General features: G+C 38.5%; 1 protein-coding gene and 1 long non-coding RNA gene across 2 annotated transcripts; one reads left to right on the plus strand and one right to left on the minus strand.

The window, feature by feature from the left end:
- The first annotated feature begins 13840 nt into the window (after window positions 1-13840).
- TPBG (trophoblast glycoprotein) lies at window positions 13841-17171 on the plus strand. Its single transcript, XM_057740217.1, has 2 exons — window positions 13841-13999; window positions 14162-17171. The coding sequence occupies exon 2, from the start codon at window positions 14516-14518 to the stop codon at window positions 15776-15778; it is 1263 nt and encodes a 420-aa protein (XP_057596200.1). The 5' UTR covers window positions 13841-13999; window positions 14162-14515; the 3' UTR covers window positions 15779-17171.
- A 2167-nt stretch (window positions 17172-19338) lies between these two features.
- LOC130856059 (uncharacterized) lies at window positions 19339-58841 on the minus strand. Its single transcript, XR_009054420.1, has 3 exons — window positions 58709-58841; window positions 53075-53181; window positions 19339-19406 (listed from the first exon to the last, which is right to left on the minus strand). It is a non-coding gene; the product is annotated as an uncharacterized LOC130856059 (long non-coding RNA).
- Between the last annotated feature and the right edge of the window lie 13248 nt (window positions 58842-72089).

Here is a 72089-nt window from a genome sequence, read left to right on the forward strand (position 1 = left end):
GCCAAGACATGGAAGAAACCTAAGTGTCCACTGACAGATGAATGGATAAAGAAGACGAGGTATATATACACAATGGAATATTACTCTGTCATAAAAAATGAAATAATGCCATCTGCAGCAACATGGACGGACCTAGAGGTTATTACATCAAGTGAAGTAAGTCACACAGAGAAAGACAAATATCATATGATAACATACGTGGAATCTAAAAAAAAAAAAGGTTAAAAATGAACTTATTTACAAAACAGAAACAGACTCACAGACATAGAAAACAAACTTATGCTTACCAAAGGGGAAAGGGGGAGGTATACATTAGGAATTTGGGGTTAACAAATACACACAATATAAAATAAACAACATGGACCTCTGTATAGCACAGGGAACTATATTCAACATCTTGTAATAACCAAGACATAGAACTAAATCACTTTACTGTGTACCTGAAATTAACACAACATTGTAAATCAACTATACTTCAATAAAAAAAAATGTTACTTTCTTTTAGAAAAATTTGTAAAAAATTAGCACTCTTATCTATTTGGCAGAAATTACCTGTGATGCTGTCTGGTCATTGGCTTTCCTTTGTGAGAAGTTTTTTTGATTACTAAGTCTCTTTACTTGTTAAAGGTCTATTCAGATTTTCTATTTCTTTTTGAGTCAGTTTTAGTAGCTTATGTCTTTCTAGAAAATTTTCTTTTCATCTAATTTATCTAATTTATTGGTACACTCTTGTTCTTAGCATTCTTTCATAATTCTTTTTATTTTTGTAAGCTTGGTAATAATGTATCCTCTTCCATTTCTGATTTTAGTAATTTGAATCTTTCTTTTTAGTTTAACTAAAGTTTTGTCAATTTTGTTGATATTCTTGAAGAACCAACTTTGGATTTTGTTGATTTTCTTATTTTCCTTTTAGCTATTTCATTTATTTCAGTTCTAATCATTATTATTTCTCCCTTATCCTTGCTTTGGGTTTAATTTGCTCTTTTTTTCTAGTATCTTAAGTGGAATGTTTAATCATTGTTTGAGATTGTTTCTTTTTTTTTTTCCATGTAGGCATTTACAGCTATAAATTTCCCCCTAAGAACTGCTTTAGTTGCATCTCATAAGTTTTAGTATGTTGTATCTTCATTTTTATTCATCCTAAAATATTTTTTAATTTTTCTTTGGATTTCTTCTTTGATTCATTGTTTATTTAGCAGTGTACTGTTTAATTTTTTCATTATTTGTGAATATCCTAAATTTCTTTTTGTTATTAATTTTTAATCTTTTTAATCTCTCTCCACTGTGATCAGAGAAATACTTCTACAATTTCAATTCCTTTAAATTTATTGAGGATTGTTTTATAGCCTAGCATAGATTCTATGCTGAGCATATACTCAGACAAATGTGTATTCTGCTGTTGTTGAGTGTAATATTCTAAAGATGACTGTTAGATCTATTTTGCATATAATGTTTAAGTTTTCCATTTCCTTTTTTGATACTCTGCTTAGATGTTCTATCCATTATCGGGGCGGGGGGGGTATTGAACTCATCAACTATTTCCATTGAATTGTCTGTTTTTCCTTTCAATTCTGTTTGTTTTTGCTTCATGTATTTCAGAGCTTTGATGCTAGGGGCATATATGATCATAATTGTTATAACATTTTCCTAGTTTGACCCTTTCATTATAAAATGCCCTCTTTATCTCTAGTACTCTTTTCATTTTAAAGTCTATTGTATTTGATATTATTATAGTCATTCCAGCTTTCCTTGGTTGCTGTTTGCTTAATATCCCTTTTTTCCATTCTTTTACCTTCAATCTACTCATATCTTTGAACCTAAAGTGTCTCTCTTGTAGACAGTATGTAATTGAATCATGTTTCTTATCCAGTTTGACAATTTCTGCCTTGTGATTGGATTATTCAACCCATTTGCATTTAATATTATTTTTGATATAGCTAGATTTATGTCTGCATTTAAGTTTTTGTTTTCTATTGTCTAATGTATTTTTTGTTTCTGTTCCCCCTACTGTTATATTTTTAATTAAGGGAATATTTTCCAGTGTAATATTTTAATTACTGTAATTACTTTTTCACTATTTTTAAACATATTTTGTTAGTGATTGCTTTAGGGCTTACTATATACACATCATCAGAACCTATTGATACTTCAGATTTATACAAACTGAATTACAATGTGATAGAAACATTACTTCTATGTAGCGCTATTCTCTCTTTCCCCTTTCCCACTATTATTGTTATATATGTTACATGTATATATGTTACTAACCCACCAATAGTACTAGTTTATGTGTATTAAACTAGCTGAGAAAAGAATGAGAAGAAGTTTATATTTAGAGAGTCTGTTATAGTAACCTTACTTTTTACTGTTTTTGCTTCTCTACATATGTTCCAAGGATTCAAGTTACCATCAGGGTTCATTTCCTTAGCCCAGCACAGCTTTGTTTGCATCTACCTTCTTCGTGCTATTATTGCCAAATATATTACATTTCAATATGTTCTGGCCCAACAGTACAATTATATACATAGTATTTTATACAACTGTGTTTTAAACCAGTTAAGAAAAGAAATAAGAAGTAACATTCATCTATACTATCTTTTATAACTGAAATGAATTATTTTATTTATTGAATAAGTTAAGTTTAAAATAAATTAAATGTTACAGACTGAATGACTGTGTGGCTCTCCCCAATTCATAATTCATATGTTGAAGCCCTAAGCCCAATGTGATGGTATTAGAAGGTGAGGAGTTTGGGAGGTAATCAGGTTTAGATGAAGTCATTAGGGTGAGGCTCCCATGAAGTTGGAGTTCTTACAAGAAGAGGAAGAAACACCATAGCATCCTCTCTCTGCTGCACACAAAGAAGCGGTCATGTGAGCATACAGCAGAGATGGTGGCTGCCTATAAGCCAAGATAAGAGGTCTCAGAATGTAACCTACCCTGCAACACCTAGATTTTGGACTTCCCAGGCTCCAGAACTGTGAGAAAAAGTTTATATTGTTTAAGTCACTCAGTTTATGGCATTTTGCTATCATAGCCTGAGGTAAGACATTAAAGTAACAACTACATTCAAGTAGAAGTAGTTTTTGAAGTGATCTCTAAGATTTATTCTGACCTCAGGAGGGCTCTTCTTGGCTCTCTCTTTCAATGACTCCCTGGTGAAATGGCTGGACTGTAGTTCTGCTTGTTGTTTTTAATTACAGGAGCTTTTTTTCTTTCTTTTTTTTGGCAAGTGCCCTTAATTTAATAAGTTAAGTGTTAGTTTCTTTAAGATATATAAACCAATTGAGAAAATTAAAAAAAAAAAAAGACCATTGGAACTAAATAGGCAAAAAATATGAACAGATGGATTTAAAATGGAAATATAAATGATTTTTAAACATATGAAAAGATTGTCAACCTCATTTAGAATTTAAAAAAACACAAATTAGAGCTATGCAAAAATTATATTTTCAAGTGAAAGACTGGCAAAGACAAAAAAGTGATAACATAGTCCCAACAATGCTGATGGGAGTATACATTGTTATAATTTCTAAACAGTGCTTCACAATACCTATCAAAATTATAAAAGCCCATATTTTTTAACCACAAAGTTCACTTCTAGGTATTTATCCTGGAGCTATCCTGGTCATATGTGAAAGAGGAAATGTGTACTCAGTCATTGCTGCATTGCTTGTAATAGCAAAAAGCTGAAAATCTCTTAATAGGGGGTTGTTGAAATAAATCATGGTACATCAGTTTGCAGTAGATTGCACCAATAGCTCCATTTCTTCAGCCCATCCTCAATACAAACCCCTTGCCCTATTACTTTGCAGTGCTCACGCACTGTGTACCAGAAGGGTCTAATTCTTTATTCCTCAGCTTTAGCATGTGATTTGCTTTGGCTGACAGCATGGTGACAGATGTGATGCAAGTAGTATCTTAAAAGGTACTTACATGGATTAGGTTTGCTTGCTCTTGTGCTTCTACTGCCTTAGCTATTCCACTGGTCTTGGGAGGAAGGTAATAGCCATTTGGAGCAGAACTGTCTTCAAATAAGATGTTTCAGTCAAGCCCAATCTAGAACAGAGCCCACCAATCAAAACAGTTTGCAGAAATGTGAACCGGCCCAGATTAGCAGAGCTTGCCAGCCAAGTCCAACCCAAACTATCCAATCCTCAGCCAACCTACAGATGCATAAGCTATGCTTACAAAGAATTGTTTTAGGCCACTGAGTTTTGACATGGTTTATTACACAGCAATTGGTAGCTAATACACTGTCCAGTGAATACCATCTGCCCCTTATTACCCTAATAGTGAAGAATCTTTGAGTCTTATCGTTCAGTTAAACATAGTGCAGAATAATGCATAGTATTCAATTATTTGTGAAATGGAATTTGCAACACACCTGCATAAGATCTAATTGGAAAGATACACACATAAACCTGATAAAAGTTGGTTGTCTATAGAGAGGGTAACTGGGTAGCCAAGGGACAGGAGTGGAAGATTTCCCCTTGTATTATCTTTCTGCCACTTTTGAATTTTCAACTGTTTAAAGGCATTATGCATTTAAAAAAAGGAATTATTTTTTAAAACTAAGACTATTCATAGAGCTCCAAATTCTTTTAGCATCTAAAAGAGCAGAAAAAAATTCTGAAATCAGTTAAATTTTTCTTTCCTCACCAAGTGCCAATCTTGTTTTGATAATTGCAGGATTCTTTATTTCCTTAAATCAGGAGTTTCAATGATGTTCGTCTAGGTGTAGAACTCTAATTTATTATTATTTCTTCATAGCTAGAATATATATGTAAAGAACTCTTCAAACTCAATTGTAAGAAGAGAAATGGCTCAATAAAAAATGGACAAATGAATTCATCAGACACTTCATGAAAGAAGATACACAGGTAACATGTACACATTAAAAGGTGCTCAACATCACTGCAACAATTAAAAGGAAAATAAGATACCACTACATACATTTTAGAATATCTAAAATTAAAAAATCTAACAACATCAAGTGCTGGAAGGATGTGAAGCAACTGGAACTCTTCTTCGCTGAGGGGAGTAATGTAAAAATGGTATAACCACTTTAGAAACTAGTTTGGAATTCCTGAAAAAGTTAAAAATGAATCTACCATATGACATAACCATTTCACCTCATGATATTTACCCAAGAGAAATGAAAGCACATGCCCAAAGACTTGAATAGCAATAGCAGCTTCATACGTGACAGCCCCAAACTGGAAAAAGTCCAAATGTCCATCAATAGGTAAAGGGATAAACAAATTGTCCTATATTCATATCATAGAACACTACTTAGTAAAGAAATGAAAATGAATTATTGATACTAATAACATGTATAAATCCAAAATTAATTATGCTGAGTAAAAAGAAGCCAGATTAAAAAAAGGGCACATACTGTATGATTCCATTCATATAAAATTCTAGAAAATTCAAACTAATCTATAGTGACAGAAATCAAATTAATGGTTGCCTGGGCATGGGTTGGGGTGGAGATGACATGTGGATAGAGAGATTATAAAAGGTCATGAGAAATATGACCTTTTGATGGGTGATGAATATGTTAGTTTTCTTTAATGATGGTTTCAAGAATGTATGCCTATGTCAAAACTTACCAATTTGTTCACTTTAATTATATACAGAAGAAAACTGAAAAAGAAACCAAATGTTAGGATTTGTAAAGCTGAGCAGAAGACACAAGCTTTTGTTATACAATCCTCTGTTGTTATGTTTTCTATATTTAATAACAAAATATTTTAATTCAATTAAAAAAGAAAACTAGATTTCCCACACTTGAGTTAATTGATTTAGTAAGCTGATGAAAACAATAAGTTTCCATGAAAACAAGGCTTTTCTCTGTTTAATTCACCATTGGACCCTCAGTTCCCAGGACAGGGCCTAGAAGCACTTATACCCTCAAAAGTTATTTATCTAACAAATAATGATTAAACTCAATTTATTCATAACTACTGGTTATTTTCTTATTTTAAAGAAGATTTCCAACTCCTTATGGTAAAGCTTAGAAGTTATGGAACAATTTTAGTGATTGCCTGTACTGTCGAGGGTGCCAAGAGAATTGGAAACCTTTATTATATATATAATTGCTTGTATTCAGGCAGCTTGCACTCACAATGCCCTACTGCTTGTTGACAGGGGGCACCCTGTCTGATTATTGAACACTTGCTGGTCAATGGCTGTGCCATACTAGCTGTAAACTATTTTGAATATCACCTCTTTGCAAATGTCATCACACCAATATTTCCTGGGTTCAAGTACCTCCTGATGTCACACATGCCTCCAGCAGGCTTTTGTTCAAGTTCAATATAGGTATCTTTTCACACACACTTTGCACCCAACTCCTTTATACTACCATTTTATTCTATTTTTGTTTTTTATTATCTTTATTAATTTATTAATAATAAATTTATTAATAAAATAATAATTTTTGGGGGCTGTGTTGGGTCTTTGTTGCTGCATGTGGGTTTTCTCTCTAGTTGTGGCAAGCGGGACTACTCTTCACTGTGCTTCTCATTGCGGTGGCTTCTCTTGTTGCGGAGCACGGGCCCTAGAGTGCATGGGCTTCAGGAGTTGTGGCTTGCAGGGTCTAGAGCGCAGGCTCAGTAGCTGTGGTGCACAGGTTTAGTTGTTCCATGGCATGTGGGATCTTCCCAGACCAGAGATCAAATCTGTGTTCCCTGCATTGACAGGTGGATTCTTAATCACTGCGCCACCAGGGAAGTTTACAAAATATTAAAATATTTTGTTATTAAATATAGAAAACATATTCAACACCCACCCACTGTTCAGGCCATATGATTTGACGCTGGCTTAATTTTGCCTCCTAATTAAACTCTTTACTTTCATTTTTGTTTTCAGTGCTAAGGTAATGTGATAAACTTCTATTCCAAAATACAGTATTTTCAGTCTTTTCTTCCTAGACTTTCATATGGAAAGCTAAACCAAACCTGACAAATATTCACTTATTGGCTTTGAATATTTCAAGCAGTGCTCGCAGGCATCTTATTGACCTATGTGCTTTAGCTCACTGGATAAGACTTGTAAAATAGATTAGAGACACCTGGGTCATATATCTAAGCTTTGGCCCAAGTCTATCTGCTGAACCCCTGCCATGGACATGCAATAGATTGCCTGTCAATGTGCCAGGATCAGAAAATTTTTAAGGAAAATTTCTGGCTTTGGAGGTGGCTCTGTTTGGAAGGCAAATTCCATACAAGAAAGGCACATTAGTAAACATTTATTGAACTGTATTAAATTTAACTGAAATTAATTAAATTTGGATGGTAGCTACAATTGCAACTGCTCCCATTGCTTGGCTGAACTCCAGCTTTGGTTTAGAACCCAGTTTGGGCAAGGACTAGAGAAATGGAAAATCTTCAATGTCAACTTCAAAGTTGAATTAATTTACATTAGAAAAAGAGCATTAGGTAACTGCTGATTTAAATATTTATCACAATTTCTTTTGAAAAGACAATAATTTCAACCAAATAAGCCAGGTCTTCTTCAAGTGAATAAGTTTACTGTTCTATTCTTTACTCTAGGTATTCTTCAGCTGCCTTAGAGTCAGATTTGACTCTCTAATCTAGGGTGACTAGGATTTCTCTTGGACATTATTTAAAATATAGACGTTATCTATTATGTTACATGTTTTAGAATTATAAATGCCTGTATTCTCGCCTCCATACTGAATAAGTCACCAACATTTATAAATTCTACCTCTTAAGTATCAATATGAGTTACTTTTAATATTTTTAAAACAAATATTTTATAAAGCCCCTTTATATCAGTATACCTTCACACAAATTTTAAAATATATATTATACTAACTATAATATAACAGAAATAAAAGGAGCATAATTAAATAAATAACATTAGTATAACATATAAATAACTATACTAGAAGACCTAATGAAGTGGTAATTTACTTCCATCTACTTATAAACAGGCTAGGATTTAGGAGAAATTAGACTAAGATTCAAATGAATAGTGAAAATAGTTTGTCTTTACATTAGACATTTTGTAATAGCAATTACTGCAAGTGTAATAAATACAGACGCACACTGATACAGTTGGGTTGTATTAGTGATTCTAATAGCATGTGTGGCATAGCTGTCAGAGAGAAAATTTTGGTAGAGTCCCAAACAAAACAATATTTTTTCTTCAATGAACATGGTAGCAGCATTCCTGGAAAATTCAGTATATATTAAAACCATTCTGTAATTATTTTCAATTTAAATGTAGAATGTAGGACTTCCCTGGTGGCACAGTGGTTAAGACGCCGTGCTCCCAATGCAGGGGGCCTGGGTTTGATCCCTGGTCAGGGAACTAGATCCTACACGCATGCGGCAACTAAAAGTTTGCATGTCACAACTAAGGAGCTAGTGAGCTGCAACTAAGACCCAGCACAACCAAAAAAAAAAAAAAAAATGTACAATGGAGTTGTTTCTAGACTGAGATGATTATATTCAGGTTTTTCCCCTACAAGAATGCCTAGATGGATACTTGAAAGTCATGTGGGAAGCAGCATAATTTTTCATTGTATGATATTGTCCCTCTAACATCTCTGTCCTCTACATACTAAATGCCAGTAGCTCTCTCCAACGATGACAACCAGAAAATGCCTCCAGAAATATCCAAAATGCCCATTAGGGGTAGTGTCACCCTGCTGAGAACCACTGGTCTATATAATCTGTTCCTGTCTTGTCAATCTTTTAATACTGCTTTAGTTTATTTCAACATCCATCACTTGGATCTCCCAATTTCTCCCTGTCCTCAGTCTCTTTGCCTGTAATTTACCACTCAAACAGATCACAAAGGTGATCTTTGTAAAATGCACACCTGATCATGTCATTCCCCTGATGAATATCTTTGGAGGCTCACCAGCTCTACAAGATGAAATCAAACTTTTTCGAATACAGGGCAGTAATCTGATCCCAACCATATTTCAAATCTGACCTTGTACCACTCTCTCCAATGTGTGCTGTGCTCTTCCCCATGTAGTCTCTAGAACTGAACAAGTTCTCTAAGTTCTTTCACCAACTTGCCCATCTTTTGTCTAGCAAATTCCTACTAATAATTTAAAATGCAATTCAGGCATTATTTCCCTGATAAAGTCTTCTGCAATCTCCCCACTCCACCCTGACCCTTGCACTCACTGTATGTTTTATAACTATTAGGTAGTCTGCCTTCACCACTAGACTGTGAGTTATCTGAAGGCAGGGATTTTTGTTGTATCTACATTTGTATCCCAAGAACATCAATTAGGTGCAGGACATACCGTAAGGTCTTAAAAAGGAAAACATTTAAAGTTGAATAATCCTGTAATGTTAACTATCTGGAGAGCTCTGCAGACTGCTATATAATTGTTTTTATTGCCTTTCAATATTTTCTCATCCTTGAAGAATCACATATTTCCATCCAGTTTAATCTTTCCAATTCTACAGCTTTTTAGCTTGTTCTCTTTAGTATTTATTTAATTTTCAATAAATCCTGAAATGTCTTTACTATATTTTTCTTTTACCAGCTCCAACCTCCATTGTACTGACTAATGAAACAAATATGTCCTTTTCAACCCATTCTCTAGTTAATATTTTACTTTAGTTTATATATCTCAGACAAGAAGCTTATTTCTTTCTCAAATGAGTTCAAATCAGCACAAAGTTTTTTTTCATCATTAACAATTAAAAAATATTTTTAATGAATGTATAACTTTTTCCCCCAAATTGACTGTCAGGTTGATTGTTCTGGTTTTAAGTGTTGGTTCATGGTTTTATGACGTGTGCTTGACATTCACCAATGTTTGATTCTGTTTTAGAAATTTTTTAGATTTGAGAGTGTTTTCCTTTATCAATTCTTTTGCTAATTTAAGGCAGAGACCAAAATTAAGTCTTCAATACTCTTGATGTTTGTCCAGGCTGGACCACATGGTTTCTCTCTTCTACTTACTATGAGGGTGGCCATAATCACCCATCATTTTCTTTTTTAATACTACATTATTCCTTGCCTTCCCAGGATTTAGCAGCAATATTTCAAAAATTTACTAATGACTTCCCTTTGGGTCATTAGAAGAAAAATGATTCCTGAAGAAACAATGATTTCTGCAGAGACATATTCCTGGAGGCTACAAAGTGACCTATGAAATACACTAGATTGGTTCTTCTCCATTAGGACATTCAGATCCTTCTTTTATTTTATTTTGGAATGGAAGAATAAATGGGGGAAAATGTACTCTGAAGTTCTCTGTTCTGCTTTAGAGCATGTAAATAGCATCACGCACAGAAAATTTTCAAGCTGTCAGGAGTAAAGCAAGTATGATAATTCTGGATAATTAAATGCTTACAATAATCAAAATAGAACTGATCCTAGTAAGCTTTTCTCACTTGAAGGAAACTTCTTTAAAAGTAGTTACTGATCTTACTGTGTTTCAAAGAGCAGTTAAAAAAAGTGGTAAAGCAAGCCACACTACAGAATATTTTGCAGTCTTTAAAATAAAGAAGAAAGCATATCTATATGTATGGACACAGAATGATATAGGGTTGTTTTAAAACTAAAAAAAATCATGAATAATACATATACTATGATCCCATTCATATAAAAAAATGGCAGCAACAGAAGTAAAATATATACAAAGAGAGAGATTGGAAAGATACACACACTAAACTGCATTCAGTGATCTGCACTGAAAGCTCTGTATGTCTCTTCCACCAGGTTGTGAACTTCTTTGCCACCAGACCAAATACAGGATGCCCAGTTAAACTAGAATTTCAGGTAAAGAATGAATTTCTGTTAAGTAAAAGTACACCCCAAATATTTCATGGGACACATTCATACTAAAAAATCATTCACTGCATCTGAAATTCAAATTAACTGAGTGTCCTGGATTTTTACTTGCCAAATCTGGCAATTCTACTTGAAGGAGACCTTAGACTATTCATTCTTGGACTCCTATCACTAACATAGTTACAGGGATACGGTGGGTGCACAATAAGTGGTGCAAGGGAGAGTAATCAAAGAGAGCATAATGATAACAGGCAATTTTGCTAAGAGTGTTAGATACCTTATCTCAATTCTCATAGAAATACCATAACGTTTTATTAGTGGTCCTATTTTACAGATTAAGAAACAGAGGTATATTGAAGCCACACAATAAGTAAGTGGTGGAGCTAAAAATATCCCCAAATTTCTGAGTCCTGATTCAGCAGCCATAAGCAACTGACAGCTGCAGGCAGGTGGAAGAAAATAAGGAGAAAGAGAACCAGGGGAGCAGCTGTGGTTCTGCCTAAGTGATGCAGAGTAGGACTTGGCACAAACTCCTCGATTTTGCCTAGAGGTGGAATGTGAGATGTATATGAACAGCAGACAAATCTGGGCCTGTCCCCACCTCCACCACACATGAGAACAAGTTATATAATTTATTTCTGCCTCGATTTTCTCCTCTTTAAGGCTGGAGAGGGCCCACCTGAGTAATGATGGGAAGAGCAAATGAGATAATTTCTGTAACGTGATCAATAGAGGGCTTGGCAACTAAAAGACACTGTCAATGCTAGTTATTCTTGGCCCAGAGCCCCAGATTTTTCATTTGTAAAACAGAATAATAATGCAAATAGCAAGACAATAGTACTAATGGTATCTATACTGCCAAGCTGATTTGACAATCTGATGAGAGTATATCTTTTTAAATTTGAAAGTGCTTCTCACTCTCCGTAACAGAGCAGAACCAGAATTAATATTATGCCAGAGCATTACTACGGTTTTTTCTCCCATGAGGAACTAATTTTGCTTAAAAAATAATCATACAGTAAAACTGACTCTTTTTGGTGTAGAAAGTTCTATGAATTTTAACACATGTATAGATTTACATAACCACCACCACCACCACCACCATCAGGATACAGAACATGACTACAGCTTTTCAGATTCCTTTTTCAAAGTGTTTCACATTCATGTTACAAAACACTTAAAAACAAGAAAAAGATTTAGAGAAACGTGCTGAAGAGACAAATAGACAAAACTGGCTTTTTGCACAAAATCCTTGCAGTCTCCAACCCCTCCAGGTCTTGTCTGGGCCATTTTTTCTGTTGTCTGTGCAGACTATCTCTTCCCACAAAAGTAATAAGGAATCAACTTGAGAGTCGGGCCTTTTTTCACACTAAAGGCACATGTCACAGGCACAAACTTTGGCATTCCTAATTCGATCCTTTTTATATTACTAGATCTTAATTTTCCCAACTGTTTTCTCTAATTACCATTTTCTCTCTAAAATGAGCAAGCCTTAAATAACCAGCACCTTCTCATCCTTTCAGGGAAATCATTTGATCGGGAGAAAGGAGATATAGGGTCACTGAGAGAGCAAGGATCGAGTCTTCAAGCCCCCAAACCTCTCCTATGTAACATATCCCCCCTATACTCAATCATCCTGAGACTCCTTTCCCAACTTCAGCCCCACCGTTCCCTGCCTAACTGGCGCCTCCTGGGGCGTTAGACTTTGGTACCAAACTTCTGCTCTCCCCGGGCGGCCTCCCTCTCAACCCCACCCTTTGAGCTCTCCCAGCTTAAGTGACTTGCGCCGACACACCGCTGCCACATCTGGTGAGGGGACGGGTCCACTTTCCTGGTGACTCACGTCCTTGCTATTTGCCTTTTGTTTCTAAGACGCTTTGGCTGCCGTCTTCTTCCTTCTGGTTTTAATTTGGGGAGGAGAAAAGCTAATGAATCAACAGGGAATCTCTTCTCCACCCATCTTTTTCTCCCCTTCTTCTTAAAGTTGGCTCTCTCCCTTCACAAATTCCGTAACTATCCGAGAAGTGTGGGGGCGGGACAGGTGGGGAAGCGTTAATTACACCTAAATTCGAAGTTGGCAGTCTAACGTATCGCTTTGGTGGGAAGACTTTCTGAAACTCCCTTTCAGGCTGCTGGGTGTTTTACTGCCGCCACTGTGCAATTTCAGCTCACTTCTTTGCGCTGCTGCTTCGCGCTGCTGTCACCCCTAAATCTACCTGGTTACTGCCATTAAGTGCCCGAATCTGGGCGAATTCCACGAGATTTACCAGCGGTTTTGTTCCAGTCCAAGGTAAAATCCAGTATGCAAAATGAGGAACCACCAAAGGATGCCGGGGAAGGGGGAGAAAAAGGGATTCCCTCACCTTTCCCCGCACAGTCCTCGTCAGTTTCCACCAGGAGGAGGCGCGCAGCCCAGATCCCCCCTCGTCTCCTGTCTTCAATCCCAATACCGTGGGCGGCCGAGGCTGGCCGCGCGGTCGGAGCAGCTCCGCCGGTCGGCCTGGCCCTCCCCCGCCCCCCGGGTTGGTTTTTCCCAGCTGCGGAGGTTGGGCCAGGGGCTGGGGTGCGAGGACAGTCGGTGCCCGCAGCGCAGAGCGGGGAAGTCGCCCGCGACTCTGCTGGGGCTGGAAGTTGCCTCCGGAGGTGGCGGGCGAGGAGGTGAGCGGTGGGGAGCAGGCGGAGAAGGCGAGAACCGGGAGGCGGCTCTGGGGCCCCTCCCCATCCTCAGGCAGGAGAGTAGCGCAGGTCTGGGGTCCCACCAACGCTTTGTTCGCGGGCTCTCCCCTCCCTTTTGGAGATGACTTGAACGCCCTCAGATCCGAGGGGCTGGCGGGGAGCCGGGCTGCGGTGGGGGGGGCGCCAGCCTTACGCTCCTCCACTTAATCCGAGAGGGTACTAAAAGAAATCAAACGACTCCTGTAACCTGAAACTTCCCTCTCCTCCAAACCTGGCCCTGGAGGAGAGGTCCGGCCGGGGGCGGAGACCCCGGAAGGCAGGTCGTCTGCGGAGGCGGTGGGGGAAGGAGCTGCGAGAGTGTGAAGTTTTGTCGGGAGGCGCTGGGGATTAAGCGAGAAGTTAGACGCGGGGGACGAGTCTGATCGCGAAAGGAGGAGGGCGGGAGCTGGCAGGGTATATATAGTAGGGGCCGGGGCAGAAGGAAGACTTTGCGCTCCGCGTCTCTGGTCGCGCGCCCCTCTCCCGGGTAAGGATGTGCGTGGCGCTGGAGGAGGCGAGGCCCGGACGGGCTTTTGGAGGGCGATCTTGGGTACCGAGTGGGGACGACTTGGCTTGCAGAGGCCTGTTCCTGCAACTCGGGGAGCTGCGGGCGCCGCCACTCCTCACGCTTCTCTCCTGCTCATCCCAGGTCGCGCAGCGGATCCTGGATCCTGCGTGAAGCGCCAACAAAAGAGGCGAGGAGGTGCCACCCGGGGGCGGCGGCTGGAAGAGGAGCGGGAGGAGGAGCGCGGAGCCAAGCGTCCCGACCCGCCGTGCGTACTTTCTGGAGGGAAGGGGCGGGGGATTCGGCCCCGGGAGGGGGACGCCCAGTGGCGAGGGGGTTAGCCAAGTTCCGGCAGCGGCGGCTGCGGCCCTCCTCCGTCCCCACGAGAGGAAAGTTTTCTCCAGACGCTTCCGGCCGGCCCGCGCCCTCCGGGCCCAGCCTCCCGAACCTTCGGAGCGGGCGGCGTCCCAGCCCAGCTCCGGGGAGACCCGAGCCGCGATGCCTGGGGGGTGCTCCCGGGGCCCCGCCGCCGGGGACGGGCGGCTGCGGCTGGCGCGGCTGGCGCTGGTCCTGCTGGGCTGGGTCTCCTCGTCCTCCCTCCCTTCCTCGGCGTCCTCCTCCACCTCCTCGGCGTCGTTCCCGGCCTCCGCGGCGTCCGCCCTGCCCCCGCTGCCGGGCCGATGCCCCCCGCCGTGCGAGTGCTCCGAGGCGGCGCGCACCGTCAAGTGCGTGAACCGCGACCTGACCGAGGTGCCCGCGGACCTGCCCCCCTATGTGCGCACCCTCTTCCTCACCGGCAATCAGCTGGCCGTGCTCCCCGCCGGCGCCTTCGCCCGCCGGCCGCCGCTGGCCGAGCTGGCCGCGCTCAACCTCAGCGGCAGCCGCCTGGGGAAGGTGCGCGCCGGCGCCTTCGAGCATCTGCCCAGCCTGCGCCAGCTCGACCTCAGCCACAACCCACTGGTCGAACTCAGCCCCTTCGCTTTCTCGGGCAGCAACGCCAGCGACGCGGCCCCCAGCCCCTTGGTGGAACTGATGGTGAACCGCATGATACCCCCGGAGGCCGGGCAGCAGAACTGGAGCTCTGAGGCTGTTGTGGCGGCGGCCCTGCGAGCGGGCCACGAGCTGCGCGGGCTGCGCCGCCTGGAGCTGGCCAGCAACCACCTCCTCTACCTGCCCCGCGACGTCCTGGCCCAGCTGCCCGGCCTCAGGCACCTGGACCTGCGCAACAACTCGCTCGTGAGCCTCACCTACGTGTCCTTCCGCAACCTGACACACCTCGAAAGCCTCCACCTGGAGGACAATGCCCTCAAGGTCCTGCACAACGGCACCCTGGCAGAGTTGCAAAGCCTGCCCCACGTCAGGGTCTTCCTGGATGACAATCCCTGGGTCTGTGACTGCCACATGGCGGACATGGTGGCCTGGCTCAAGGAGACAGAGGTAGTGCAGGGTAAAGCCAGGCTCACCTGTGCATTTCCGGAAAAAATGAGGAATCGGGTCCTCTTGGAACTCAACAGCTCCGACCTGGACTGTGACCCTATCCTCCCTCCATCCCTGCAGACGTCTTATGTCTTCCTGGGCATTGTTTTAGCCCTGATAGGTGCCATTTTCCTGCTGGTTTTGTATCTGAACCGCAAAGGGATAAAAAAGTGGATGCATAACATCAGAGATGCCTGCAGGGATCACATGGAAGGGTATCATTACAGATATGAAATCAATGCGGACCCCAGGTTAACAAACCTCAGTTCTAATTCAGATGTCTGAGAACCGCGCGAGGACAGGACAAGGACAACTATGCATGAGATGTAGACTTAAGCTTTATCCCGTCCTAGGCTTGCTCCACCTCCACCCTCCACTGTAACCGCCACTGACCTTGACTGAAAGCAGTGAAGGGAATTTGCTCCCTTCTTATGTAAAGTTTCTTGGTGTGTTCTCTGTTACTGTAAGACGATGAACAACTGTGCATAGTGTTTTATCCTCTTCCTTTTCTGGGAATTCAACACGTGTGGAGGGATGTTTTTAAATTGCAGCATGAACATGGCCTCCTGGCTGTCTGTTTCTCTTAGTACAGTTCAAGGTGTAGCAAGTGTATTCCCACAGCATTCAACAAAAGCTGCCTCAACTTTTTTGAGAAAAAGACTTATTTCATAAATATCAGTTTTATCCTCATGTACCAAAACTGTGGAGAGAATGATTGCATTCCATAAACTGCCTGCAGACCTTAGCAAGCTCTTCAAAGTAACTCCGCAGTAAACAGGAGTCCCTGCATCCGAGAGCATGCTTACATTTTACTGTTCTGCATATTACAAAAAATAACTTGCAACTTCAGATAACTTCTTTGACAAGTTACTTTTTTGATTGCAGTTTATATGAAACTGTGCTGAAGTTTTTTTATAAACTGCATTGACATCTAACAAACTAAATTGTTAAAAAAAATCAATAAAGATTCTTAAAAGAATTACAGTTGTGTTCAAGTTTGCTATTTGAACAAAGGATTAGGGGCAATGATACTGAATGGTCTTCGTCCTGATGATAATTAAGGTATTGGTTATTATAGTTGACAATGATACGGGAACAATGTCTTAGACTTTGGAGATAGTTTTGAGATGGTGGATCCTTTCAGGATTTACACAGAGAATCTGAATATTCATGTGACAGTTAATGCTATTCATTAAACAATTTTGTAAAACCATTATAAAGTTGGTAGGAGGGAAGAGTTCTGTATGATAAACAGTTCACAGTTTTGGGGGGCTTTTTCTAAACTAAGTTGTTAAGATAACAAAATTATTTACGTAATAATACTCGATTTGAAATTGTTCTGTGGATTTTTAGAGCTGAGTATGAAACAAATATACTGAAAATAAATGTATGAAAGTGAAGTGTCGTAAGACAGAATGTTCTAAAATAAAAGATTTAAAAATGTAAAATTAAAAATTTCTAAGATCATAACGTAAATTGGAACTTAGATTTTCTTGAGAATATATTTTTTAAAATGCTTAAAATGGAACATATAGGGTTGATACTTTGATTATCAGAGACTCTGCTAAGGTGTTTAAAAAATTGTCATGGTAGGATATGAATTTGAGGAAATAACCAAAGAGAACTGTCTATGTTTATAAATAAGTGTCTCAACTAATCATAATTTCTTATGTTCAGTTCAGTATTTAAGAATTTGGGGACATTTTGACTTTAGCTAAACTCTATGTTAGTATATACACCAATTATGAAGAATAAATCACATTTAGGTGTAAATAAAAGCAATCAGTTAATCAAGTGATATTGTCAATAATAGATAAGATTTTCTTTTTCTCAGAGTGTATTATTTGCCAAGTAAGCTTAAAAGTAAATTCCATTAATCTCTATAAACTCTTATATAAAGTGACTTGAATTTAATTTAGCCATTATTGCTTCAAGTGCAGGTAAACTTGTGTCAGTAAGTCTTAGGGCCCTTCTTTCCCTTTAAAATGATCGTGTTCTGGACTGTTTTATATTTGAAATAAAATTTAGTTTTCATACTTTTATAAATGAAATAGGATTAGATAGTACTGTAGTTCTAGAAATCTTTCTTAGAATAGAAAAATAGAACCTTTTCCATCTTTGAGTTAAATTCAGAAGTTTTCAAAATAGAGCTAAAAATATCTGAATCTGTTCCATGTTTAGATTAGATTAGACAGACAGAATATGATGTTTTAACTATATTGTTTCCTAAGGCTCATTTTATGAAATTGTATTCATTATTTTGGGGTTATACTTCAGATCCTATAATTACCTAAGAAAAGGTTAAATATATGGTACTTAATATCCCATTAAACATTTTAAGTGTTCACCAGGAATTCATAGGGTGGCCAGCTGCCATTATTTCCTAAGGATGATGCCAAAAAATAGCGAAAACATCTAATAAATAAAAGCACACCATCTTAGGAATAAACTGCCAATGGACTTCCATGGGTAAGTCTGCTGATATCATAGAAAACAACAAATTGTAATATTTATAGAGTCTCTGTTCAGAAGAATTATTTCTCCTTCATCATGTGATAATCTAACAGTTTAAAAACTGAGCTTTATCTAAGATCCAGGAAAGCAGTAGATTTGTCAGTCTAGCTTTTCTTATCATCAGCCACTGAAGCAGAATCTGTGACACAGTGAAGTCGAGCTTTTGCCCATTAGGTGATGGCTTTTTTGAAGCTTATGACTTCTTGCTTCTTTTTCATCCCCTTGCTTCTTCCTTTGTATAAACTTCCCAATTTACTATCATATTACTGCTTGCTATTCCCCAATACATGGCAATAGACATTCTTAAGGTAAAAAAAAAAATTACTGTTTGAAAACAATTGCTATTGTGTAGTCATAATACTCTAAGTCTGTAAGCTTATGAGGCATTCTGAATTTCTTGGCAGATAGGTGCTATATAAATTCAATAAGGATTATAGGCAAAAGGAAAATGAAAATATCATCACTTTAAGTGCATGTGTTTTAAACACTGTTCCTTAGTACCAGTATGCATTATTGATCCTAGAAACCTACAAGTAACCCATTTTTTAAAATTTACTTTGATTGGTGATACATCTCATTACTCAGCCTAGCAAGGGTTTCAGCAGCAAACACCCTTCATTTATCCTTTACAAGTTTCATTTGAAGAAAGTTAGAAAAATACTTAAAAATTTAAGCACTCGATAAATCCCTCAATTGTAAAAGCTATTAAAATGTCCAATAAATTTCAATTTAAAGTGGCAGAAATTTAGGCTAATACAGCTATTTGACCCTGAACTGTAACTGCCCCACCCCTCTTCAGTGTTACAGTTCAGTTTGCAGCATGAATAAATGTATCACCAGTTTTGCTGCCCCATGTGATTTAGTGGTGACCCATGAGGCACATGTATACCTTATAACAGATAGATTTTTCTTATAAAATAAGGAGTCTTTGAAGCACATTCGATAGAAAGAAGAGCTACTTAAATTGATACTATTGATAATTGACAAGATTTTCTTTTTTTTTTTTTTCCCAGAGGTGGGGAAAGGATTGGTTGAAATAAATGGTAAATCCTTTTAAAATACCTTGATTGGCAGCAAATGTGGATTATGCTAACCTCAGTATTTAACCAGAAATAAGTTACACCTTTGTTTTCTGTCTTTTTAATTAATATGGGTGGGAGAAAAGAAGGTCCTAAATGAACTGTGATTGTTTCCTTAGGGATTCTGTTTGACTCTGTCCCTTTTGCACTAATATTCCAAATACGAGGCTTACCTTCTTGAGGACATCAGAGGCTTGGCAGCTCTAGTTTGGGCACCTTCTCTATCATTTCTACTGGTTTGCAAGTTAAAGCCAATTTGTCCCGTGCTTTCTTCCTGCTCCAAAATCCATTCAGTCATCCAGCCTTCAGAGAGCAACACCCTACAGTGAAGAAAGACATTTTTCAGATGAGATTCAAGTTTCACTCTTACACTTGTGCATGGAGTTTTCACAGTAAAGGAGACGGAAGGAGGAAATTATATTTGTAGATCATATATGAAAAAAACCTCGATGATGTCTTTCTAAAATCTTTCAGTAATACTGCAGCACTGTGCTAGAAATAATTAAAGAAAATATATTTTGTATTGTCCAGGTGATCCAGTCTTTTAGGAGGAGAAAACAGCTCCGTGAGGATGTTTTGTACAGGTATTTTTCCATCCCTAGAAATATTTGATTAAAAATGAAGACTGATTTTATGTTGTGTTTTATCTTAAAACATTTTAGCAGCTCTTTGTCATGAGTTAGAAAAAACAATCTAGATTTAAAAAAATATTTACTGTATGATTTATGTATTTTTGACAAGAATAAGAATCCTTAGTATTTCAAAATTGGATGGGGTCTTAAATGTGTCAAGCCCAGTTTCCCATTCTACGAATGAAAACCTGATAATTGTGACATATCATTGTTATATAGCAACAACCAGGACTAGATCTCAGGGTTCCAGACTCCCATTCTAGTTCTTTTTTTGCCACATGGTGGTATTGCTAATTACCCTACCTTGAGACCTTTGAAATTCTCATGTCTAATTTTAAAAAGGCAATTGATGTGAATTTGTTTTATTGTTTTTGGTTTGCACTCAAAGATTCACTATATTTGTTTAAATTTCACTTTCAGTGCATTCAAAAAATTAGTTTTAGACTTCTGAATATACTTAAATATGTTTGAAATAATTTTGTCATAGCAATCTTATTATTATAAAGCTCCTCTGAGTCCACAGTATGATAGGAAAAACTTTGGAAACTTAACGGTGATACTTCTTTGGGAGAGAAAAAGAAAACTCTGGAAAGCTGTGCTAGCCTGTGTAATTCTATCTTAAAAGATGAGTTAGCTCAGCTGGTGAGAACACCAAACAAACAAGACCAAGTTCACAGCCATGAAGTCAGTCAGTCACCAGGTGAGACAGTCAGCTTTGCATACTCTGCTATGCTCTCCCGGCACGCACCCGCTCCAGGTGCAGGCTACCACCCATCCTCTGAGGACCAAGACCAAACAGAATACAGATCGATGCAAATTCATCATCACCCCAGAAAACCTGTGCACGGACAGGCCAAACCCAGGCAGCCCTGCTGCTGCTGTGCCAGTTCACTGTCTTTACATATACAGGAGCGAGCTCATGACAGTCCCTGTGTCCTGTAGCACGCATGCCACAGGTCTCAAAAGGTTTCACATCTTAGGCGAATTCTGAGAAAAATCTATCGTTGGTGCCTTTTCATGTGTCACGTGGGAAATTCATTAGGTTTGCTTGGCTATTGAAAATGAAAATGTGGTGTAAGATTCAGGATCAGGTTTACTATGTCACAAACCTGTATGTAGGTGTTTATAAAAACAGAAATGCAGTATAAGCTAACATTTCCTGATAACAGGATTGGACTGGTGGTTCCCATTTGAACTCGGTGGATGTAAGGATACGTTTGCTCATAAGGAAGCTAAAGCTTAAAATATAACCAACTCTAATATTTTTGTGTGTGTGTGAAAAGTAAATATTTGAGAATATGTTTTCAAGAACCTGAGGATATTACCAAGATAGGCTTTTTTAAAGTGGAAGTTGACAGTTCTCCTGGCCTCTCTTTTCCCCTGCTGCAGTCCTATTTGTACAATTTTGTGTTTTCTTCCCCTAAAGAAAATCATGATACATAACATTTCAAGGTGACAGCTGGACACAGGAGAATTGGACTGACTGAAACATCAGATCAGTCGATTTACAAATGTACCTTTTTGTGTGTGATGCAGATTCTCTGAGTTTGACAATACAGCTAGTTAAATGTCTTCAAGGAGGACTTTAATCTTTCAATTAGACACATGCTGTAGTTATTCTTATAGATCATGGCAAACACATGGCTATTAAACATTTAAAGGACATATTTTTAAATTAACTCATGATTCTTGTAGAATTTTTAAAAATACAGGGGGGACAAACACCACAAATAATCCTATCACTAAGGAAAAAGCGCCTAAATGTTGAGATAAACTGCTTTCTGTTGGTATCACATTGTACCTGGCCTTTTCTCTTACAACGTTGTGACCATCCCTCACTATCATTAAAAATTATTTTAATAGTTTAAAAGTTTAAAGTATTGCAGACAGTCACATATTTTACACTTATAGGATGTTTCTTGCTAATGTTCTAATAAGCATTGTTGTATCTGCCTGTGTTTCTACATTTTTCCCTTAGATACCTGAATGAGAATTACTGCAGCAGAAGGTAATCTTTTTCTTCTAAACTAAAAATATTTTTGATGTCTATTTAAGAATATTAAATGTAGAACAGCATTGTTCACTATAAGTTTTAAGAGTCTCACGTCAGATTTCTTACAGAATACTGAATAGTGTGTGGATAGGATTTTGAACAGAAAGAAACTTTAAGTTGGTAATTAACTTGTCACTGTTTTTGATCCACAAATCTCCACTCTGTTAAAATACCAAAATTAGAGGCTAGCTAAGTCCATAGCCCAGTTATAAGAGAGAAAGAGAGTGTGTGTGTGTGTGTGTGTGTGTGTGTGTGTGTGTGTGTCTGTGTGTGTTGCAGGATTGGGAGAGGTGGTATGGGGTGTGGAAGAACATCTGGGAAACTAGTTACAAGTTAGCAAGCAGTTTTAAAGACAAACGTATGTTTTCCTGAATTCTGCTCGCTTTTTAGATGATTTGTGTGTTCTTAGAATTAATTTAGGTTCATACATGTGATTTAATTGTGCTAATCTTACTGTTAATTTGCTTTAAAATTTCAGTGAAGTCCTATGAACCATTTATTCAGTTCACTCAATAGATATTTATTCAATGCTTTCTTTATACCAGACACTTGTTGCACTGGATTAAAAAATGAGTTTCTGACATAAAATTGCTTCTGATCCAGTAGAGAGGATAAATAATGATAACAGCTAACATTTTATTGAGTTCTTAGTATGAATCAGATACTAGGCAAAACCCTTCACGTGTAAGATCTTATTCTCATTGGAAGATAAAATTGAGACTTAGAGATGCTAGGTGACTTGCCCAAGAACAACTAGGTAACAGTGATCAGATGTGGGATTTTTGTTTTTGTTTTTGTCTGTTTCCAGGACCTGTGCTGGCAACTCCCTTTGGGAGCGACAAGATGTGAATGACTTTGTTATAGGGTAGAACGTGATAAAACACTGCCAGAGATTTAAACTGTGTGATACAGGGTTCAAAGCAGGGAGAGAGTTTGTCTGATTGGAAGATTCAGGAAAGGGTTCATGGAGGCGTTGGCTTTTAAGATGGTCTTGAGGCAGGGCCGATAGAGACAGTGGTAGAAGAGAAAATGCAGAACAGGGCACAAGCAAAGAGAATGGAGGCAATTAAAGACCAAGTGTGTTCTGGGAACAACAGCATCTGAAGCATGCTGTTTATCAAGGAGAACAGTGGAGACTGAGACTAGAAAGAACTGTAGCTGTGATCAACAGTTTCTATTTAATTCAGTGGACAGTGGGGGAACTATCAAAGGTCTGTGAACAGGGGGTGATATGCATAGATGTGATTGTCACCTAGTGGGTGAGGTCCACACCCCCTCCCCAAATAAGTCTGGATATCAAGCCTAATGACACCACACATGCATCAAGAGGGTATGAAAAGGTTGATTATTCCCATATGGGATTTTCTGGGAGGGCAGGGCTTGGCTTTGTTTTTCATTGTGATTAGGGGGTGGGACTAGAGTGAGAGTTGGGGTTTTTGTTGTTTTAACTACCCAGCAGGTGCCAAGGGGTGAAGCTCATGGGCCTTCTTCTGGGCTTGTCCGAATGTGGTGCAAAAAGGGGGGGGGGATGGGCTTGAAAGCTGTCAGTACTCAGACATCACAGATGAAGTCAGATTCAATTATAATTCACCACTGATATTTGATTGATGATGTGCTATGTCTCATTTCATTGATATTAAACTTCTTTAAGTAAGCTGTTATGGCTCTCTTAGGCTTACAGCACGTGGTCATTAGGGAGGTGAAAGTTCCATTGAATGTCTTGTTCTAGACTCTGTGGTGTGTGTTTTGAGAAGAAAAATGCATGCCTTGGTCACCATCAATAATATCTGGAACTCTGAAAGGGATAAGAAGTGTCTTCAGGAGGCCTTTCATTTTGGCTTTAGTAAGGGCAAACTTTATGTGGACCTTGATTTTTATCTTGGGTATCTACAGGACAATCAATTCTCACAATTTTTTAGCCCAAAAGAGGTGACCTTGGATAAGGAGTTGTTGCCTTGGTCAGACTAAATGGACAGATAATTGATAATGCTTCAAGATTCTGTAAAAACATGCACATTGGACCAATTTTTGATCAAGCATTTTCCATCACTAAGATGACTGCATATCCCCTAGGAGTGGGATTATATAGTAGCTCTATTTTTAGTTTTTTAAGGAACCTCCATACTGTTCTCCATAGTGGCTACACCATTTTACATTCCCACCAACAGTGCAGGAGGGTTCCCTTTTCTCCACACCCTCTCCAGCCTTTATTATTTGTAGACTTTTTGATGATGGCCATTCTAACTGATGTGAGGTGATACCTCATTTTGGTTTTGATTTGCATTTCTCTAATGATTAGAGATGTTGAGCATCTTTTCATGTGCCTATTGGTCATCTGTATGTCTTCTTTGGAGAAATATATGTTCGGTCTTCTGCCCATTTTTCATTTGGGTTGTTTGTTGTTTTGATATTGAGCTGTATGAGCTGTTTGTATATTCTGGAAATTAATCCCTTGTTGCTCACATAGTTTGCAAATATTTCCCCCCATTCTGTGCATTGTCTTTTCCTTTTGTTTATTGCTTCCTTTGAAAGCTTTTAAGTTTAATTAGGTTCCATTTGTTTATTTTTATTTTTGTTTCCATTACTCTACAAGTGGATCCAAAAATATGTTGCTGTAATTTATGTCTAAGAGTGTCCTGCCTGCTTTTTTTCTCTAGAAGTTTTATAGAACTTACATTTAGGTCTTACATTTAGGTCTTTAATCCATTTTGAGTTTATTTTTGTATGTGGTGTTAGAGAATGTTCTAATTTCATTCTCTTACATGTAGCTGTCCAGTTTTCCCAGCACTACTTATTGAAGAGACTATCTTTTATCTGTTGTATATTCTTGCTTCCTTTGTCATAGATTAATTGACCATAAATGAATGGGTTCATTTTCAGGCTTTCTATCCTGTTCCATTGATCTAGGTGTCTATTTTTGTGCCAGTATCATACTGTTTTGATGACTGTAGTTTTGTAGTATTGCCTGCAGTCAGGGAGTGTGATTCTTCCATCTCCGTTCTTCTTTCTGAAGATTGTTTTGCCTCTGCAGGGAGTTCTGTGTTTTCATACAAATTAAAAAAAATTTTTGTTCCAGTTCTGTGAAAAGTTCCACTGATAATCTGATAGTGATTGCACTGAATCTGTAGACTGCTTTAGGTAGTATGGTCATTTTACAATATTGATTCTTCTAATCCAAGAACACAGTATGTCTTTCCATCTGTTTGTGTCATCATTAGTTTCTTTCATTAGCATCTTATAATTTTCAGAGTACAGGTCTTTTGCCTCCTTAGGTAGGTTTATTCCTAGGGAAATACTTTGTTTAAATGTATTGGGATCCCCAGCTAATTGTAACTTGGGCACCAGTATTAAGGCTTTTAAGGCCAATGGGTGCATCTTAACTGACATTAGAATTAATTTAAAACCAGTGTTGTAGAGGCACAAAAGCCAATCGGGTCTCTGTTGTATAAATTATTTTAGTATATTTTGGAATTATAATTGGGTCAAATTGCTGAACTCTGTTTCATTTCTGATTCCTCCCCCTATATCAAAGTCCCCCACACCTTTACTTGGTGGTTACTAGATATACTTTGGAGAGTTCTACCTTACTCTGCTCATATTCATAAGTTTCCTCCTATAAAGAGTCCCAACTCAGTACTGTCAGGGTTCGGGACCTCTCCATGGTGACTGCTGCATTACTGGGTTTAGAGATATTGGGCTTAAGTCAGTTTTGACATAACTCTTTGGCATGTTGATGAATCTCTGCACTTAATAGATCACATAGTCTTTTTGGTCCATTTTGCAGTTATTCAATAGGGTATCCTTGGCATCCTTGGCCCTTAAAATTTTTTTTTTAAGTATAGTTGATGTGCAATATTATATTAGTTTCAGGTGTACAACATAGTGGTTTAACCTTTGTATACATGACACACTTATTTGTTTGCCCAGATGTGAGGCAACAAATGAAGAGGGAGGAGTGGGGCTTGAAAATATCAGAGATCAAACATCAAAAATGGAGTCAGACTTATCTTTTTGCTCTGGGAAGACTTGTCTGGCAGTGATAGAGGGAGAGACAGGAGACACACAGCTGTTTCAATAGTTAAGGTAAGGTGGCACTTTATATTGATTTTTAACTCACAAATCAAAAAGAAAAAGTTTCCCTGCTCAAATCTAAAGATGGTGCCTCTGTTTAGTGGGTCAGTTCATAGGGCCAGCTGGTTTTGACCTTTGAAAGAATGAATGGAGGAGACTGGCTGTCTCTAAGTCGGGGCACCTCATACTCTATCCTTTCTTCTTTTCTATCCTTTGATTTGTGTGCTAATGAGAAATGAATTCACCAGAGGGATTGCTTGAAGAAATCTGTAACCTTAATAATTTAATACTGGCTAATCAAGTTAAATGTTGAGTGGTATTATGTTCTAACAGTCCTTAGAATAAGTTGGTTACATATAGGTAGGGAGTTTTTTGTTGTTTTTTGTTTTTAATTTTTATTTATTGGCTGTGTTGGGTCTTCGTTACTGCGTGCAGGCTTTCTCTAGTTGCAGTGAGTGGGGGCCACTCTTTGTTACAGTGCACTGGCTTCTCATTGTGGTGTCTTCTCTTATAGTGGAGCGCAGGCTCCAGGCACATGGGCTTCAGTAGTTGCAGCACGTGGGCTCATTAGTTGTGGCTTATGAGCTCTAGAGCACAGGCTCAGTAGCTGTGGCACACAGGCTTACTTGCTCCCTGGCATGTGGGATCTTCCCGGCCCAGGGATCGAACCCGTGATCCCTGCATTGGCGGGTGGATTCTTAACCACTGTGCTACCAGGGAAGCCCCTAGGTAGGAAGTTTTAAATTAGCTTTTTACTGTAAACTGCAGAGACATTTTGTATTACTTAAGGAAGTGTTCTGGCACTATTCCAAGTGCTGTATTAACATTAAATTATTTTGTTCTCTTAATGGGAAAGTGTAGTAGGGACTATTTCATAAATGAGGAAGCCAAGGCACACCGTAAATTAAATAACCTGCCCATTGTTCACATAGCTAGTAAATGGTAGAGTTAGGATTTGAAGCCAGGATCCTAGAATTTGAATCTGGCTCCAGAGTCCACTTCTTAACCACTGTGCTATACTGCTTCTCACATGTACCAGGATAACCACAACGCTGCACATTCTTGGAGAAATTATACGTAACAGATTTCTCTTTAACAAGTAGGGTATATGGGATTATGGAGAAGTCACCAAAATAATTTAATTTCAAAGTCCTTATGTTTTCATTTTTTGACATTAAAGTATAAACACAAAATCATTGCATTTCAGTAGTATTTAATGTATGTGAGGAAATGGTAAATATAAGGCCCTGAATAAGATATTGTGTATGGAAGAGAGCAATGTGAGAATTCCATTTGCAAACCTGAAATGGAAAAAAAAAATCACAATAGCTTAAAAAAACAGCACTTTAAGACAAATAGTATCACTATTTCACTTTCAATATCTAGATGGGTTCATAGATTTCCTGTGTGGCTTTAAATGATCAGTTTTATGAGATTGGCTGCATCCATTTGGGGAAAGTGTTTTCCACAAAGTGAAACTCAGTTTTGAATATCGGTGTAATAAGACCCATGTAGAGAAATCAGACAGTTCAAAAGCCTTCTCTTGAATGTTTTGACTTTAATTATCTGATCTGAGGTCTGTGTTTATCATTTGAATCAGATTGATTGTGACATTCTCCCTGTTTGAGTTTAGAATAATTTATCATGTCTTTTCAGCTTAATCTTGGCTGGACAGTTGCCCTCTGGGTGGAGAAGCTGAGAACAAGTGATCCTGCCCTTGTGTATTTGCCAGGGTGTTAATCCCACTGTTCTAAGCAAGGCCCAGCTTCAGGGATTCCTCTGCTGTCTACGTAAACCTTCCCCGACGTGTGCTACGATAAGGATATTTTTCACGCCACCTGCATCTTCGTGTACAAACCAGCTTCTTATTTTAACTGACTCTATTGGTCACATCAGCAAAATAACCTCTCCGTCCAAAGAAACAACTTTTTCAATTCAATTGACCTTTAGAATAAAACACAAAGTGCGTTTTTAGATTGACTTTTCTTCCCCTACACTTGACTGTTTTGCTTGTGCGGGTTGCCACAGTGTTAGTTGGCTGATCTTTAGTAAAAGATATAGCCATAAAAATAAAAATCAAAGGATCATTAAGTCAGTTTTTTCCATGTGTCTCATCTACCCCTTGGATGGAGGTAAATTGCTTTTCCATTGGGGAGGCCTGAATCAAGTCTGTGACTCTGTGGCAGGAAAAAATGGCATTTAATAAACACAGTTAGCAATGTTGATGCTTAGGATATCTGATGATTTGTTACTGTCCTTTGTTTTGCTTGAGAAACTCAACATACAGCCAACATTTTGCCGAGAGAACTGAGTGCAGAGAGTTGACGGTACTTGATTGGATGGAATTAGTTTGGGCCCATCTTCAAATTGAGTTGAGTTCTAAGCTGGGTTGAGGCTTAACTCAGGACTTTCCTACTGGCAGTGGCTTCCTGGAGGCCCTCACCAGCCCCAAAGGCTCTGGCAGTACCACAGTCTCCAGGGTACACCAAGTGCATTAATTTGGATTAGGTTTAGTTGTGAATGGCAGAAAATGCAGTAGAAGTAAATTTACTTCTCTCTCTTACGAGTTTGTAAATTTGAAGTCCAGAGGTAATACGGCAGCCCTGCTCCCTGAAATTGACAGGAACTCGGGATGCTTCTAGCTCATCGCTCCTCTGTCCCTGGGAGGCAGCCCTGGTCCTTTTGGCCTAAGTTGGGTTGAGTCTGGGGTCCCTTTAGGATGAACATTTGGGAGCCTTCCTTCATCCAGTAGGTAGCAGACCAGTCTTGAAAAAGCAGCACATTTGCCAGGATGTTTTCTTGCTTGTTTTTGTTTTGTCAGTAGAGAGAATAAGGTCAGCCTCTCTCCATTTTTAATTTTGTTTCTGTTACCCCTGTACTTTGCTTATTTAAAAGTGGCATTTGTATTAATTGCTAATATGGTGAAAGCTCTTTTTTTTTTTTTTTTTAAGGCGGGTATGATGTTTCTTTTTTCCCCTGTACCTAAAGTGAATCATCTAACTGTGGTTCAAATTAGTGAGTTTTTCAGTTCAGGAAATATTTATTCAACACTTTCTAAGGGTCAAGGACTATGCCAGAGGATATGGGAGTAAAAGATGAACAAGATAGGACTGATGCATTCTCATAGTGGAAATGAGGTAAGCATACAGATAACTTGAATACAAAGAAAAATGTGAATATAAAAGCTACAGTGTTGTGCAAAACCAAAGGAGAGGTAGCTTTTATTGGATGACTCAGAGAGGGCTTCATGGAATCAATGTCATTAGATCTGGGCTTTGGAGGACTAGAGGCAACTGTTGGTTGCCATTCCCATTTGTTCCATCCTCCTCCTGAATAGTACAGCCCATCTCCCATTTTAGAGGCTGAAAGTACCAGATGCTTATATTTTTTGCCTTCTTTGAAGCTAGAGAATGAGCATGGATGATTTCTTTTAATTAGCACCTTAGCAGAGGTTTGCTAAGTGCATGCTGGAAAAACTTTTCCTTCCCTTAAAAAAGGTATATGAGAGGAACTCCTCTCTTCCTCTCTGTTGACGTAGGAAGGGATGCCTGGAGCAGTGGCAACTATCTTGTGACTATAAGGAAACAAGCCTCAAGACAATGGCCAACATGCTAAAGATAGCAAAATAGAATGAAAGAAAGCACATGGCTTTTTCCATCTCAGAACTTCTTGCTATGTAAGATAATAAATGTCTATATTGTTTCAAGTAGTTAGTGGAGTATTCTGTTACAGGAAGCTATAAGCGTCTTAACTGAGAGAGTAGGATTTTCCCAGTCACTTTGGGGGTATGGTAGGGGCTGGGGTAGGGTGAAGTGATGTTGGAGAGAGAATATTCCAGTCAACAGAAACAGTGTGAACAAAAGTGTGGAAAGGAAAAACTTAGGTTATATTAGGGAAACAGCAAGTGGTTTGGTTTGGTTGGAGCAAAGAGAAGAGAGGATGGTGAATAGTAGGAGCTAACTGGTAAGATAGTTTGGGACAAGATCATGGAAGACTTTGTAGCCATATTGAAAAGTTTAGAACTTATTCAAAAGAAACAGTGAGCACTTGAAGGTTTTCGAGTAGGGAGAACTATAATCAAAACTCTGCTTTTTTGGAAGAATATCATACACACACACACACACACACACACACACACACACTTTCTCATGGTTACACTTTTCTCCTTTTGAATTTTCTCCATCTTGTCATCAAGAACATATCACGAAGTCAAAAAGAGGGACAGACTTTTATGCATTTTATACCACTGCTGGTTAACTTTGCATAACTGCTGAACACTTTTAATTGCACAAGGTAGTTTGCCTTTAATTGACTTTCATTTAAGTATCTTTAAAATGAAAAGATGTGATTTTTATGGACAGTTTGCAGATGAAATAACTCTTATCAGAGATGCTCATTCTATTTTAATGTGCAATTATTTTGTAGTTTTACCAGGAGTTGAAGCAATTTAATCAGCATTAGTTCCTTTACCCTCATACCACTATTTACCCGTTAGGTTTTTTTCCCTGAAATGAGTTTATTTCTAAAGGACTGAAGATGATGCGTTACAATATTTAAACAAGTAGAAAATATGTAATTGGCTTATGTAAGTGAACCAAATAAATCTGACTTCATTTTTTAGCAGTAAAATGTTATATCATAGCTCTAAATTATTATTTAGATAATGTGTTCTTCAGGAAAGAAGCATATTATTCATTAGGAGTTTCAGTTTATTTCAGAAAGTGAAGGCAGATTATGTCAGAGTAAACAGAGCGATTACTCTTACTTAGCAAAAACTGAGCAAACCTCTACTTGGTTTTGGACTTCTAGAAAGACAGTCACAATCCAGTAGAGGTTATTCTTGTTCTGAACAAGGCTTTTTAGAATTTTGCCAGACGATTTACAGTATAATTCTGTTTTTTATAAATTCTGAAAATACCACATACAAGGCACAAAGTATTTGATAAATGAGGGCAAAAAAACTCGGCACATTTAAAAATATTGTATCAGACAAAACTAGCTGTTGCTGTAGATTTGTCATCAAGAACTATTCTCTTATTCTGTAACATAATTTGTTTATTACACATTGTTTGGGACCATTATAACAAACCTATGACTGTATGGGAGAATTTCTAGAAAAAAAATTAAAGTCATGCTAAAAATCTGCTATACTCATTATATTGAGTTGATTTAAATATTTAAAAGTTTAAAATTTAGAATTAAAAAACATTTTTGACTTAACTTTAATAATTAGTTCTGAAAATTAAAAAAAAAAAACCCTCTCTCCTTTATAAGAAAGATGTGTAGCTGTATTTTAAAATCAATGCTTTTCAAACCATAGTGTGCATGTAAATCATCTAGAGCACGGGTCCCCAACCTCTGGGCCACGGACCGCTACTGGTCCCTTGCCTGTTAGGAACCAGGCCACGCAGCAGGAGGTGAGCGATAGGCCAGTGAGCAAAGCTTCATCTGTATTTACAGCCACTCCCCATCACTCGCATTAGGTGCCTGAGCTCCGCGCCTCCTGTCAGATCAGCGGTGGCATTAGATTCTCACAGGAGCAGGAATCCCACTATGAACTGCGCATGCGAGGGATCTCGGTTGTGCGCTCCTTACGAGAATCCAGTGCCTGCCCATCTGAGGTGGAGCTGAGGTGGTGATGCTAGTGCTGGGGCGCGGCTGCAGATACAGATTATCAGAGAGGTTTGACTGCACAGAGACCATAATAAATCAGTTGCTTGCAGACTCATATCAAAACCCTATCCGGAATTTGGGCTCCACTGATTCTGCATTATGGTGACTTGTATAATTATTTCATTATACATTACAATGTAATAATAACAGAAATAAAGTGCACAATAAGTGTAATGCGCTTGAATTATCCCGAAACCATCCCTCCTCCCCATCCATGGAAAAACTGTCTTGCACGAAACTGGTCCCTGGTGCCAGAAAGGTTGGGGACCGCTGATCTAGAAGGCAGTTTCTCATTCAGAAGGTCTGGGGTGGAGCCTGAGATTCTGCATTTCTAACAACCTCAATGCTGATGCTGCTGGCCCACCAACTACATTTGGAATAACTTGGTTTTAGAGGAGCAGAGGAAAGAATTGCTCCTGTTACTAAACCAGAAAAATGTATTCTGCAAACTATCTGACAGATCAGTTTAATCACATGTAAATTGGTCATGAAATGCCGTGATCAGGAAAGGCCATCATTCAAGACTCAACTATTTGCAACTGCAAAAATGCATGAAATTTCAACTCAGTTACATTTTCTAAAATATTTCTCTTTTGTGCCCTTAATCACTCTGTAGCCGTGACGTTCTTCCACAATGGGATTAAACTAGTCTAGGCTGCAGACCTCAAACACTGAATACGAGTTCACATTTTGGATTTGTGTGTGGCAGCAAACTTGGAATGAGTCTTTTCCAAGTCTTTGAACATATTTAAGTGCAGTCATTTTCATTAATTACTCTGAGAAAGTAATTAATGCTGTTTGGAGCTACATGTGAGCTCCTGTCTTTCAAATGCTGGATCTGTGTTTGAAACCATTTTGCAGACATTCAGGCTTGTTACTGGTCTTTCATAAACACTCGTGAACCAGGAAAGGAAGGAATTTAGGCAGAACAAATCCTGTAACTAATAACAGATGAAATATAAGTATACAGAGGTTGTGTGTGTGTGTGTGTGTGTGTGTGTGTGTGTGTGTGTGTGTGTGTTTAATTCAACTCTGGGCATTTAACAGAAAGCTATGTCTGCAAAGCTGATTTTTTCCCCACCCCTTGAGTAAAATCATCTTACACAAGTAAAGGTTAAGGGAAGTAAATATTTGTCTCACTGGTTGCAAACAGAGCATTTTAACAAGTTAGGCGCAGACTCCTCTGGCCCCTTGTGTTGGCTCCAGATAGATGGTGCCGGGCCCCCAGGCGCGGGTGCAGGACGCGCCCTGTAGGACTCCTTCCCCTGCGCAGAACTAACCCCACCAGGCAGCTCCTGAGGACAGAGAGCCAGATGCAAATTAGCTTTTTTTGAAAACTGGCAGTTTTCTCTGCCTTATCTGTGGATGTCAGCAAACTAGTCACTAAATATATTTCTGTCAAAGTTCATTTGTCACATTTGGTGTTTTTTAAAGATTAAGTCTGAAGTCAGCGATGAGCATTACCAACCTTAACTGGAAGTGATACCTTTACTATCAGCTACAAGAACGCCAGACTCTGATAAGTCAGGTACTGGCCTAAAGAGGTTCTCATTTCTCTTGGAATTCTCAAATTGTTATTGTTTCCTCATTAACATGTAGATCTCAGTGTCTATGGTAGGAAAAATTCCCTAATGAAAAGTGAGAACTAATGAGAAATAAATGTCCAAGAAAGAGAGAAAGGAAATGCCATTATACAGTAAGCCTCTTGACTTAGAGATATTATGACCCAAGCTGTAGGGTATCTGATACACGATTGCCTGCTCATTAAATAACAGAACATTTAGTAACACTCTAGTGCACAACATTTAAAAAAATTTTTTTTAACACTAAAGTTGGGGGAAAAAACAGGATACAAAACTGCAGAAATTTTGTGTAATTGATGTGATCACTGTAAACAGAAATGCACAGAAAAATATCTAAAATGCTGACAGTGATGATCTTTGATGGGCTCATGGGATATCACTTGCTTTTTTTTTTTAAATTGAAGTACAATATAGTTGATTTACAATGTGTGTTAGTTTTTAGTATACGGCAAAGTGATTCAGTCATATATATCTATATCTATATATTCTTTTTCAGATTCTTTTTCATTATAGGTTATTGCAAGGTATTGATATAGCTCCCTGTGCTATACAGTAGGACCTTGTTTATTTTGTGTTTAGTAGTGTCCTGTAGTAACCGTAAGTTTGTTTTCTAGTGCACAGCATTTTTAACCTCAGCTCTCTACCTCCCTTCCTCCCCTTCTCCCCATGTCAAAGTGCTTTAACCTAAGTTGAGCATTCAATGAGTGTCTACTCTGTAGCAGGCATTATCCAAAACAGCATCTCACTCAAGCTAACTTTTCATTGTGGCCTCTGCTTTGGCATAGAGCCCTGCACCTCCCAGTCCCCTTCCTAGTCTATGGCTTTGTATCATGGGAAGTCCCAAGCAAGCTTTTGGTAACCAGTGCTACACAGATATGAACGGATGGTCTCAGCCAGAGAACTTCATCACTTATGTCCATTAAGATGCTCTGTTGGCCCTGACTAGGCTTCATAACAAGTATTCTCAGCCTGCCAGAGGGGGAATGGAACCCAGCCCAGTGTCCCATTATGCCTGTGCAGCTGGTCGAGATGAAGAGCTGCAGGGTAGCATTTTCATTTGTTAAAGATATTTCCCTTCATAAAATTGCCTCAGGATAAAAGTACAAAACTTAAACCATTAATTAATACGCAAAAAACAACAGTGATAATTAAGATAGCATCAAAAACTCCTAAAGGAAGCCAGAGTAAACAAAAGGCAATTAGAGATAGTATTGAAATTATGAGTACATTTTGTCACAATCTCACTTCTTTTATTAAGATATGGGGGAGATCAACTGGATGATGGGTGATGCCTTAGAGGGCAGGGACAGTGAGGGTAAGGGGGAGTTGCGGGGGGGAGGGGATATGGGGATATGTGTATAAATACAGCTGATTGACTTTGGTGTACCTCATAAGCTGGTACAAGAATGTAAAGCAATTATATTCCAATAAAGAGCTTAAAAAGAAAGATATGGGGCTTTGCCCTAGATTTAATTTTACATCATTTTATCTTTAGTATTTATGGTGTTGATCAAAAGATCAAGATTGTATTGAGTATGATACCGAGCTGTTCTCTGTCCACTGATTTTCTGAGCTTTTAATACCACTAATAATAGCACACATGACGGTTGCTACCCAGGCTACTCCAAAGCGTTTAGAGGTGCAGTCCAATAGATGCTGTGTAAATCCAAAGTGATGGCTTGGGGCTATTATTAGCCTGATTTTGAGAAGGAGTAATAGATTCCAAAGGTTTAAGGATCATGCTCTCTTGGCAGGAGTGGGCAAGAGAACCTTCACTGATCTGATACCAGAACTGCAACAGGCTTCAGACACTGGAGCTCCTCCACGAAAGAGGTTTCTCTCTGCTTTCCTGAGCACATCTGATTTAGCCACATTTTGGTGTAGAATGCTATCTGTTAAAGAAGTTTCAAATAACACTAGGAGAATCTGCTTGGCAGTGTCTTCTGTGTATGTGTGTGCAAGGACATCTGTGCACGTGAGCACGTTTCCAACTCTAACTCTCCTGCTCTGAACCACCAGGCAGCGCTGGTGCAGTGACATTTCCTGCCTGGATAGTTCCCTCTTGTGCTTCCAGACCTTATCAGCGCTTCTCTTTATCTTGGATTACGTTTCCAGCGCCACTTAAAAAGAACTGGAAAATTATAGGACTATTTTAACATTAACAAAGTGGTATTTTCTTGTGAAAGCAAACAAGAGCAGATCTTTTCATTTTCTTTGGCTGTCACGTTACAGGATGAGGTGGAATGGAGTAACACAAATTAGCTTAATGGAAAAACAATGTCTGTATCTTTTAGTGCAGTTTTCAGTTAGAAGATACCAAGTACAAATTTTAGTGTGTGTGTGTGTATGTATACACACACACATACATTTATTTATTGCAAATGAATAAGATGCCTACCCACAAGGCAGCAGGAGACAATACATTTGTGAATTCTTCTATACCCTTGATACATCACTACTGTTAACTTATAATAGAGGAGGAAAACATCTGGCAGGCTGGATAATAGTTCTGAGGACTAGTTTTATGTAGAGTGAAATTTTATATGGTGTTTTTTTCATGTTCCAGTGTTTCTGCAAAAGAGTAAAATAATACAAATTGAATGCAGTTTTTTTTCCCCTGGGAAGAATAATTGTCGTTCATTTTTCTGTTACTACTTGGCATTGGGCAAATTGTACCTCCTAGGGATAAAGTGTTAATAACAGTGGTAAATGTCTACATTTGGTGCACGGGGTTCATTTACACTGCACAGAAACCCTCACTTGCATGGAGCTTTTTACACAGCGTACTTGTTTCTGAATAATTGGTTTCTTCCCTGGTGTTTAAGTAGCTCTTCATTTTGGACCCTCCTAACACTTTCAAAAGTGAGTTGGACCCACTGTGACACTGTTTATAATATATCATTAAGAAAAATATGCATATTTCAAAAAAAAACCCAAAACTGAGCTAGCCTGTTCTAGCAGGCTCAAACATTTAATAATATATTTTTGGGGAAAAAAAGTTTTTTCCTAGTTGAAAACCATGGCAATTTATACTACATACATGGTTTTAAAATTATTTGTTTCTATGTTCAATAAACAAATGTACATCTTCAAGAAATCAGTATTAAAGGACTTCCCTGGTGGTGGAGTGGTTTAAGACTCTGAGCTTCCAATGCAGGGGGCCTGGGTTCGATCCCTGGCCAGGAAACTAGATCCCATGTGCATGCTTCAACTAAGAGCTCGCATGCTGCAACTAAGGAGCCAGCACAACCAAATAAATAAATAAATAAATATTAAAAAAAGAAATCAGTATTAAAAAATAACCATTGTATATAATTTCCCCCAATATTTAGAGTATATTTGTTTCCCTTTTTCTAAAAGTTAATCTTATATTTCCTTGTAAAATAATTGTTTTGGAAAATTGAAATATTTGTTCAGATAAAATGTGTACTGAGTACATGAAGTCACTGGGTAGTTTATTTTGAATTTTTTAAATTTTTATTGGAGTATAATTGCTTTACAATGTTGTGTTAGTTCCTACTGTACAGCAAAGTGAATCTGCTTATGTATACATACATATCCTCTTTTTTGAATTTCCTTCCCATTTAGGTCACCGCAGAGCATTGAGTAGAGCTCCCTGTGCTCTACAGTAGGTTCTCATTAGTTACGTATTTTATACATAGTATCAATAGTGTTTATATGTCAAACCCAATCTCCCAATTCATCCCACACCCCCTTTTCCTCTTGGTACCCATATATTTGTTCTCTATGTCTGTGTCTCTATTTCTGGTTTGCAAATAAAATCATCTATACCATTTTTTTAAGATTCCACATATACACGTTAATATATTTGTTTTTCTCTTTCTGACTTACTTCACTCTGTATGACAGTCTCTAGGTCCATTCACGTCTCTACAGTAGCTTATTATATTACTTAATTCCACACTGATTATTCATAATACTTATACATGTAATGTCATTTTCTTGGACCATCGTAACATTTTACTGTGTGGAAGAGGTTAAAAAATATTTATTACAATTGCAAAGATGAAAGAAACTTCCGAAAAATGTGCAGTTATATTTTTTTCCCGGCAGTGGCAAATAAATATTGGCTTAACTGTTCTATTTGAAGCTTTCATGAAAAGCATGAGAAATATTTGACTGTTTCTAAAGAAAATGTATCTTCTTATCAAACCCACACAATTAAAGCAAAAGACCTAATGTTTCCACATCTCCCACCTACTAGCTCAGGTACAGATTCTCCTACATTTATTTTCATTTAGATAACAAAGGGCATGTATTTCAGTGTAAATTTTGGAAAGGGAGAAGATCTCAGAAATTGTGTGCTGACCTCAACTACTGCAGCATTCCACTGTGTTTTGAGGTTGGGCTTAATGCAGTATTGCAGAGTCCTGGATTCTGTGAACATTGAACCAAATCTGGAGAGGCAGTCACAGAGTGCGATGAAGAACTTGGACTCTGGAATCAAAGAGGACTTGGTCTCTTTTACTTCTTACTGAACTTCAGCAGGTGGCTTTCGTGAGTCCTGATTTTCTCATTTATGAAGTAAATCTTATAGCAGTATTTACCTCAAAGTGTCAACACAGTCAAATGAAACAGTTCATGTAAAATGCTTGGCACACAGAAGTAGATGATAAATGGTCTATGATGTTGTATCAGCTTCCTCCCCTGCCAACCTGATATGCTCAATGATGACTTAGATTATATACTTACAGCTTATCTAATTAGAAAATTATGCAGGTTTTTTCAGTTGTAATTTAAGAGTAGTGATACCTTTATGCAACTCATTTATTACATCATATAATAGTTTACTTGTGCTCAGTTTAACTGATTCCTATATAGCATGATAAGGAGGGTAGAACTATCTTATGATCCTAATTTTTCAGTGGGGAAACCAAAGCAAAGAAAAATTAATTGACTAGAGTTATACAATCCATAGCAAAATATTAAGTATTTATGCTAAAATTCCAAAGATTTAGAACTTTTATTTGAACAGGAGAAAGCAAATTTATATTAAAAATTATGTAATTATATGTTATATATATAATTGTTTCTATAGAGATACTTAACACATTGATTTCAAAAGCACAGTTTTCGAGACGGCCTCGGAAACCGGAAAGGGCTGCAGAGAACCTGACATAGCCGGTAGGGAGGCATCTACGAGGGCTCAAAGAGGGTGAAGCGGCGGAGCTGTGGCAGACGGGAGGGAGTGAGAAACATACGGAGGGTCCGCAGCGCAGCTCAGCGATCCCGGACCGAGACATCGATCCGCGGCTGAACGGAGGGTCCAGGAGCGGGAGCGTGGGAACCGGAGAGCTGGTTCAGGGGGAGAAACATTGTTGCCGGTAGGGGGACGGACCGAGAGGACAGGAGGGAGGAGGTCCGCGGAGAGGAGTGCCGATCCCTGAGAGCTGCCCGGCCATGATGGCGGCTGGAGGCTGCAGGCTCCCGGGCGGGGGGGAGGAGCCGCGCGCATAGCCTCTCTCTCTCTTTCTGCGCCTCTGCAACAGGCAGCGGAGAGACGCCCTGCGGGGCCACATAAGGCGCTCAGGGATAACACGCACCCTCAGGCGCTCGGGCGGGGCTAGATTAAAACTCCTTGCAACGCCAGCAGCAGGGAGGCTGCCGAGAGAAAAAAAAAAAAAAAAAAACCAGCATCAAAAAGAAAAAACCCCGAGAGAGGCCCAACTCTAAGACTTTCTGTGTACGCCTGAGCCACCAGCGCCCTCTGCAACAGGCACCTCCAAGCCTGACTGAAGCAACAGTGCGCCACTGCTCACTCCCTCCCAGGAGAAGGAGCCACTATTGCACCCTCTCCCTCCCCACACACCGAGGCTTACAGACGAACAATAAAGGAACCTCTGCTGGTCACAGAATAACGCAAAAAAAAAAAAAACCCAAGGCAAGGAAAAGGACACTTACAGCTGAGACGCTAAGGAAACAGAAATAGTAGTATCAATACCTAGTGAACTGGTCCATTCTGGGATCAGTTCTGGATTTTTTTTTTTTTTTTTTTTTTCCTTTCTCTTTTTTTTTTTTTTTTTGATTTATTAAATACGATCTTAGCCCTAAGGGATCTACAAGTTTTACAACATAATTTTATAAGGATATTTTTTACTCTTTTTTTTTTTTTTTTTTTTTTTTTTTTTTTTTTTTTTGCCTTTTAAAATACTTCTATATCTAGCTAAGTTTTTGGTAGTACGGACAAAATATCTTTCATACTTTCCTTTCATCCCTTTCTTTTATACACTTCTATTCCTTTCTTTTTCTTTGCATATTTCCAACCACATTACGCTCTTCTGTTCCCCTTTCTTCCAGCCATTTTAAGTGTATTTTATCTTAACATACTTATAAGCAACACTATCGGTCTGCTCAGACTCCTTGCTCTATTCTCCAGATGATGCACTGCCTTGGTATTAATATTAGGCTTTTGTCTTTATCTTAGTTCTTAGTACAGTTGTCTAATTACATTCTGAGAATCTCCATTCTCTCTGGTGGTACTCCAGCTCATTTCTATATTTGATCCTAGCTTACAAAATCTCCCTGGATTGATGTTTGTATGTGTAGGGTGTTATTTGTTGTTTGTTTGCTTTTGCTTTTGTCTCTGATTTGTTCTGTTTCAGTTGTCAATTTCTGCTGGGTTTCTCTCTGAATATCTGATAGCACACTGGGGTTCTGTCAGGTCTTTCTAGAGCCTTATGTCCTAACGGATTCAATAATTGTGTGTCTTATACATGTATGTGTTTCCTAGACTGAATATTCGTCTAATCCAATACTTGGACATTAGTCTGAGGCTTGGACAGTCTTCTATAAACACCTCTATCACCAGGACAAGCAACCCCAAAAGCTTGGACAACCATGAGGAAACAAAGAAACACCATGCAGGCAAAGGAGCAGGAAAAAAACCCACAAGACCAAATAAATGAGGAGGAAATAGGAAAAATGCCTGAAAAAGAATTTAGAGTAATGATAGTAAAAATGATACAAAATCTCGATAACAAATTAGAGAAAGTACAAGAAACAGTTCATAAGAACTCAGAAAAACAAACAGCAATGGATAACAAAATAACTGAAATTAAAAATACTCTAGATGCTCTAACCAGCAGAATGACTGAGGCAGAAGAACGAATAAGTGAGTTGGAAGATAGAATGGAAGAAATAAACGCCACAGAGCAGGAAAAAGATAAAAAAATAAAAAGACTAGAAGACAGCCTCAGAGACCTCAGTGATAACCTTAAACGTACCAACATTCGAATTATAGGCATCCCAGAAGAAGAAGAAAACAAGAAAGGGTCTGTGAAAATATTTGAAGAGGTTCTAGTGGAAAACTTCCCCAACATGGGAAAGGAAATAATGAACCAAGTCCAAGAAGCACAGAGAGTCCCATACAGAATAAACCCAAGGAGAAATACACCAAGACACATATTAATCAAACTAACGACAATTCAACACAAAGAAAAAATATTAAAAGCAGCAAGGGAAAAGCAACAAACAACATATAAGGGAAAACCCATCAGGATAACAGCTGACCTTTCTACAGAAACTCTGCAGGCCAGAAGGGAATGGCAGGATATACTGAAAGTCCTGAAAGAGAGAAACCTACAGCCAAGAATACTTTACCCAGCAAGAATCTCATTCAGATTTGAGGGAGAAATCAAAAGCTTTCCAGACAAGCCAAAGTTAAGAGAATTCAGCACCACCAAACCAGCCTTACAACAAGTGCTAAAGGAACTTCTCTAAGTAGGAAACACAAGAAAAGGAAAACACCTACAAATACAAACCCAAAACAATTAAGAAAATGGTAATTGGAACACACATGTCAATAATCACTTTAAATGTAAATGGATTAAATGCTCCAACCAAAAGACACAGACTGGCTGAATGGATACAAAAACAAGACCCTTCTATATGCTGCCTACAAGAAACCCACTTCAGACCAAGGGATACGTATAGACTGAAAGTGAAGGGATGGAAAAAGATATTCCATGCAAATGGAAGTCAAAAGAAAGCTGGAGTAGCAATACTCATATCAGACAAATTAAACTTGAAAGTAAAGACTATTAAAAGAGACAAGGAAGGGCACTACATAATGATCAAGGGATCCATCCAAGAAGAACATATCACAATGGTAAATATCTATGCCCCCAATATAGGAGCACCTCAATACATAAGGCAAATGCTAACAGCTATAAAAGGGGACATCGACAGTAACACAATTATAGTGGGAGACTTGAACACCCCACTTACATCAATGGACAGATCATCCAAACAGAAAATAAATAAAGACACACAAGCTTTAAATGACACATTAGACCATCTCGACTTAATTGATATTTATAGGACATTCCATCCAAAAACAACAGACTACACTTTCTTCTCAAGTGCACACGGAACATTTTCCAGGATAGATCACATCTTGGGTCACAAATCAAACCTCAGCAAATTCAAGAAAATTGAAATCATATCAAGCATCTTCTCAGACCACAACGCCATGAGACTAGATATCAATTACAGGAAAAAAACTGCAAAAAATACAAACACATGGAGGCTAAACAATTCACTATTAAACAACCAAGGAATCACTACAGAAATCAAAGAGGAAATCAAAAAGTATCTAGAAACAAATGACAACGAAAACACAACAACCCAAAACCTATGGGACGCAGCAAAAGCAGTTCTAAGAGGGAAGTTTATAGCAATACAGTCCTACCTTAAGAAACAAGAAAAATATCGAATAAACAACCTAACCTTACACCTCAAACAACTAGAGAAAGAAGAACAAAGAAACCCCAAAGTGAGCAGAAGGAAAGAAATCGTAAAGATCAGAGCAGAAATAAATGAAAAAGAAAGGAAAGAAACCATAAGAAAAATAAATAAAACTAAAAGCTGGTTCTTTGAGAAGATTAACAAAATTGATAAACCATTAGCCAGACTCATCAAGAAAAAAAGGGAGAAGATGCAAATCAACAGAATTAGAAATGAAAAAGGAGAAGTCACAACGGACACCTCAGAAATACAAAACATCATGAGAGACTACTACAAGCAACTATATGCCAATCAATTGGATAATCTGGAAGAAATGGATACATTCTTAGAAAAATACAATCTTCCAAGACTGAACCAGGAAGAAATAGAAACCATGAACAGACCAATCACAAGTACAGAAATTGAGGCAGTGATTAAAAATCTCCCAACACACAAAAGCCCAGGACCAGATGGATTCACAGGCGAATTCTATCAAACATTTCGAGAAGAGTTAACACCTATCCTTCTCAAACTCTTCCAAAATATTGCAGAAGGCGGAGCACTCCCAAACTCATTCTATGAGGCTACCATCACCCTGATACCAAAACCAGGCAAAGATGTCACAAAAAAAGAAAACTACAGACCAATATCACTGATGAATATAGATGCAAAAATCCTCAACAAAATACTAGCTAACAGACTGCAACAGCACATTAAAAAAATCATACACCACGATCAAGTGGGGTTTATCCCTGGGATGCAAGGATTCTTCAATATACGCAAATCAATCAACGTGATACATCATATCAACAAATTGAAGGGTAAAAACCATATGATCATTTCAATAGATGCAGAAAAAGCTTTTGACAAAGTTCAACATCCATTTATGATAAAAGCTCTCCAGAAAATGGGCATAGAAGGAAATTACCTCAACATCATAAAAGCCATATATGACAAACCAAAAGCCAACATTGTTCTCAATGGAGAAAAACTGGAAGAATTCCCTCTAAGAACAGGAACAAGACAAGGGTGTCCACTCTCACCACTGTTATTCAACATAGTTTTGGAAGTGTTAGCCACAGCAATCAGAGAAGAAAAAGAAATTAAAGGAATCCAAATTGGAAAAGAAGAAGTAAAATTATCACTCTTTGCAGATGACATGATACTATATATAGAAAACCCTAAAGACTCTACCAGAAAACTGCTAGCACTCATTGATGAGTTTAGTAAAGTAGCAGGATACAAAATTAATGCACAGAAATCTCTTGCATTCCTATACACTAACAACGGAAGAGCAGAAAGAGAAATTAAGGAAACTCTCCCATTCACCATTGCAACCAAAAGAATCAAATACCTAGGAATAAACCTGCCTAAGGAGGCAAAAGATCTGTATGCAGAAAACTTTAAGACATTGATGAAAGAAATCAAAGATGACATAAACAGATGGAGGGATATACCATGTTCCTGGATTGGAAGAATCAACATCGTGAAAATGACTGTACTACCCAAAGCAATTTACAGATTTAATGCAATCCCGATCAGATTACCAATGGCATTTTTCACAGAACTAGAGCAAGAAATCTTACGATTTGTATGGAAACGCAAAAGACCCCGAATAGCCAAAGCAATCTTGAGAAGGAAAAACGGAGTTGGTGGAATCAGGCTTCCTGACTTCAAACTATACTACAAGGCCATAGTGATCAAGACAGTATGGTACTGGCACAAAAATAGAAAGGAAGATCAATGGAACAGAATAGAGAACTCAGAAGTAAGCCCAAACACATATGGGCACCTTATCTTTGACAAAGGAGGCACGAGTATACCATGGAAAAAAGACAGCCTCTTCAATAAGTGGTGCTGGGAAAATTGGACAGCAACATGTAAAAGAATGAAATTAGAACACTTCCTAACACCATACACAAAAATAAACTCCAAATGGATTAAAGACCTACATATAAGGCCAGATACTATCAAACTCCTAGAGGAAAACATAGGCAGAACACTCTTTGACATACATCAAAGCAACATCCTTTTTGACCCACCTCCTAGAATCATGGAAATAAAATCAAGAATAAACGAATGGGACCTCATGAAACTTAAAAGCTTTTGCACAGCAAAAGAAACCATAAACAAGACTAAAAGGCAACCCTCAGAATGGGAAAAAATAATTGCCTATGAAACAACGGACAAAGGATTAACCTCCAAAATATACAAGCAGCTCATGCAGCTTCATACCAAAAAAGCAAATAACCCAATCCACAAATGGGCAGAAGACCTAAATAGACATTTCTCCAAAGAAGACATACAGATGGCCAACAAACACATGAAAAGATGCTCAACATCACTCATCATCAGAGAAATGCAAGTCAAAGCCACAATGAGGTATCACCTCACACCAATCAGAATGGCCATCATCACAAAGTCTGGAAACAACAAATGTTGGAGAGGGTGTGGAGAAAAGGGAACTCTCCTGCACTGTTGGTGGGACTGTAAGTTGGTACAGCCACTATGGAAAACAATTTGGAGGTTCCTTAAAAAACTACAAATAGAACTACCATATGATCCAGTAATCCCACTCCTGGGCATATACCCAAAGAAAACCATAATCCCAAAAGAAACTTGTACCATAATGTTTATTGCAGCACTCTTTACAATAGCCAGGACATGGAAGCAACCTAAATGCCCATCAACAAATGAATGGATACAGAAGATGTGGCATATATATACAATGGAATATTACTCAGCTATAAAAAGGGATGAGATGGAGCTATATGTAATGAGGTGGATAGAACTACAATCTGTCATACAGAGTGAAGTAAGTCAGAAAGAGAATGACAAATATTGTATGCTAACTCACATATACGGAATCTAAAAATGGTACTGATGAACTCAGTGACAAGAACAGGGAAGCAGATACAGGGAATGGACTGGAGAACTCGAGGTATGGGAGGGGGCGGGGGGTGAAGGGGAAACTGAGAAGAAGCGGGAGAGTAGTACAGACATATATATACTACCAACTGTAAAATAGTCAGTGGGAAGTTGTTGTATAACAAAGGGAGTCCAACTCGAGGATGGAAGATGCCTTAGAGGACTGGGGCAGGGAGGGTGGGGGGGAATCGAGGGGGGGGCGTCAAGGAAGGGAGGGAATATGGGGATATGTGTATAAAAACAGTTGATTGAACCTGGTGTACCCCCCAAAAAAAATAAAATAAAATAAAATTAAAAAAAAAATCAAAAAAAAAAAAAAAAAAAAAAAAAAAAAAAGCACAGTTTTCCTTTGCAGTTGCATTTTCATGCTAATAGTGGAAAAGATTTTCATACACTTTAACTGCATTTGAATTTATTTCTAGAATACTGGCAGAAAAAAAAACTTACTTTTAAGTGATGGAAGAGTCTTTCAAAATATGGCAGAGGAAAAAAAACTTTTTTCATGGCGCTACAGCCAAGTTAATGCTTAGCTCAGCTTCTGATATGCATTTGGTGTTTCTTGAGGGCTTTGACACTGCTGTAAGTCATCATGCATATTCTCATACAGACATCACATCCTTTATATTCTGTATATAATTCTATTCTCTGGCCATATATAAATTGCCATATTGCTATTCATAATTTTGTTACATACAATTTCTCACTTTTGATTTCACCAAGATGCACACTACTTGCCATTTTATTAAAATATGTCCTACAAGACAAAGTATTCTTGCTGATAATAAGCATCTGACATTAAAACAATCAATATTGTGGCTCAATTCTCTAGTCAATTATTCAAAGATCTTTTCACCTAATTAACATCTGCAGACCTATGAGAAAAATTTCTCTAACTTTATGCCATCTTCCTCTGAGATAGAGATGAATGCCTGCTGATCTTATCATTTTAAAGAGTTTAGTGATTTTATCATAAGAGAATCATTAATCCAGCCAACTTGATTAGTCTATTTATCCCATAGCTCTAGGTCTCCTATATTCACATATGTCATTTCAGACTTCCAAGGAGTAGAAAGATCTCACGAAAGAAAAACTTTTACGTTATTTAAACAGTGTAGTATGAAATAAACAGTATACTGTTCTCAGTTCACCAAGCAGGCACTTCTTTGCCTTCTCTGGGTCCCCGGTGAAATGCAACTCATTAAACTCAGATGCATTTGGACATCAGACCCTGTCTCTAACAAGGAGAGGGGTCACCTCAAGGAGAAATGCAGAGCTGCTGGGCCGATCCACCTCCCACCAGAAACCTGCTTTAATGAGCATGTTTTTGCTTCGCAGAGCAACCCTCACGCTCTCACTTTGCTCTCAGCCAGAACACCTGGGATTCTTCAGCCTTGCCATGTGTGGAGAACAGCCCAAAATAGGCCTGCTAAGACTTCCAAGATGGATTGCTAGACTTTGTGAGTCACCTCGGAAACCTGAAGCTCTGTGCTGTGTGATTTCTGTTTGCATCATTAGGATGAGGAATTTCAGCAAGCGCACCACAATTACTTGTAGCTAATCTTAGCAGATATAAAAGCAAGCATTTTCTCTTTCCAATCCATACAGATACAAAGGGCAAATAAAACCCAAGTTTGGATAACCTTTTCACAACCACCCTCAGCAAAATACTCATCAACAAAAGCTTTTCAGTATAAATATGGTGTTCCACTAAAAATGAGAAATCTATTTCCCAACTTGATGCAGTTTTGAACATTTACCTTTACATGCAATGCCAGTAAAGGATGATTAGACCTGGGATATTAAGCATACAGATTTCACACTGGGTCTTCGTGACGCGGGGATAGGTCAGGCTCTGGAAGGACCATGGGTCAGCTGGCATTCTCATGAGACTAAAGCATGAACCCAACTGGGATTGACAGAATACAGAGAACAAGAGTTATCACGCAAAGGCTGTGCTTTACCAAAGTGAACTCCTGTACCTTTGTCCTTTATTTTCCCCATATTTTATGATTAAAGAGACATATTAATGCTAGAGGTCTGTATTTTGGTATACATACCCATAGCAAAGTGAGAAGTAACTTGGAAACAGAAAAAGGATGATATAATATAATGGCCTAATAAATATGGATTCAATGATCATTCAAATCTAGGAAGCCTGTTATTTAAAGGAGAAGCATATACATTGTTACGAAACTCAGTGCCTCAAACAGATTTAAAGGTCATAGCAGGTCCAATGTTTGCATATACATGTACTCTGGCAAGCAAGAAAAAAGGAAAAGTGAAAGAAAGAAGAGTGGGAGGGACTTCCCTGGTGGTGCAGTGGTAAGAATCTGCCTGCCTATGCAGGGGATACGGGTTGAATCCCTGGGCAGGGAAGATCCCACATGCCACGGAGCAACAAAGCACGTGGGCTTCAGTCACTAAGCCCGTGTGCCACAACGACTGAAGCCCACGCGCCTAGAGCTGATGCTTTCCAACAAGAAAAGCCACCGCAATGAGAAGCCCACATACCACAACAAAGAGTAGCCCCTGCTCACCATAACTAGAGAAAGCCTGAGTGCAGCGACAAAGACCCAATGCAGCCAATAAATAAATAAGTAAATTTATATAAAAAAAAAAAGAATGGGAAAAGAAAGAAAGGATGGGAAGTACAGAGCAGGAAAGGAAGAGCAGAGAGAGAAGAGACACAGAAATGGTGATTCTTGATGCCACAGACTTGTCTATTCCAGGTTCAATGGACACATAAAGGAAAATGTCTGCATAAATTAAGCCATTACCTACCTCTCAAGTCCTTAGGACATAGGGAGAAAGGGAGAACACGCTGAAGGAAATGAAGATAAAAATTAAAAAAGCTAATTTCAGCTGGTGGCTTCAATTACCCTAACGATCTAATTAAGCACATTTTTCAGAACTTAAAGTGTTTATGTCAGGTTCATGGAATTACAATCTTTAACGTGTCACACTCGTCCACACTCATTTCCAACATCCCCTTAGCCAATGTCCTCAAATCACCTTAGCAATATTTTCCCTCACAAACTTTAAGAGTACCAAGTATTATTACCAACCTTGGTTTGTAGAAAGGAGAAAATTGAGACAAATCAGTGAAATCAGTAGTTGTTCAAGATTCCATTGTGAAGTCTGGGACCGAGTGAAAATACAGATCAACTCATTCTCTTCACACATGCTATCTTATACCCTTCTTATTTTCTACTCAAAGTTACTGGTTCCCAGAATGGGCAAAGCTGTAATTTTAGAAACTTCTAAAGAGTACAGGAATTCTTTTAGACCAAATGTGACTCACAATACACACACATGAGCAATTGTTTGGTTCTGTAAGTTCCAAGACAGTGCAGGTTTGGTCAGAAATGTAATTACCTTAAGGGCAGACAATCTAAATAATAACTGGAAAAGGAGGCATTTTTATAGAAATTAGCTTATGGGGGAGTGGGACACATGCCCAGAAACCAGGTTTCTAACCTCTTTCAGGAGAGAACATTTCCTTAAAGCCTGAAAGACTACAAGGAGCAGGAAATTGATAGGTTCTTACTTCTCTGAGGGGACTGGCAGGAGCCTGGAATCAGTTGGCCAACACTGGCGTGTGAGAGCCCGTGGTTAAATTTTCAGGAATTTCGTGAGCCAATTTTTAATTAGAGCCATTAATAAAAGATGTTAAACTTTAAATAAGTGATAGTAAAAACATAGGTAATACTCAAAATTCATCACTTCCTAATTATTTTATTTTACCATTATCTGTGCTGTTGAGGTTATTTATGTCTACTGTATCTGAATGGTAGGAATGCTGTAAAGAGCGTGCTTCTATGTATCTCTTTCCGACTTCACTTTCAATAACTTCATGCTGGTAACCCGAAGTAGGCAATGGTGAGAGTACTGACACAAGGGAAACTGGCAAGCAGCAGGGCTAATGATTTGTTGTTTTGTTGTCTAGACCAGGGTTCAGAAAACTAGGGCCTGCCCATCACGTATCTTTACAAATAAAGTTTTATTGGAATGCAGCATTGCCCACTCACTTATGTAGTGTTTACAGCAACTTTCAACTACAATGGAAGAGCTGAATAGTTATGAAAGAAACAGGGTGGCCTACAAAGCGTAAAACATTTAGTATCTGGTCCATGATAGAAGCTGACCTACCCCTCACCTAGACTTAAAGTGATGAGGGAAATGTTAATAGTGCAAATTAAACTGAAAGCATGTTGCTGTTTGCGGTTGTTACCAGGGTGAGTCAAAAATTATCCGTGCTCTGGCTGCAGAATTTATTTTAACTTTTAGAAAACACAAATATATAATTTTTCGACATAATCTCCTTGCTTTTCAATATGCTTTGTCCATTTGTCAACAAGCTTTCATATTCCCTCACTAAAAAATGTTTTAGGTGAGCTGCAACCCACGAATGCACTGCTGTCTTCACTTCTTCATCAGAAGTCAATCTTCATCCTCGTAGGGCTGCTTTCAGGGGACCAAACAGGTAAAAGTCCAATGGACCAAGATCAGGACTATAGGGAGGATGCTTTAACACCTCAAAACAAAGTTTTTGCAGAGTGCTGACAGTGTGGGCAGCAGTGTGCAGATGTGCACACTCTCAGACCACAGAAAACAAATCACTGCACGCCGCTCTTCTTTCGTGCGAATCACAAGTGGGGCATCCATTTTTGCTCGCACCACAGTGACAAATGAACTGATATAACATGTTCACACTTGCACAGTAGTGACTGGGGAGACAGTAGCCTTGAATGGAAAGTGCTAATAGGACAGTGAGGCCAACAGAAGTTTTAATATAACCGGAGCGCGGATAATTTTTGACTCACCCTCGTACACTGTAAATAGCACAAAAAACTGAGGAAAGACTCTTCCAATATTGGAACACTATTTGGAATACTATTGGAACTTTCCAATATTGGAAAACTGATTCAACACAAGTATGCTGAACCTAAGACGAGTTTTAGTTTAATGAATACTATCTGTATGGGAGTGAGAAACAGTTAACCTAAAGCAATAAAACAGCAGGTTCTCTTACCAGCAAAATAAATTTATTAGAGAGCAGCAAACCATTGCAATTTAGGATGTACAACTATGGCAAACCATATGCAAGTCAAACAAATCAAGGGAGAGGAAACTTCTACAGAAGAGAAGGGGAGTTGGGAGGGGCTGTTATAAACAAAAACTCCACTGAAAGAAACTGGGAGTTTGAACTATAGTGGTTTTTCATTGGCTGAGCTGTTGACAGGCAAAGAGGAAAAATCTTTCTTCCTCCTTCTGGTGGTAGTAAAATAGTGTCGCTTCCTGCCAGAGATGAAAAGTTCGTCTCTTTCTGTTGGGATCTGTAGTGGTGTAGAGTGGTATATGCAAGACAACTCCCCTTTCTGGCCTCCTATCTCCATTTTAGGGAGGTTTTCCTTTATTAATTTTCACACTTCTCCCTTTTGATTAAGACCTTTCTCTCAAAGCACTGCTGATCAAGAGTCTGTTTGTTTTAACTAGCATTCAGTGGCTTTTTATCTCTCAATGCCAGGAAGAACCTTTCCTGGGTGTCATGTCCCTCATCAGAGGGAACGTGCACAAACTGGAAACCTACTGTGGTCATATTTGAGTAATAAGGAAGGATAGGAGGGAACTGTCTCAGGCATCTTTCATCTAAAGTCTGTATCTTATTCATCCAAAGATCACAAGGATGGTTCAACATATGCAAATAAATCAATGTGATACACCACATCAACAAAAGAAAACACAAAAACCACACGATCATCTCAATAGATGCAGAAAAAGCATTTGATAAAATTCCACATCCATTCATAATAAAACATCTTACCAAAGTGGGTAGAGAGGGAACATATATCAATATAATAAATCTATTTATGACAAACCCACAACCAATGTAATACTCAATGGTGAAATGCTGAAAGCCTTCCCACTAAAATCTGGAACAAGATAAGAATGCCCACTCTCACCACTTTTATTCAATACAGTATAGGTCGTCCTAGCCACAGCAATCAGACAAGAAATAAAAGGTATCCAAATTGGAAGGGAAGAGGTAAAATTGTCATTGAATGCAGATGATATTATACTATATACAGAAAACCTTAAAGACTCCACACAAAAATTACTTGAACTGATAAATGAATTCAGCAAGGTAGCAGGATACAAGATTAACACACAGAAATGAATTGCATTTTTTTACACTAACAATGAAATATCAAAAAGGGAATGTAAAAAAAAATCCCTTTTAAAGTTGCATCAAAAAAATACTTAGGAATAAACCAAGGAGGTGAAATACGTATATGCTGAGAACTATAAAACATTAACAAAGGAAACTGAAGAGGATTCAAAGAAATGGAAAGATATCCCATGCTCTTCTACTGAAGAGTATTATTAAAATGGCCATACTACCCAAAGCAATCTACAGATTTAATGCCATCCTTATCAAATTACCCATGCCATTTTACACAGAACTAGAATAAATAATCCTAAAATTTATATGGAACCATAAAAGACCCAGAATTGCCAAAGTAATCCTGAGGAAAAATAAAGCAGGAGACATAACACTCCCAGACTTCAGACAATACTACAAAGCTACAATAATCAAAACAGTGCGGCACAGAAACAGACATATGGATCAATGGAACAAAATAGAGAGCCCAGGAAAAAACCCACACACCTACTGTTAAGTAATCTTCAACAAAGCAGGCAAGTATATACAATGGAGAAAAGACAGTCTCTCCAGCAGTGGTGCTGGGAAAGCTGAACAGCCTCATGTAAATCAATGAAGTTAGAACACACCTTCACACCATACACAGAAATAAACTCAAAATGGCTTAAAGACTTACATGTAAAACATGACACCATAAAACTCTTAGAAGAGAACATAGGCAAAACATTATCTGACAGAAATTGTAGCAATGTTTTCTTTGATCAGTCTCCCAAGGAAAAAGAAATAAAAGCAAAAATAAACAAATGGGACCTAATCAAACTTATAAGCTTTTTCACAGCAAAGGAAACCATAAACAAAATGAAAAGACAACTTATGGATTGGGAGAAAATATTTGCAAATGATGCAACTGTCAAGGGCTTAATTTCCAAAATAAACAAACAGCTCATACAGCTCAAAAAAAAAAAAAAAGAAAAGAAAAGAAACCCCAACTGAAAAATTGGCAGAAGACCTAAACAGACATTTCTCCAAAGAAGACATACAGATGGCCAATAGGCACATGAAAAGATGCTCAATATCACTAATTATTAGAAAAACCCAAATCAAACCACAATGAGGTACCACCTCACACTGGTCAGAATGGTCATCATCAAAAAGTGTACAAATAACAAATGCTGGAGATGGTGTGGAGAACAGGGGAAACTCCTACACTGTTGACAGGAATGTAAATTGGTGCAGCCATTATGGAAAAAAGTATGGAGGTTCCTCAAAAAACTAAAAATAGTGTTACCATATGATCCTGCAATTCTACTCTTGGGTATATATCCAGAGAAAACTTATTTGAAATGATACATACACCCCAATGTTCACTGCAGCACTATTTACAATAGCCAAGACAAGGAAGCAACCTAACTGTCCACTGACAGATGAATGGATAAAGAAGATATTTATACAATAGAATATTACTCAGCCATAAAAAATGAAATAATGCCATTTGCAGCAACATGGATGGACCTAGAGATTATCACATTCAGTGAAGTAAGTCAGAAAGAGAAAGACAAATACCATATGATATCACTTGTACGTAGAATCTAAAATTTGACACAAATGAACATATCTACAAAACAGAAAGAGAATCATGGATATAGAGAACAGACTGTGGTAGCCAAGGAGGAGGGGGAGTGGGGGAGGGATTGATTGGGAGTTTGGAATTAGCAGATGCAAACTATTATATACAGAATGGATAAACAACAAAATTCTACCCTATAGCACAGGGAACTATACTCAATATCCTGTGATAAACCATAATGAAAACATAAAAAAGAACGTATATACGTGTGTAACTGAGACACTTTGCTGTACAGCAGAAATTAACACAACATTGTAAATCAACTATACTTCACAATTTTAAAAATAAAGTCTGTATCTTAGAATAGTGGATATACCGATGATACGCTAAAAGCTGAAGGAATTAAAGAAATGCTTTGGGAAGATGCATTGTAGGAATAAACATGAAGTAATTAAACAGTATTGTTATCTCAAAAGAAAGTGGAACTAAATGTTTTCTCAGAATAATAGCCTACAGGTTGCAAAGTTAGAGACTATGAGTTCAGAAAAGAATCCAGAAGTTTGGTTTGCAGTACCTGATAGGGGCCTTTCCAGCGAGACTGAAGGGAGCTCTTCTAGAGGTGTCTTTTTCAATAGATGGAATCTCCAGATTGCAAGATGTGATGTTTAAGGTCTTCATTTTCTGAGAACACAATGTGAAAAGATTACTCTACCAAAACATGATTATTTTTAACAGAAGTTAGGCCTGTGCAATACTAAGTATATCTTCTTTTATCAATGGTGGGTCAAAAAAGGCACAAGCCAATTCCATTGGGTGTCCTGTGATTATCTCAAAAGATGAGAGTTTATAGGTTCCAAAAGGAGTGGATCTGAGAGTGATAAGGACCAACGGCAATGCTTTTCACCAGGGTATTTGGAAGATCTCTATGAATTTTGCCAATGGGTCTTTTGTAAAAAAAAATTTTATTTAAGTATAGTTGATTTACAATGTTATGTTAGTTTCAGGTGTACAGCAAGGCGGTTCAGTGATATAGATATATATATTCTTTTTCAGATTCTTTTCCCTTATAGGTTATTATAAAATAATGAGTATAGTTGCCTGAGCTAATTATTAGAGAAATGCAAATCAACTAGGCCTTAATAATGGTGTTAGTATGAGTAACCCTGAGGATTAAGGATGGTAAGCACAGTGAAAGTGTTATAAAACTGGCCCAAAGCACAGATCTGTCAAAGTACCTTGCAAGTAAAATGGGTTCCTTAAACACTATGAAGTTCAAGAGGAGTTCCCCAGGGAGGGATAATCTTTTCAAACAAAATTTTAGCCACAGAAGAAGCAGTAGCCTGTCTACAAGGGAAAGCTTTGATCCAGTGAGAAAACACACATACCATGAGTAAAACATATTCATATCTGTGAGATGGGGGTGCCGTATGAAATCCATTTTACCCTAGAGCAGTGCAACCAGGTTTCCCTTGATTGTATTCTGGATTGGGGGGACAAGCAAGGGAGACACTCTCTGTGGCTTTATTACTATTTCCCAAATAATACTGATTCATGAATGCTATCATTTTGTTAGTTGACCAATGGTCCAACACATGTACAATCACAAGGAGTGGGGATCTTACAATTTCTGATGGGACCAGTTAGTTACTTAACCTGAACCAGTATTCTCTCTTTTTTATCACACCAACAGTTATTAGATCTCCAATACTGTTCTTCCTTTTCTGGGACCAAATGTTGGGCATTTCTCATCAATTTTTCTAGATTGTTATTTTGCGGAGCATCCATTTAGACCACAAAAGAGATCTGACCATTAATTCCTTTGAGAGCAGCATTCTGGGCATAAGTATCAGCAAGGTGGTTTCCTTTAGCCCCTAGGGAGTCAAGCTTGGCATGCCCAGGGATCTCAACAATGGCCAAGGCTTGGGGCATCTAATGGATTGTGGATATAAGAGCCATTTTAAATTTCTTCCCCAGTAGAGGTAGGAAACCTCGTTGTTTCCACAGCAACCCAGAGTCATGGGCTGCTCCAAAGGCATACCTACTGGTTATGTCTGTGGTTTTGACCTTGGCTAAGAGGAGGGACTCTTATGTGTGAGTAAGAGTATATATTGAAGCCAGTTGGGCCAAAGTAGCCATAGGTAAAGGTGTGGCCTCAATGATATCAAAATGAGTTGCAATAGCTTATCCAGCACTCTATTTTCCCTCTTTAAATAAACACCATCTGCAAACCATGAAAGATCTGCATTGGTTAGCAGAGTCTCCTATATATCATTACGAGGAATCAGAAGGTGTTGGCTATAACACCCTACAGATCAATGATGGTCCCCCTGTTTGGGGGTGAGCACTCCAAGGGTATTCCCTTCCTTCTCACATATAAAAGGGAAAAGGGAAGCTGATAATTAGAATGTCCAAGGGCAGGTGGTCTCACTAAGCTTTTCTTTAAGCCTTCAGAAGCTGTGTCATTCTTGACCTCCCCAATTAACCTGGGGTCAGGTTTGCTAGGTTTTAAAAAAACATATAGGGACTGAGCCACAAGAGAGAAATCTGGAATCCAATTTCAACAGTAAGCGGCTAGCCTGAGAAAACCTTGTAACTGGTGCTTAGTTTTAGCTTTGTGAAAGTTCAGGATGCCATGAAGCCTATCAGGATCCAAACATAGCCCTTGTTCTGAGATCAGGTGCTCTAAATATCCAACCTGAGTTTGAGCATACTGTAGCTTTTCTTTGGAAATTTTATGTCCCTTTAAGGTCCCTAGCAGGTGGATGCTGTCTTCCTGTGAGGAGATTTCAGAAGGAGAGCATAGAAACCAATCATCTATATATTGTAACTAAGTAGAACCCACAGAAAACTTTATATTATCCAAACCAGCTTTCAAGATTTGTGAAAAGCAAGGACTTTCTGCAAAATCATGAGGTATTCTTGTCCAGGTGTAATGTCCTTTCCAGGTGAAGGCAAAAAGATATTGGCTTGCCTTACCAGCTGGAATACTGAAGAAGGCACTGCATTGATCAATTACAGTGAAAATTTGTTCCTAATAGGAACGGATGTCAGCAAAACAACAGGGTGTTGAGGGATAATGGTGTTGTTTATTGCTTAGGGGTCCTAGAAAAACTGCCATCCTTGGCCCTTGGGTTTCTTACTGGCAAAATAGAAGTGTTACAGGGACTGCTGCAGGGGATAGTAATGTCCTGAACCTTGAAGTCTTCTATTATGGACTTTATTCCTTGAAGGAATATCTTTACTTATAGGGAATTAATTCTGGGGAGAGATTTTGAGGCGATCTATTTGAATCTTTTGTGAGAGGTGCACTGTGAATTTTTCCATTGTTAGAGATTTTGCCCATATGGGGGATGGTAGCTGATTCAATAGGGAAAAATGATCAGTATGATCAGTGTTTCCAGAACTAGTGCTTATACTGTTGGAGACAGAGCAAGAAATGTTGAAGGGTCATTTAATTCACTTTGTTGGCTAATTTGATGGCTACTGTCAAATTCTAGAATTATCTTCCCCTTTTGGAAGAAATACTGGCATGATACTTTTCCAAGAAGTCTCAGCCAAATAAATGGTTAGGGGCAGAGGTGCTAAGGAGAAAGGGTGTGTCTCTCTCAAAGGGCTTAAACAAAAGGGAACTCGAGGTTTGGGGGGGCCGGGGGTGAAGGGGAAGCTGAGACGAAGTGAGAGAGTAGCATAGACATATATATACTACCAACTGTAAAATAGACTGCCAGTGGGAAGTTGTTGTATAACAAAGGGAGTTCAACTCGAGGATGGATGATCCTTAGAGGACTGGGACGGGGAGGGTGGGGGGGAGTCGAGGGAGGGAATACGGGGACATGTGTATAAAAACAGTTGATTGCACTTGGTGTACCCCCCCAAAAATAATAAATAAATAAATAAAATTTTAAAAAAAAGGGAATCAGTTTAGAGATGGGAACTTCTTGAGGTTCACTGGCATTCCCCCTATTTGAATTCTTTTAGTACTTCAAGGCATGGGCTGCTTTATAGCAGTGGGACTGAGCACCAAGGGTGTGGCTCCAGCGTCAACTAGGACAAGAGAGATTCATTCCCCATCTGAAGAGTTGTTTTCTCTAAGCTGATTAAGGAGGAAAATTGGGAAAATCCCCTGTAGTTCCTCAGAGGTCTGTCACTGAGAACTGGGAGGACATTGCAAAGGCTGGTTAGAAGACTGAAGGTGCCTGAACCATTTACATTTGTAACAACCTCCCTCCCGCCCCCAATATCCTGGTTCTTTGCAATAAGAGCAGAAGCTAGAAGGTTTTGTTTTTGTTTAGGGGACTTCATTTGCCAGAGCTGAAGATTAAGAATTTTAGTAGTCTTCTGGAAGCAACCTAAATGTCCATCAACAGATGAATGGATAAAGAAGATGTGGCACATATCTCAGCCATAAAAAGGAATGAAATTGAGTTATTTGTAGTGAGGTGGATGGACCTAGAGTCTGTCATACAGAGTGAACTGAGTCTGAAAGAAAAACAAGTACTGTATGCTAACATATAAATATGGAATGTAAGAAAAATGATACTGATGAACCCAGTGGCAGAGGAAGAATAAAGACGCAGAGGAAGAATAAAGATGCAGAGGTAGAGAAGAGACCTGAGGGCACGGGGAGGAGGGGAAGGAGAAGCTGGGACAAAGTGAAAGAGTAGTTTTGACATTTATACACTACCAAATGTAAAATAGATTGCTAGTGGCAAGCAACTGCCTAACACAGGGAGATCAACTGGATGACTGGTGATGACCTAGAGGGGTGGGATAGGGAGGGTGGGAGGGAGGCTCAAGAGGGAGGGGATATGGGGATATATGTATAAATACAGCTGATTCGCTTTGTTGTATAGCAGCAACTGGCAAAACAGTATAAAGTTATTATATGCCAATGAATATCAAAAGAAAAAAAATAAGAATTTTAGTAGTATTTTTGTGACTCATCTAGGGTTTGAACATGCTGATTTCCCAAATTAAATCTGTAATGAACATAGTTTTCCATTCCATCCTGGTCCTTTCAACTAAAAGAGAAAGGTCCTGATTAAGCCCATTTATAAACATGGAGCTAAAGGCTACCCCAGTGGACTTAACATCTGAAGACCGGCTTTTCTTGAAAAATAATCTGAAGTCAATTACAATAGTCATGTACAGGATCATCAGAGTTTTGTGTGCAAGCCTGAATTTTGTTCTCATCAACAGGCTTAGCAAAGGCTGCCATAATTGCTCAGTGGAGGTTTTCAGTGACTGCTGTAGCCTCTTGCCAAGTTAGGGGCTTGCTTTTCTAATCCCTTCCAGGATGTTCCCATCGGGCTAGTTTCATCCAACGTTTGGCTTGACCTTCACCAGCAAGCATGTGGACTGATATAAATCTGAGAAGCCAGATTGGTAGGTTTGAATAACTATGTTAAATTTTTCAGCAAACCTAAGGCGGTCCTCAGTTACTTTAGGAAACTCTTTAACTGTAGCTCACAATTTGGCCTAGGTGCAGGGAACCTAAGTAATCTGGGATTTATTTGGATCCTCATAAGATTTTAACACTAAAGGGGCAATTTCTGATATGTTCAGAGGAGGACAAAAATGGCACGAGAGGTGGAGCCTGAGACGGAGAAGCCTGGGAGACAAACTATTAAATAGTTTACCTCGATTAATTTAATTATCGTATCCTGCAGAGAGGCAATTTTTAGACTCCTGATAAATGTTTGGGAGCCTCAAAAAAGCAATCAAAATAAACGTCCAATCGAGTCTGGATGATTTCAGAGTCATTGCTGTCAAACAGATTTTAAGAAAGGCAAGTCTGGAGAGTTCAGAAGTTTGCCATAATGGCCCTCCATGTTCTCAGGTCCTTTTGGCTAAATCATTTAATCAAATGAACATGAGAAGGGATCATGGGTTTTAAACTAAAATTGGCTGGGGTCCCTGGAGGGTGGGGGCCAGTGCCCTCAAAACATTTAGGTAACTGGGATCCCATTTTTCAGAGGTTTTCCCCTAGAGCAAAGATTAATTCTTAAATAGCCTGCAGGCCCAATACAGTTACACAGCACAGTTACAGTAGGAACGGCCTGATGTCAAGAGTCAGACTGATGTGCGAGTACTCAGAGGCAAAACAAGGCCTTAATAAAGGACAAAGGCTTTAAACAGATCCCAAACAAAGCCTGCAGAGCTTCAAAATGCTAAAAAAGTGGAGCTCGGAACCAGCAAAAAGTCTTACCTTCAGATTTCAGGGTCAGCGAGAAGCAGGAGTTCCGTGGGCTCGTGGGTAGCAAGGCCTGTTTGCTCACCAGCCTCGGAATCCTCAGCGTTCTTCTCTGGGTCTCTGTGGGACCTCCACGTAGCCTCAACTTAAAACAACAAAACAGCAAGTTATTTTACCAACAAAATGGGTTTATTTGGGAGCAGCAAGAAATCGTAATTTCGGACACGGCAACTGCGGCAAACCACACTCAAGTCTAGTGAAGCAAAGCTGGGGAAACCGTTTTGTAGAGAAGGGGAAGTTGGGTGGGCCTGTTATAAACAAAAAGTCTATTGGAGGAAACTGAGAGTTCAAAGTATAGTGGCTTTTCATTGGCTGAGTTGTGACAGTCTCTCATTGGCTGGGCTGTTGCCAGGCAGGAGAAAAATCTTTCTTCCTCCTCCTGGTGGAAGTTACGTAGTATCACTTCCTGCCAGAGATGCAAAGTACCTCTCTTCCTCTGGGGATTTGTATTGACATGAGAGCTTCTCCCGCTGGCCTCCTGAGTCCATTTTAGTAAGGTTTTACTTTATTAATTTCAACATAGTTTAACAGTAGATCACATCAGATGTGATGAGAAATTTTATTGGGTAAGGAGTTAGTGGATCACCTCATACCCAGAAGAATGGCTACTATCAAAAAACCAGAAAACAAGTATTGGTGAGAATGTGGAGAAGCTGGAGGACACTTTTGCACTGTTGGTGGGAATGTAAAATGGTGCAGCCACTACAGAAAAAAGCATGACAGTTCCTCAAAAAGTTTTAAATAGAACTACCATATAATCCACCAATTCCACTTCTGGGTATATATACAGAAGAATTAAAAGTAGGATTGTGGGGACTTCCCTGGTGGCACAATGGGTAAGAATCTGCCTGCCAATGCAGGGGACACGGGTTTGAGCCCTGGTCCGGGTAGATCCCACATGCCTCGGAGCAACTAAGCCCATGCGCCACAACTACTGAGCCTGTGCTCTAGAGCCTGAGTGCCATAACTACTGAATCCCACAACTACTGCGCCTAGCGCCCAGGCTCTGCAACAAGAGAAGCCACCGCACTGAGAAGCCCATGCACCACAATGAAGAGTAGCCCCCACTCACCACAACTAGAGAAAGCCCGTGCACAGCAGTGAGGACCCAGCGCAGCCATAAATAAATAAATAAATAAATAAATAAATAAATAAATAAATAAATAAATAAAAGCAGGACTATAAACATATATTTGCACACCCATGTTCATAGCTGCACTGTTCCAAAGAGCCAAGAGGTGGAAGCAACCCAAATGTCCATCAATGGATGAATGGACAAACAAATGTGGTATATACATACAATGGAACATTAGCCTTAAAAAAGGAAATTAATCTTTTTACATGTTATAGCATGGATGATGTTGAAGACATTATACTCAGTGAAATAAGCGTCACAAAATGACAAATACTGTATAATTCCACTTAAGTGGAGTATCTAGAGTAGTCAAATTCATAGAAACAAAAAGTAGAATAGTGGTTGCCAAGATCTAGGGGGAGGGAAGAATGAGGAGCTGTTGTTTAATGGGTATAGAGATTCAGTTTTGCAAGATGAAAAAGTTGTAGAGATTAGTTGCACAACAATGTGAATATGCTTAGCACTATTGAATGATACACTTAAAAACGGATAAGGTAACTTTTGTGTTATATGTGTGTTACCACAATTAAAAGAAAGAGTTAGTGGATTGAGATACAATCCCATTAGTCAAATCATGGTTGGATTGCAGCCATAAGAATTGAGAAAATATAAGAACTGAGAAAAATCAAAACATCCAGTGAGAATCAATCAGTCATACGGAATTTACATTGAGTATTGTATATTTCATCATCATTTGTAAACCATGTGTTACTTTATATGAGTAAGGGGTAGAATAAAATTACATATAAATATATGTAATATTTTTCTACCCAGAGAGCTGGTTGTTTACATTTACCAGCACACCACTACGAGGACTGATCTCTTAGCCAGGAACTGAAGTCCAGTCTGGTGGAAAGACATTGAACTGGGTTCAGGTGCCTGGGTTCTTTTTCTGACTCCTCCACTAACTATATGGATGACTCTGGACAACTTGATTAGGCTCTTGAGTCTCAGTTTCCTCATCTGTTAAATGTGAGGTGGATTGGGTAACCTGACTATTTTCTGCTGTAAAAGTCTATGACCATATCAGAATATAATCTCCATGAAAATAGGGGCTTTTTTTCATCTTTGTATTTCCAAAAGCACTTAGCATATTTCTTTGCACACTCAACTAATGTCTGTCAAATTAGGTGAGTGAATAGAATTTTTCTCAAAATGTTGGTGATTCCTAAAGATGACAACGGCTAATATTTCCTATATTACTATACACCAGTTGCTTTATCTCATTGAATCCTTTTAACTCTAGGCAGTAGGAACAGTTATTAACCTCACTTATACAAACAAAGCAAATGAGAGTCCCAATACCTTACAGTTAGTAAATGAAAAACTAGGATTAGAACCCACGTCTGTCTCATTTTACAAACCCTCTTAACCACTGCACTACACTGCTTCATATCAAGAATTAAGGTCTTCCCCACAATTCTAATCATGGGGAAGCCCTCTGCAATGCTAGAAAGTGAATTGACAAGCAATTCTTTACATCCCTTCATTGCAGCCCTAGAGGTGCTATCATCTGTGTCTGTAACATTAGTGATTTAGTAAGAATCACCTGTAGTTTCTCTAAAATGCAAATTTCTGGGCCCCACCCTAGACCTATTCAATCAGAATTTCTGGGGTGAGGCCAGGCAGCTGCATTTTTATCTGAACTATTATGATTTGAAGGTCTTGAACTACGTTTGGGAGAAGCACTGGCGTAGAGCAGGGACTTTCAAACAGTTTAAATCACAATTCACTTAAAACATTTTATATTGTGACTCAGCACTCACGTCCACGTGCCAACAGAAATGTGAGCATTTTGATTTTTTTTTTTATTGTGTGCTTTTATTCTTTTTTCACATGTTCAAAAGCCAACATGTGCAAGGCCATTTAGCAAAATGCCACCATGGGTTTCGTAGTTTGTAATTAGTAAAAAAAACAACGGTCAAAAGCTGCTGTACCTCATAAATCATGCAATAAGGGGTTTTGAGTAAGATTGAAAAATAGGAGTAAACCAACATTCCCAGCAGGAAAAATATTGCTTGACATTTAAAAAAATGTGTTCTCCCCCCCCCCAGATTTATTGAAATACAATTGACAAATAAAATTGTATAGTGCATATATTATGATGATTTGATACATATAAACTTTGTAGAATGATTACCACAATCAGATTAATAAAACAACCATCACTTCACAGCAATTATAATAATGTTATAATAAAAGAGGTATCGAAATCAGAGTGGAGGAGTCAGGTAAGGCTGTTCTGAGGAGGTGATATTTAAGTCTCAAAGGGTGAATAAAAGTATAAAGAAGCCAAAGAAGGGGGAAATAGGACATTCATCTTCATTTGGGTGTCCCTGAAAACAGAGCCTGCCATAAGGTCTCCGGGGTAGGTAATTCCACTGAAGTATGATGCCAAGAAACTGGAGTGAAAGACTGTGAATCAGAGAAAGTCAATAAAGGTGGTGTTTTTGAATTCATTATAACTGTGGACCACTGGGACTTTATTCCACTGCAGACTTTTGAAGGAACATGTAAAACGTACTGAAGAATTGTCTCTCCCAAGGACAAGTGCTAGGGCATCTCTCCACTGACTCCTATCCTTATTGGAATATGGCGTGTGTGTCCTGTGATGAAAGGAATATGGAAAATTGACATTTTCTACGGGTGAACACCCTTATTCTCTGAAGTCAGTGACAAATGGAGTGAGTTGAGGGGTTTGAAATATCTTGTACCATTTTCCAGATGTTCTTCGTTTCATGTGAGAGTTGAGGGCAGCCTAAATTTTTTGTAATCTACCTCAACATGCCTTACAATTTGGATAGATTTTTGCCACAGTCTCATGTCTGTAATACATCCAATCTCAGTTTTCAGTGTTGTGAATGTTCATTTCTTTCTATGTTCTCTGTTTTAGTGGAAAGGTAAAATGATCTCGATAAGGACTGCTCTCTTGACATTTCGAACCTTTGTATGATATTGGTACAGTGTGTTCACCCTACCATACATTAGTGTCAGGAGAAGTGCTAACACCGTCTACAAAAGCAACATTTGTGGAAATCAACTTTTGCTTGATATGAACATTTTTAGAGTTGCTTCTTAGGCTCTGTTATTCCTAGGTTTTATGAGTGTGAGACACTAATCAGGAGAATTGTATTAATTTATTCACGATCAGCAAGCAATAGAGACCAAACTGAATCTCCTAATTGTAAAGTCGAAAAGAAAACTGCACTAAGACAAGAAAAAAACGTGGATGGGAAGTGATTTAACAATTTAAAAGAAAAATATAAAATTTAGGAAATGTATCAATAAAATGTGACTTTCTCATAATTTTCTCTCAAATTATGTAATCAGTTTAGAATAACTTTCTTTGTAACAAAGTAATTTGTAAAACTAATCTCTTGGATTAAAAAATGAGCTTTAGTATAAGAGAGACAAAAAATCATTGCTGGAAATACTATTGAACTATTAGCTTGTTCTTTATTCTTTACATTTTCTGGATTTTATTTTCAAAATGGCTAATTTATAGAATTTCCCCCAAACATTACAACTTGTCATTTCTTATTCTTTCAAAGTTGGCATGCTGAAATTGCTTTTTAGCAGATTCAACTTGTTACTTCACGATGAAAAACGGTTTAGGTGCAAACAACTGCTTCAAAGCGGAGGTTTATGAGATGTAAGAGCTTTTTTTTTTTTTTTTTAATGAAATCACTGGATGTTCATTTTTATTTTATTTATTTATTTATTTTTTATTTTTTTGGCACACGGGCTTAGTTGCTCTGCAGCATGTGGGATCTTCCTGGAGCTGGGATCGAACCCGTGACCTCTGCATTGGCAGGCGGATTCTTAACCACTGCGCCACCTAGGAAGCCCTGTAAGAGCTTTTTAAAACAGCACTGACAAGAAAAAAATGCTCCAAATAATAATTGAAAAATATATGGGAATATTCCATCACTAGTATGCATTTTAAACTCCATTTTTTTTTCTTTTCTTGGAACTTTTGAGTAAATCCATTTTTTGTGGATATCACAGTCTTAAATAATTAAAGTATATTTTTCAGGGGTAAAAACCTGTGATTCACTGGAGCCTCTATGTCTTATTGGAATTAGGTTTTAAGGCTGTAGCTGCTCAGAAATAATCATTTACACAATTCACTGACCTCTTTAACAACAAGTCCCCTTATAAATGTACATCACGACACCGTAAATAATAGACATGCAGGTCAAATCTATTTTAAAAATGGAGCCACTGAATTACAGATTAATTAGAATGAGGGACTAAATGATATTCAGTGCCATTTGCATGGCTTACTTCTTGAAATCCATGCCTGGCAAATGATTATGGTCATATGTTTAATACCTATTTGCATAGGAGGACCCAATCATTTTTCTTACCCCATCTTCAAGGCCACCTTCCCCCAAACTATACAGTCAGCATGCTATTAACTACTGATGTTTCCGTGGTCACTAGCAGCATCTGTTCCTCAACATTTTCAACATGACATTGGAGGAATATTAGAACTTCAAGCTTAGAATGAACTCCTAAAACTATCTGTATGTGGGGAGTACTCTTCCGTTTAGAAACCCGTTAGATATGCATAGTGCTGGTAAATGTTTAGCAATGAGCTCTCTAGGGGAAAAAAGCCCTGATTTAAAGCATTTGACAATTTCTATGTTGTAAACACCCCCCATGGCCAATTCCAAGTTTCCAATATAATGACTTCACTGAATGTGGTGTTGTTTATACAATATTTCCACCACACTGATTACCAACACACCTGCATAACTTTAAGAGCATGAGAATAGTAAAACACTTATGAAGTGATGCGTTTTGAATATTTATTGCCTTTGTTTTTAATGTAGTTTATTTAATTGTAAATTTATGTAAGTTAATATTGATTGTCCATGTTAAAAAAAAAAAACTTTCTTATGAAGTTCTTAAATATTTAACAAGCAGCTTTTGTGAGCTGGTATGAGCCAGCTCCAGAGACCACTGGGCTATAAAGGTGTTATTATTGCTGATTTAAGGATGAGGACACTGGGGCTGAAGAGAGAGGGAAAAAAATTTAACATTTACTGACCACCTACTCAAGGCCACGCACAGTGTTAGACACTTCATAATAAATCATAGCTCATATAACCCTCATAACAACTCAGTGAGGCAAGAAGTATTATTTGGGTTTTACCGATGCAAAGACAGAGTTTTCCTAATATCATAATGCTATTAAGGGACAAAATCAGAATTAGAGCTCAGGTTCTCTGATTTAGAATTCTCACTTTTTTTTATACCCTCTATCTCTTACCCACATAAACTATGGAAGAATACCACAGGCTATTAGATCAGACACTGTGAAATACTGCAATGGACCATATGCCTTTGAAAACACTATTTTTTAGAGGGGAATATGGCTATGGGTTTAAAAAATCACAATATATAAACAGTGGAAAATTAATACTGTCTGCACTGATTTGACTTCAGAATTAAAGATATTGGTTTTAAATTTTTAGTAACTAAAATGCTTAGGTAAAAATAAGGCTAAGGAAAAATAGAAATATACCACAGTACAGTAGTTATAATCCTGAACAGTATGACGTAATGATGGGTGGAGAGTGTAACACTACTGAAACTGTAAATAAGTACTTTTTGAGTACTCAGGATTGTGAGGAACCATACTCAGTATGGAGATGAGACAGAAGATACAGATATTCAATAAAACAAGGTCTAAAGTGAATCATTATTCAAGATCAATAATTTACTTTTTTTATTGTATGTTGCTTTTAATTAGATGTCAACAACGAAATCAACATAAAACAAGCTAATGTCCATCATCACTGATAGATTCTTTGCAATTACTTTGAAGATGAATGTAGTAGTGTGATATCATCACATAATATTAAAAAGGCTCAAAAAAGTTTGGTACAAAGGCTGTAAGAAAATAAAAATGTAAAATAACATTAAAAGATTCTAATTATGATTAAAGTACCTTGCAAGAATAATGAAAATGTATTTAGAAATGAAAGATCTACTTTTCAAGAAGTCTCATTGTAAGCACACTATTCATTCAAATTAACGTTTTTTTTTAAGCAATGTAAGGCTTGTGAGACATTTCTGTGCAAATATTAGGGTATTCACAAATAAACTTTGGAATCCATTGTACTTTTTTTTTAATCAGATGCTGTGCATTTCACATAGCATGGATGAGATCAAAAAGTTAAGAACCACAAAGTTCCGAATCTCTTTGAGTGCTAGGAACTATACTTATTTCAGGACTGAAAAGTGCTTTAAATTCTGAACGTTAAAAGGTGTTTTGGTAAGATAAACTATTGCATTTCTTTTTAATCACCTGTCTTCTCTAAGTTATTAAACTTCCATCATAATTTTCTTCTTTTAAAATTATACCACCAATACAACTACTATGCAGAACAGTACAGAGGTTCCTTAAAAAACTAAAAATAGAGTTACCATATGACCCAGCAATACCACTGCTGGGCATATACCCAGAAAAAACCCATAATTCAAAAAGACACATGCACCCCAATGTTCACTGCAGCACTATTTACAATAGCCAGGTCATGGAAGCAACCTAAATGTCCATCGACAGATGAATGGATAAAGAAGATGTGGTACATGTATACAATGGAATATTACTCAGCCATAAAAAAGGAATGCAATTGGGTCATTTGTAGAGACATGGATGGACCTAGAGACTGTCATACAGAGTGAAGTAAGTCAGAAAGAGAAAAACAAATACCGTATATTAAGGCATATATGTGGAATCTAGAAAAATGGTACAGATGAACCAGTTTGCAAGGCAGAAATAGAGACACTGATGTAGAGAACAAACGTATGGACACCAAGGGGTGGGAAAGCAGAGGGGGGGTGGTGGTGGTGGTGGGATGAATTGGGAGATAGGGGTTGACATATATACGCTAATATGTATAAAACAGATAACTAATACAAAAGTTTGTAAAAAAAATTATATCACCAAAAGTGACGTTTGGAACAAGTACTGAATTTAAAGAGATTTCCTTGTTTTCCGTCCCTGCCCTTCATGGTGGTTGCCAGAAGAAGAATGGCCTTCGTGGGGGGAGAGGGGGGATCCACAGAACTGTTTCCAAATGGGAAGCTCCCTGCCCTTCCCCGGGGCACCAGCAGCTCTTTGTGGCAGTGCCACCAGCATGAGCGGTCTCAGAAGGGGTTTGAAAGGCTGGGCCTTGTCACTTGTCTCACCCCTCTGCTTGCTGACTTGAAGCTTGAAAAACAGTAAGTGAGAGGGACAAATGGCCATTACCTGCCCTCCCAGAGGTGTCCCACAAGAACAATGCCTGACTATGGAGCTGAATCTGCCTCCAATCAAACAGAAACAGAACCCAATCAAACTAAAACTGTTAAATTAAATTATGAACAAGTGAATAAAATAGGAAAGGAAGGCACTCATGTCCAAAACAACGTGAAAACATGGGAACAGAGTTAGATTTTATCCTGATGTGTTTCTAGTGTCTTTACACGTGGTATTTTTGTTTCCCTAATAATTTATGAAGTTGTACCCACTATGTAATGAGATCACTTATACGTGGAATCTAAAAAAAATGATATAAATGAATTTATTTGCAAAACAGAAATAGACTCACAGACTTAGAAAACAAACTTATGGTTACCAAAGGGGAAAGGTGGGCAGAGGGATAAATTAGAGGTTCGGATTGACATATACACACTACTATATATAAAATAGATAATCAACAAGGACCTACTGTATAGCACAGGGAACTCTCCTCAATGCTCTGCAATGATGTACATGGGAAAAGAATCTGAAACGGTGTAGATACATGTATATGTATAATTGAATCAGTTTGCTGTACACCTGAAACTAGAATAACACTGTAAATCCAATGTAAAACTATACTCCAATATAAAATAAAAATTTAGAAAAAACCAATTTAGAATCTATTTTAACAGTGCTCTAATTGTTCTATACTGTGGAATTCATTATAAGGCAGACTACGGCATTTTGTCCAAGGACAGTAATTATTGGAAATACAAGGAAACCTAATTAAAACACTTTAACATTTAGCATGGTCCTCCACTAGAAATCTGTGACAATGCACAGGTTAAATGGATATCACAAGGTTTATACTACTGCATCTCAGTGTTACCATTACTTCTCTGTCTTTTTGGTCCACGATTCAGAAATCTAAGCCAGGACAGCCAAGATCTGAGTTATGGTCTGCTGATTCAGCCAAAAAAACATCAACGAATTTTCCTTCCACTATTCCTTGCCTTCTCCATTATCTGTCCCCTGCATTATTCTCTGCACTATTAAAATGTAGTAGAGACCAGGGGAAAATTTATTTCTCTCTTTTTAAGCATGACTCATATATTTGTCTGAGGGCATAGGCATTATAGTGATAGGTGCTTCCAAAGAACCTAGAGATAAAAAGAGGCATCTAAATCAATGTCCAGAACACCAGAACAATTTTACTTGATATGAGAGAGAAGCAGGTCATAGTTGTGAACATTTTTCTTAGGATTGAAAAAAAAAAAAGGAAGGAAAAACTCGTGTTTTTGCTGACAGCAGCAAATTCTTTTGGGAAGGAGGCTAGTATATGAGAGTAGGCTGTGGGGGCCAAGAATAAGACCTTGACCCAGCCCAGACTACCCTGGGGGTAAGCCTCTGCTCACCTCCTCCTATTATGTCTGTGTCACTATGAGTGAGTCACTTAACCCCTGCGCCTCCATTTCCTCAACTTTAAAATGGGGATAATAGTACTCAATTATTGAGCCTTATTAAGATTAAATGAGTTGATAAAGTGCTTTATTAAGTAAGCAACCAATAAATATTAGCTATCATTATATAATACACTATGTTTAAAATACTTCCTTTTTGCCAATTTTATAGAATAAAAGAATATATAGTTTTTCAGATCAGACCACTATGAGGATTAGATAAATATTTCTTAATTTAATAGATTCTCACCTGGGTGATTGTGATATTTCATAGTTGTGATTATTAATGATGTATTTGTTTATCAGATGTTAGATGTAATACTGTGGTAGACATATTGAAGTAGAGGACTTTCATTAATTGGATTTATAACTGGTTCTCAGAGGTGAATTTGTCAATATTTAGTTTATTCTGCTTCAGTAAAAAAAAATCACAGGGCTTCTCTGGTGGCGCAGTGGTTGAGAATCCGTCTACCAATGCAGGGGACCCAGGTTCGATCCCTAGTCCAGGAAGATCCCACATGCTGCAGAGCAACTAAGCCCATGAGCCACAACTACTGAGCCTGCACTCTAGAGCCCGCAAGCTACAACTGTTGAGCTTATGTGCCACAACTACTGAAGCCTGTGCGCCTAGAGCCTGTGCTCCGCAACAAGAGGAGCCACCACAGTGAGAAGCCCTCACGCTGCAACAAAGAGTTGCCCATGCTCACTGCAACTAGAGAAAGCGCACACATAGCAACGAAGACCCATTGCATTGAAAAATAAACAAGTGAATAAGATATTAAAAAAAATCACAGCTATGTATATTGAAACACATGAAATATATTTTCTTCTTGGAAAAAAAAAAAAACTATGTGGACAAGTTTTACCTTGGAGAATTTCTAGTATAAACTGTTGAGAACTTTTTTTATGCGTCACTGGTCCAAAATTGGAGAGTAATACATTTAAATTCCAACAAAAGCCAAAAAACAAAACAAACAAAAAAGAGCCACTTATTAAAACTATTCAATAAGATCTATAATGATAATAGCATACTGTGTTCTAATTTTATATAGAGAAACATCTCTGAAAAAGATAATTACTGTCTAGACTAAAATTTCACATTTTCTAGCACAGGGTAGGTATTTGATACATTTTAAAAAAATAAGTGAAAACATATACAAAAAGATCTAATGTCATTCCTGATCCCAGAATTTAATATTTATGTTACTTAAATTTAAACTTTAAGATGTTAATTTTAATATAATATACAATGTTACAAGACGAAAACAGACAATATCAACAATTTATAAAATAGCACTAGATCTCTTTTTTAAAAACCACATTAGACGTTCAGCTACATTAGAGCAGAGGCCACATCTCTTGTTCGCTGTGCTCGCCCAAGTGTCCCAAACAATGCCAGGCAGACAGTATGTGCACAATAAGGATATTTGTTGTCAGTGAAGTCCTTTAATTGGACAAAGAAAACAATTTGTCTTCACATCTGCAAATAAAAGATGGGGTAGGCTTTTGCTCTCTTTTCTCATCCCTTCTTGTGGGAACATGGGTTTTTGAGAGGCTAATGAATGCATTTAAACTAGATAGATCTTTTATTCCTAGTACTCTGGATTATTGAATTTTCCAAGTTATTGAATTTTCAAAGTATTTAGTCCACTCTAAGAGATGTATGTTAGGAAGCGACATTAACAAGTATAACAAGGCAAATAGAAATGTTTTGGTTCAAAGAAATTTTCCAAGATTTTTAAAGACTATTTTTACTTTATATTTAAGGTGATTCATTCAGTGTTTGGACTATTTTAAGATTTTGACTTGTTTCTCTTTGCTTAGGTAAAAAAGTTAACATAATAACAGTAGCTATAACAATAAAAACCCACCTACCATCTACTGAGTGATTGCAGTGGGCCAGGAGTCCATGAGCACTTCACAGGTACTGACAAGGTAGCTGTCAGAGCAATCATGCAGCTGGGCATGAAAGTTATCTCCATTTCATAGATGAGGAAACAGGCAGAGAGAAATTAAGTGACTCGCTCAAGTTCACATAGCAGACAAGTGCCAAAGACAAGCTGTGAACCCAGGCAGTGTGCCTTCCACCCTCATTAGCTGATGAAATCACAGCCTTTATAAACTTTATAAATCACATCATATGAATCATATACAAGTTACATACATGGTATAGGATTAGCACTCTGATTCAATGAATGACTATTCAAGGACTACTTAAAAACAGTTTTCCCTTGAGTAACTATAATCGCAAATAATAAAGTTGCCAAGAATTAAAAAAAAAAATTCATATCCTTTGATTCTTCTGTCAGTCACGGAAATAGAAACCCCTCCAGGTATTTTAAACAGAAGGGTCTTAATACAGTGAATTGGTTACATAAGGTGTTGGAAAGGATGGAGATGCAAAAAGAAGGTGATGCAGTTACCCACAAGTATGTGATGATGTAAAGTCACTTCAAGGTTGAGTCTGGGAGTAAACAGGAAATGCTGTTGCCTGAACCCACACTCTCTGTAGATGGGTTTTCCAGGGCATCTGCTGATGCTGCAGGATCATTGGGACCACAACAGTCACTACCCTGCAGAAAGCCAGGAGCCAAGGGGCCAGCAGTCACCTGCCCCTCCACAGCTTTCCCTGGAACCAGACCCACGGCTGCCAGACCCACCTCTGAAACCACGCTTTTAGAGCAGCGAGCAGGGAGCCCACACACATTTACTGCTGCCGCTACTGCCTGGGATGCTGCCAGAAGCAGAAAAGGCAAAGAAAAGTGGCTGATCCCTGTCTGCCACCTCACAACCCCTTCCAGCAACTCCCTTTGACAGGAGTAACTTGCAGTCACCTGGCCAGAGTGTCTGGGAAACAGAAGTGGCAGAGGTCCAACCCCCAGAGATGCAAGTCACAGGTCAGCCATCAGGCAACTTTCATTGTGGCATTTTGTTTGTTTAGAGGCAACAGAAATCATCTAAAAAATGAACATATATGGATGTATCTATTACTCAGTAATGAAATAACAGCTGGAGTTATTAGTTGCCAACAACAGATCCACTGTATTTAGTTTAAGCAAGAGAGTAAGCCATTACAGGTTTATTTATTTATTTATTTAGTCCACAGAGTCACTGAGAGGGCTGCAGAGTTGGACATCAAGGGTACCCAGCCGGGTAAAATGCCCCCTATACTCAGCACAGCTGCCCCAGCAAAGACCCCATCAATACCTCTGGGCACAGACACCATGCTGTGCACTGCTGACAATGGACATCAAACACCTGCATCTCCTTCAGTGTTTAAACCGAGGGCCTTCCACTGTCCATGCTCTTCAGAGAATGAATGAATTCCACATGGTTCCACTGCTCTCTTTGGAATCAAAGTCTTGCATGATGTCTTTACCATATGCCTATCTTCAAGGGAAGCTGGGAAAAGTAAGTTTCTGACCTGTACCTTGGGGAGATGGTATCCATAATGTCATTCAGTCCTGGGATAAGCCACTGTTTGCAAACTACCTGACATAA

This window comes from Hippopotamus amphibius, chromosome 6 (genome assembly GCF_030028045.1).
Source record: "Hippopotamus amphibius kiboko isolate mHipAmp2 chromosome 6, mHipAmp2.hap2, whole genome shotgun sequence".
NCBI lineage: Eukaryota > Metazoa > Chordata > Mammalia > Artiodactyla > Hippopotamidae > Hippopotamus > Hippopotamus amphibius.

What these genes read in the sequence shown, in the direction of transcription:
- TPBG (XM_057740217.1), top strand. Translation starts at nt 14,516, where the DNA reads ATGCCTGGGGGGTGCTCCCGGGGCCCCGCCGCCGGGGACGGGCGGCTG.